General features: G+C 45.2%; 1 protein-coding gene and 1 pseudogene across 2 annotated transcripts; one reads left to right on the forward strand and one right to left on the reverse strand.

The window, feature by feature from the left end:
- Positions 1-6,735: 6,735 nt before the first annotated feature.
- Positions 6,736-10,922, forward strand: LOC120681062 (annotated as a pseudogene).
- A 15,006-nt stretch (positions 10,923-25,928) lies between these two features.
- On the reverse strand, positions 25,929-33,566 carry LOC120682256 (putative disease resistance protein At1g50180). 2 transcript variants are annotated; one of them, XM_039964081.1, is made up of 4 exons: positions 32,363-33,564; positions 31,094-31,867; positions 27,351-28,135; positions 26,729-26,895 (listed from the first exon to the last, which is right to left on the reverse strand). In XM_039964081.1, the coding sequence occupies exons 1-4, from the start codon at positions 33,449-33,451 to the stop codon at positions 26,871-26,873; spliced, it is 2,673 nt and encodes an 890-aa protein (XP_039820015.1). In that variant the 5' UTR covers positions 33,452-33,564; the 3' UTR covers positions 26,729-26,870. The 2 variants fall into 2 exon arrangements, with proteins under 2 accessions (XP_039820014.1, XP_039820015.1); XM_039964080.1 differs by having other exon boundaries at positions 25,929-28,135; positions 32,363-33,566.
- Positions 33,567-72,089: the final 38,523 nt, after the last annotated feature.

Consider the following 72,089-nt stretch of genomic DNA (forward strand, 5'->3'; position numbering starts at 1 on the left):
ATGGGGGTCTCCACGTCCCCCGCACAAAGGTGTCGTCGCCGCTCCACACCAAGTCGGAGGGTCGATGACGTTGCCGGCGAGCTCCACTCTCCAAGGTGCCGGCGCACCAAGCTCTTGTTTTGGTTCACTAATGAACCACAGCACAAAGGCTCTAAGCCTTGCAAACTCACTCACTAAGAGCTAATCCTTTACACAACACTCTCAAAGTGTGCTAAGGGCTAAGGATATGATCTTGATGCTTTTGTATGGCTTGGAGATGTTCTTGGGTGTGTGTGGGATGTCCAGCAACTCCAGCAATCTTCAAATGGCCGGGGTGAGGCGTATATATAGGCCACCAAGTCTTGTAGCCGTTGCTCTAACGGTTAGCTGAAAATCTGCGTACCACCGGAAGAACCGATGCCTCTTGGCAGGGTAGCGTCGGTTCATCCGGTCACTCATAACACGAAGTAGCCGTTGGACTCCTGATGGCTGACGCAGAGACCACCGGTTGAACCGATGCTTTGCACCGATGCCTCACCGGTTCAACCGGTGCTGAAGGAATCTTCTCCTGGACGCTGACGTCATTACACCGGTGGTATGCACCAATGCCCCATCGGTTGAACCGGTGCTGAAGACACTTCTCCTGGGCACCTGACATCGTCTCTGGTACAAAGGACGGCCAATGCACCGATGCCCCTTTTTGACCCGTCGGTTCAACCGGTGCCTATAGGCTGACTTGGCTTCGACTCCCTTCTGCACCAAAGTACCATGGCGTCGGTTCTTCCGACTACCATCGGATGCTCCGATGCCCATGGCGTCGGTTCTTCCGGTGCTACTGACCGAAGAGCTTTTAGGGCGCTACCCTGAGACCCGCGAGGGGCGGCTCCCCCTCGACCCCCGTCCGCTAACCGGGTAGCGGAACCCCCGTAGGGGCTGCCCTTCGGGCCTTGCTATGCCTATTTTCTCTTTCTCTTTGTCATCACTTGAACCTAAAAGTCTGAGAATGATCATCTTAACAATCATATTAGTCCAAGTGTTGTGTTGTCATTCGATCACCAAAATCACTCGAAATGGCATAAATGGTGCCATGTTCGTTACAATCTCCCCCTTTTTGGTGATTGATGACAACACAATCAAAGCAAGCATAGATTTGCAAAAATTGACAAATTTAACCACTAGATACCAATTGAAATCAATTGAGAACTGCTTACGCTTGCTTGGATGTTTACCATCATCCAATAATGACTTGGCCTCCCCCTAAAACCATGATTCCCCCTTTGAACCTCCCCTTATGTTGATACTTCTCCCTCATGACTTGATTCACTTAGGTATTTCTCCCCCTTTGGGATATACTTCTTTTCCTTGAGAAAAATACCTTGCTTTGATCCACATTTCTCCCCCTTTGGAATCAAATCACCTAAAAGGTCTTGTTCCTAAAAACAAGGTCTTGCAAAACAATATAGCTCAAGAGAAGATTAGTAGCCTAGGGAGTTAGTTTATGATTCATGATCCAATTGTATGATATCAATGAAGATACCAATTGAAAACTATACTATGGTGGATCACAAAATCACGAAACTAGCATGACATGAGCTAAGCTTTCCATAAGTATGTGCACAAAATGATAATGTGAAAATCAAGTGCACAACTAGAAGTAATAATTAGAAAGCTTAGATCATATCATGCACGGAGGTAGCTCTAAAGTAAATAGGATATGACAAAGATACCAATTTAATTAGTTTAGAACCTTACATACCTCCGGGGGTTTCTTTGTTTACCTTGCATGTACTAAAAGAAAGTGACTTGCAATCAATTGAAAGTCTTTAAACAAGAAGCACTTGGTACACCAAGGTTAAGCAAATGTATGAGTACATAGCCTATGAACTTAGATATGAGCATTTAAGTTCAATAGAGCATGACTCAATATGCATGAAACACAATTTATCTAATCACTCTTGTAGAGTTGTTTATTCACATTGATCGTGAGAAACATTCTCTTAGAGTGTTAACTCCACGTGAGACTACAAAAGATAAGCTAGAAAACATGTTAGTCTCAAAAATCACAACCTATAGGATGAACTCCCCCTAAAAGTGTGCATTTAGTGTTTGAATCACCAAGCAAATGTATGCACATTAATTTTGACACAATTAGGAAGTTTACCCTATAGCTTGTGTTCATGGTACACATATGAAATACATACCTTATGAGATGCATGTACCATGAAGGGTAACCTTGTGTAGCTTTCTACACACTTATCAAACCATGTAGGTTGCTCATGGGTTAGAGTCATGACACAAGCAACCCACCATATATAACACTAGGTGATGCAATGCAAACAACCTAGCAAGAGCAATGGAGCTACATGATGCTTGAATTGAAACTTTTAGCTACCATTACCTTATGGGGGACTTGGGCAATCAAATGTCCAAGTTGTGAGCTTAGCTTCTTTGGTTTGAACCTTCACTTCAACTTGTGAGCTAAGCCTCCAAATCCCCCGAAGCTATTCCATGGGCTTCAAATCTCCTTTGGAACCCACACCATTTGAGGCCCCTTCATATTGATGATGACATCCTTGGGCACCCAAATGGGGCGGTTCCAACTCCTTTCTTGCTTCCCAACCTTGTGGGCAACCACCTTGCCATTTGTTTTCTTCTTGATCACATAGGAGGTGCTATTGCTTTTGTTCCTCCGGTTGGGCTTGGTGTAGATGAGAGAACTCTTGATTGTTAGCTTCTTCTTGTTCTTCTCATCCGAAAGCTTCTTTCTTGGTTGAGGACACTTGTTGGACTTGTGGCCTTCTTTGTGGCACTTAGAGCAAGTCACGGTGGACCCCTTCTCAAGCTTCTTCACCATGTTCTCACGGTTATCTTGAGAAGGTTGGACATTACTCTTCATGCTTTTGCCCTTCAATCTATACAAGTCCTTCATGAGCCTTTCCACTTCTTGCTTGAGCTCATCATTCTCCTTGGCAATGAGATCATCACATGATTCTACAACAACATTCTCATTGCATTTCTCATTGCAAGGGTTAGAGCAAGAATTATCAATTAAATCAATGCAAGAAGTTGAAGCATCTACCCTAGAGATAGGAATTGCACAAGGGATAGTTTGCTTCATTTCCAAAGAGTCATTAGTATCATTAATGCTCTCAAATTTTAGTTTGAGCTCTTCATGCTCCTTGCTAAGCAAATTGAATTTGCACCTCAAATTTTCAAAGTTTGTAGCAAGAGAAGCATTTAGATCTTTGAGAGCACTAAGGTTTTTAATTTCTTTTGATTGTTTCTTAATGACTTTTTGATGCTCATGAACAAGGTCAAGAAGTTCATCAATTGAAGGAGAATCGGAGTCATCATCACTTACATCGCTATCCATACCTTTGGCCATAAGGCAAGTGTTTGATGATGATCCGAAGTTGGTGCGGGTGGTGAATCTCTTGCTTGATTCATCGCTTGAGCTAGCACTTGATTCTTCACCACCACTAACCCATTCACCAAATATGGCAAATGATTCATGCTTGAGCTTCTTCTCCTTCATTTGCTTGTTCTTCTTGAACTTCTTCTCAACCTTCATAAGTTGATGGTGAGGCCCATCTTTGAGGAAGACCAAATACCCCATTGAGTTGATTTCCTTTAAGCATTTGTTCATCTTCTTTACATGCTCGTAGAGGTTGGGGTGCATTGGCTCTTGATCATCACTTGAGGAGCTTTTTGCTTCCTCTTCTTCCTCATCACTTGAGCTATCTTTGATGGCCATCTTCTTTAACTTTTGGACTTGCTTGCATGCAAGTGCACTTTGTGTTGGTGAATAAGGTGGTGCTCTTGGCTTGATATCATGACGTAGCTCATGGGCTATCACCTTGTTTAGGACTTTATTTGGTGTCATTGTGGTGAGATCTTTCTCATAAAGAATTGTTGTCACCAAATCATAGTCCGGCCTTCTAAGTGAGTGAAGGATCTTGCGAATGAGTTCCAAATCTTCAATTTTCTTCACATCTAAAGAATTAATCTCATTCACAAGAATATTCAACCGTGAGTACATAGTTTCGGCATTTTCATGATCAAGTAGCTTGAAACTATTAAGTTTATCAATGAGAACATGATATTTTTCATTTGCAACATCTTTTGTGCCTTCATGGTTCTCACTAATAGTTTTCCATAAATCATTTGCATTTTCACAAGCAAATACACGATTGAACACATTTTCACCAAGAGAGGTTAAAATAGCACACTTGGCTATAGCATCGTATTGCCTCTCTTGTTGATTAGTGCTTTTAGTTCCTTCACTCGTAACTCTCCAAACATTTAGGCCCTTTGCTTGGAGGTGTGATTGCATTAGAATCTTCCATCGTTGGAAGCCCGTGCCATCGAAACGTGGAGGAGGTCCTAGAGAATCCATCCCTTCCTTTAAAAGAGCTAACTCACTAGGCGGTGAAGCCTACCGATCTAATGAGCCGGTAAACACAAATTTGCCAATAGAATTGGCTTTGTTTGTGAGACAAGTGAGTCCCGGCTCTGATACCAATTGAAAGTGATCGGGTGCTCTAGCCTAAGAGGGGGAGGGGGTGAATTAGGCACTAATAAAAACTTAGACCTATGGCTCCAACTAGTTTGCACAAAGCTTAAACTAAAACAAGCTATCTAGATGTGCAACTAGGTTGTTCTAGTGTAAAACCCCTATCCCAAAAGAGTTTAGCAACCTATAGCCTTTCCTATCAAGAAACTATTCTATGAAAGTAAAGGCATACAAATTACTAGAATGAAATGCGGAAGCTTAAAGAGCGGGATAGGAGATAGCAAACTCTTGACGCGGGTGTTTATCCCGTGGTTCGGTTAGCCACAAAGGCACACCTACATCCACGTTGTTGTAGCACTCACTAAAAGTATTGCTACTCGGCCACCAAGTCTCTTCCGTGAACACAATCACGGTCACCTTGGCCCCGGGTTCCACTAAGGAGCTTCTCCACAAAGGATGGGGGTCTCCACGTCCCCCGCACAAAGGTGTCGTCGCCGCTCCACACCAAGTCGGAGGGTCGATGACGTTGCCGGCGAGCTCCACGCTCCAAGGTGCCGGCGCACCAAGCTCTTGTTTTGGTTCACTAATGAACCACAGCACAAAGGCTCTAAGCCTTGCAAACTCACTCACTAAGAGCTAATCCTTTACACAACACTCTCAAAGTGTGCTAAGGGCTAAGGATATGATCTTGATGCTTTTGTATGGCTTGGAGATGTTCTTGGGTGTGTGTGGGATGTCCAGCAACTCCAGCAATCTTCAAATGGCCGGGGTGAGGCGTATATATAGGCCACCAAGTCTTGTAGCCGTTGCTCTAACGGTTAGCTGAAAATCTGCGTACCACCGGAAGAACCGATGCCTCTTGGCAGGGTAGCGTCGGTTCATCCGGTCACTCATAACACGAAGTAGCCGTTGGACTCCTGATGGCTGACGCAGAGACCACCGGTTGAACCGATGCTTTGCACCGATGCCTCACCAGTTCAACCGGTGCTGAAGGAATCTTCTCCTGGACGCTGACGTCATTACACCGGTGGTATGCACCAATGCCCCATCGGTTGAACCGGTGCTGAAGACACTTCTCCTGGACACCTGACATCGTCTCTGGTACAAAGGACGGCCAATGCACCGATGCCCCTTTTTGACCCGTCGGTTCAACCGGTGCCTATAGGCTGACTTGGCTTCGACTCCCTTCTGCACCAAAGTACCATGGCGTCGGTTCTTCCGACTACCATCGGATGCTCCGATGCCCATGGCGTCGGTTCTTCCGGTGCTACTGACCGAAGAGCTTTTAGGGCGCTACCCTGAGACCCGCGAGGGGCGGCTCCCCCTCGACCCCCGTCCGCTAACCGGGTAGCGGAACCCCCGTAGGGGCTGCCCTTCGGGCCTTGCTACGCCTATTTTCTCTTTCTCTTTGTCATCACTTGAACCTAAAAGTCTGAGAATGATCATCTTAACAATCATATTAGTCCAAGTGTTGTGTTGTCATTCGATCACCAAAATCACTCGAAATGGCATAAATGGTGCCATGTTCGTTACACTTCTTCTACCTCCCGACGGGGCAAAATAGAGGAGGGGGCCAAGGGGCGCCGGCGGCCATGGGCTCGCGGCCCTGGGGTCATGGCGGCGGCCAGGGATAGGGGGGAAAGGGGCAGGGCGACACCGGGATTCGATCCCCCTCCTCAATTTTAGAGGAGGGGGCCCGCAGGAAGGGGCGCAACGGCCATGGCCGTGGTAGGCAGGCGGCGGCCATGAGCGGCGTGGCAAGGGCGGCCAGGGGCAAGCGACTGTGGGGGAAAAGGGAGAGGGAGGGTTAGGGCGCCTACCTCGGTCCTTGGCTCAAGCAGGGAGGTGGCAGGGCGGGTCAGCCACGGGAAGCAGGTGCGGCAGGCGGAGGCGCTAGCGGCGGTGGCGATGCAGGGCCAGGGAGGGGGCGTGTGGTGGCTGAGCGGCTTGCGGAGCTCGGGGGCACCACGGAGGGACTACTTATAGGCGAGGAAAGGCGGTGGAGGAGGAGGCACGATGGCTGGCGGGGCAAGCTCCGAGGGCAGCGTTAATGCTGTGGGGGCGGGTCCTGCCGGAGCAGTCACGTCGTCGGGGTGCTGTAGCGCTGACGCGGTGAGCATGCCGAGGCGGCCACAGGGCGACGGGACAGCTCGGGCAGGCGCAGCTGAACGACGGGCGGCGCGGCTAGTGGCGTGGCCGCGTGGTGCACGTGGGAGCAGTGCACGCGCGTACGGCCGGCGGCAATGGGGGGCATTGTGCGCGGTTCTGCTCTCGCGAGCTCAGGCGCCAAGGCGGCACTGTCGGCAGTGGCGAGTGGCGCGGCGAGCGTCGCGGCCGCGTGGAGCGCGTGGGGCAGTGGCGGGCAGGGGTGCGCGGCGCTGAGCAGCACACGGGAGGGCGCGGCAGAGAGGAGAGGGAGGAAGGAGAGAGAGAGAGAGAGAGAAAAGATAAGGGAAAAAGAAAAAAGGGGGAGAAAAAGAGAGGGAAAGAGAGAGAGAAAGGGAGATCGTGCTGGCGGATTTCACGGCGGCGACCGCTGCCGGACAAGCACGCCGCCGTGCAGCTCGTTGTACGGAACGAGAGAAAGAAAAGGATGGGACGGCGATTGAAATCGGGTGTCGGGACAGAGATTCGATGGGAAAGGTTTCGGGGGATTTAGGGAGCTCAGCGACGAACCAAAATTTTGAAATTCATTTTTAGGGAGCAATTTATTCGGGTGAATATTTCGGATGTCACAACTCCTCCTCCCGCCGCCGTCGCAGCCGACTACCGCCCGCCCAAGCTCCAGAAGAAGCTCTACATCCCCATGAAGGAGTACCCGGGGTACAATTTCATCGGGCTCATCGTCGGCCCGCGTGGCAACACGCAGAAGCGGATGGAGAAGGAGACTGGTGCCAAGATCGTCATCAGGGGGAAGGGTAGTGTCAAGGAAGGGAAGCTGTTGCAGAAGAGGGATCTCAAGCCGGATCCCAGCGAGAATGAGGACCTCCATGTGCTTGTTGAGGCAGAGACTCAGGAGGTGTTGGTGCAGCTGCTAGGATGGTGGAGAAGCTGCTGACCCAAGTGGATGAGGTGCGGAACGAGCACAAGCGCCAGCAGCTCCGGGAGCTCACGGCGCTCAATGGAACAATTAGGGACGATGAGTTTTGTAGGACATGTGGGGAGCCTGGTCACCGGCAGTATGCTTGCCCCAATAAGATGACCACGTTTAAGAGTGATGTGCAGTGCAAGATCTGTGGTGATGGTGGGCACCCGACAATAGATTGTCCGGTCAAGGGCACATCTGGGAAGAAGATGGATGATAAATACCAGAACTTCCTGGCTGAGCTTGGTGGTGGGAGTGCACCTGAGTCCATGAAAAATTCTGGAGACCCGATGTTGGCTCTTACAGGGAGTGGAGGTAGTGGTGGCGCTACTGCTGGTAGTGGGAGTAACCCGCCTTGGTCTGCTGCTGGTGGTGCAACTGCCACTGGGGCCAATGGTATCAAGAAAGACTACGATGAGACAAATCTATATATTGGGTATTTACCACCTACAATGGATGATGCAGGACTGATCAGTCTGTTTTCACAATTTGGGGATATTGTTATGGCTAAGGTGATCAAGGATCGAAACACTGGGCATAGCAAAGGTTATGGATTTGTCAAGTATTCAGACTTCTCAAAGGCTAATGCAGCGATTGCTGCAATGGATGGTCACCATCTGGAAGGCAGAGTTATTGCAGTTAGAGTTGCAGGCAAGCCTCCACAGCCAGCACCGCTAGTGTCAGCGCCACCGTCGTATCCTTCTACTGATCCTGCTTCTGGTGTGTATTCCTCCCAATCCTACATGGGAGCACCACCTCCTTTTCCCAGTGGCGGACCTAGGAGGATTGGAACTTAGGGTATGCCGTGTCAAAATCAATATACAATTCGGTATTCAGTTCAGTGAAAAAGTTTGGTACACAATTCCACAAGCAATTCGGTATGTAATCAATTCGGTTCAATACTTGCATAAGTCATACTTGCATAGATTACAATATTAATAGTAGAAGCACATTACGTCTTTAAAATACATAAAATAAGTTTACACACCTGCAATAATTCAAGGAGATTATCTTATTTCTTCTTATCACGCGCTTCCTAAAGTTCGTGAAAGTATAAATTATACCATCTTCATCCATTTGAAACAAGATATCTCGCTCGATGAATGTGAGTAGACAATCATCCAAAAAAAATTCTATCAACCTATCCATGATGTAGCCTTATTCCTCAATTTTTGCATCTATTAATCTAAATGTGACATCAGTTAACCCATGTATTAATCTCGCTCAAAGTTACTTTTGATTTGGCTGGTTAGGGGGCAGGCCGGCGGCATGGAAAGCCACCACTGGGGCCTGGCCATCGGGGATGCCGGCGGCACTGCGGCAGCCAGAGCCAGCGGCAGACGGAGGCTTTGCGGAATGAACTGGTGTCGTGCCCCTTCGACAAATGTTCAGCACAGCAGTAGCAATAATGGCCTGCAGATTTTGAACTCTTTGGATGCATATCGATCCTGCAGGTCAAGCGTTCACACCGCCGAGGCGACGAGCAGCTAGCAGCCGCGACCGTGCCAGGCGGCGGCCATGGACGACGAACCAAGCGACCGGTGCAGGGGCGCTGCGAACAGGCTGGAGAGGAGTCGGGGCTCGAGGTGGACTAGAGAGGGAGTCGGGGGTGAGATGCGGCCGGAGTCGGGGCTCGGGACGGACTGGCAGTCGGCGGAGGCAGCATGCGCGTGAACCGTGAGCAGATGCCGAGAGGAAGTAGGGACGCAGACCGATTTAGGCTGGACGGGCTGGATCTTAGGGTATGCCATGGCATACTCGGACCACCCATTAGGTCCGCCCCTGCCTCCTCCACCAGGAAGTTATGCCCCAGTTCCATGGGGGCACCCACCACCATATGCTTCATATCCTCCGCCGCCATCAGGCTCTAGCGTCTACAATCCTACACCCCCTGCACCATGTCAGACAGCCCCACCTCCATATGGTGTGCAATATCCTCCACCACCACCACCCCCAGCAGCTCCTATCCCTCCACCAGGCACTGCTCCATCAAGTGATGGAGCTCAGAATTACCCCCCTGGCGTAACACCACCGAGTTCTGGTGCACCCACTCACCCTGCCCCAACTCTAGTATATGCATCCTCCGGCGCACCAAATGCATCACCAATATACCCTCCACCATCATATAGTTATTCCCCATACTATCCTACATATCAGCCACCGCCTCCACCACCACCACCAGCTAGTGTCGATCCCTCTCAGAGTATTGCAACTGCACCTTGGGCTACCCACAATGCTGTGCCACCACCACCACCACCTTCGTCCTCCACCACCGACCAGCCAGCCTCCTATGGTGCTGATGCAGAGTATGACAAGTTTATGTCGGAGATGAAGTGATATGAGCCAAGCTTGGATGATTCTTCTTCCAACAAAGGGCAAAAGGTAACTTAACATGATCCTTTTGTCTATTAATTGCACAAGGTACAGTGTGGTATGATTTGCTATTTATGTCACCAGGAGGATTGTGTTTCAGTTATTTCATGTTTTCATTATGCTATTATGATACATTTGGCTACTATATGTTATATGTTATTGAGACTAACAGTAACAGGCAATATAGTTATATGTTATCCAATGTTTGGATCGACTCGATGAATATGCACAGCGAAACCATGCAAGATTTCTACTCTTTTTTGTTTAGTGAGGAACTGAGGATGATTACTGAGATGTTGGTTTTTACTTTTTAATAAACCGTATTGCCAAAAATGTTGGTTTTTATTAAAACATATTGCCCCTGATGTTTAGGCTAGGACTAACATGTTCACTGCTTGTCTCTAGGATGGTTACTTAGTCAGGAAAACTCTTTGCAAGACAACATTCAGTTTTGATAGGATATGGTATTCTTAGATTTTTTTTATCTATAAAGGAACTCCACCTGGATATTTTTGTACGATATGATATAATGCACTTTCTTACTGTAGTATATAAAGAATTTTTAATAGATTAGATGCTTGCTTTATGCTTCTACCCTTTGTTTCTATGTGCAATGATTTAAACTAGACCTCACCTTTTCTATGTTGTCTCAACTTTTTTGACAGGCTTGATCTTTCATGGAGCATATACCAACCTGATTTATTTCTTGTTGGACGTTTGGGACCCACATCTTAACCTTGCTGTGTGCTGTTGTGACCATTGCAGAGGTTGCATGCTTAAGAAAGCATGAAGCATTACTGGCTCATCAGGCATCGGAATATTTGCTATCTCCTTCTGGAACTGTTTTAAGGAACCTTTTACTAATGTTCTTGTTATGATATTTCTTATCATTATTTGATATTATCTTGTGATGATACTTAATGCTCTATTGTTTGACGACCCTTATAAGTGTTATTCTCACTCTATTGTTCATATATTTTGTTCTCTCCCTTTATTTGGTAAGTGCTAGCAATCCTCAACATCAGGAGCAGAAAAGCTTCCTGCCCGTTGCTGGTTGGTATGACTTTGAAATGCATGTTTGGCATCTGATGAATCTATCAAGCTTCCTATCTTACGTCTTTGCCTAAGTTGTTTGGCAGTTTTCATGACAGATTGGCACAGGCAGCCTGAATTTCTAAGGCTTGATGAATATCAGGTATAATGGAGATGGTGTGAATTGTTACGTGGAACCTAACGCTTACAATTTGTTTTCTTCTTACATTTCCAACTGATAAACACAGTACTGAGTTTCTTGCTGTTGGTAGTTGATGTGTGCATTAGGGTAAGCATTACACACCATGCTGGAAATCGTCAGCGCAGAACTTACAGATATATATTTTATATTGCTAATATTCTTAACACTGTTGGAATTTTTGTTTGTGGTTCAAGTAGGACTTGCCGGCATGCAGGATTTAGTCTGGAGTCTATGCTCAAGATGCATATTGCCATCTGAAGGTTTGGAAGGTAGTTAGCTGAGATTAGGTTTTTTGTGATGTTTTGGAAGGAAAGTAGGATATTATTATATTCTTATCCTAGTCAAAGGATGTGATAGTCAGCCATCACAATTAGCATTAGCTAGCAATATCACGTTGTAGTTATGCCATCTAGGTGGCATTGCTCCATAGTTTTGTAGGTGTTATCTGCTCTGTTTTCCCCTGTCTTTTCAAAGCTTTTTCTTTTTTCCAAGTGTGCTGTAGATGGAAAGATGTAAGGATTAATGGTACAGTTTTTTTATTTTCTATTTGCTACGTTTATCCTTTGCTTTGCCCATTTAAGGTGAGCCTACCTAGTTTTAGATGGTGATTTTACTGTGAGTGGTGGTTATTTTTAAAAAAAAATTGGTGATGGATGTTTCTTCATGGTTGTTGTGTCAGCTGGGACACAACCTCACAGTTATTGCTCCAACAGTACTATATATATTGACTGCATATGCATTTTGATGTGATCTTGAATCTGGGCATTACGGATTAGCCACCTCAATTTGTACTAAAATTTTTATTTAGGCTTTCATCTATTATTTGCAAGTGGAACATGAACTGCACCTGTTAGTTCATACTGGGATTCTTTTGAACAGTTTCAGTTTGTAGCTGTTAAAAACTGATAGTTAACTCAAAATAAAATGGAATTATTGTAGTGTTCTGGCATCTGATTTCTTTCTTTAACAATATGTGAATGTCCCCACTATTTTCAATGTGGAAAAGGTTTTGCTTAGCAGTAAGGAATCGATCTAGGCTTGTATGTGGTCTGTTCTTTTGCTCTTGGTGTGTGATTATGTGATGCTTGGAACTGTGGAGAGTCATTGTAGATTATTTTGTTGCATGCACATTGTTTAGTTTCACCATTTTTGTATGTATATGGTGCTAATGATACTCAGGCCTGAGACAGATTTTGATTTGTGTATTCTACTTGGCATTGATTAATTTATGCATCTAGATTGCTAGCCAGGATCTCAGGCATGAATGCATGATGGACTGCCAATCTGCAATACTTAAAGACAGCACTCTGTGTGGCAGATGAGATATCTTGTACATGTCTGTTTGATTTGCGGCATCACTATATTACTAGTGTTATTTTATTTTTGGTTTAATTTATTAGTTCTCTCTTGTTTGGTGGGCGTATCATTAGTGAGCAGTTAATTTAGCAGGTCTGTCGGGAGTGTATGCTTGCTGTGCGACTGTCATTTGCTTGTTGAAACATGTATTATTGTTTTGTATGGCTGTTGTTCCAGTGAACTATATTAGTTGAAAGTTGAAAAGGGATATTCTGAATAAGTCACCTGGGCGATAATGTCTCTGCCAGCTAGAGGTTGTTAAGCAATTTTCACGTACTTTCTTCCTCGCGATCAGTGGCGGACCCAGTGGGTAGGCCATATAGGCCTAGGACTACCTAAAATTTTGAGCAAATTCCTCTTTACTACTAGTTAGATTTCAATGGCCCATGCAAAAGAAATAGCTCAACAACTAGTCTCAGCAGCTCTAGCACGGTCCTCCTCCCTGCTGTCCTGCCAACCCGTGACTACTAGCTCGCGCGTCCAGCATCGCCTGAGCACCAAGCAGTGTGCTATCGTCCAACCCGCACAGCTGCACACTGCAGCTCCTGCCTCAAATCTCCTCACGATGTGATAGCCTCATTGTTGATGCTGAGTGCTGACTAGTAACTTCTATGCATCTCCGATGGATGGGGACTACGTTGTACATATTACTCTACTTCAAATTTAGTTGTAGGTTTGCTTAACTTGTCCTGAAATTGTTGTGTGCACGGACATGTGAACGTGATTCAATATTTCAGTGGTTAGGGACTATACTTAGCTTGGTCGAAAATAAGATATTGTTATGTCATTTTTTGCTACTATTTTGTTCTGTCAGAAAGCGGCGGGATTGCAAAGGTACTGTGAGATATTTTAAATATACTATATTTTTTTGTACCAATTTTCTAATTATTTGGAAAATTTTGTAGTTATGTTACCAAATTGCATATTAAATTGTACCATATTGTATCTTGATGTTTTACCTAGGCATACCCTAGGTTCAAATCCTAGGTCCGCCACTGCTCGCGATAATGACCTGAAGCTCGTTATGCCATGGTACGGCAGTGAAGCGAAGCCTCGTGTGAGCAATAGATCTGATTTGGGTTCCCATGCTTTTGATACTGCAATGATGGAACTGTGTAAATGCAGTGGGCAATGGAGTTTTCGCATGTCTTGCCTTGTTTCGCGAGTCTACACAGCAACAGCATTTTTAGACAATTAATCACCTTAGCAGCGTTTGTAACTTTGTATGGGCGTTACGACGGTTTTTTTTTTCCTGCTGAATAACCGGCAGCACTGCTATTCTTGTTTTAGAAGCATGGATGGTTTACGTAGATTGTTATTACATGAAAGAGAACTCAAAACATATCAATCCTTGCCGCTTGACTTTAGTATCTCTGTGTCCAATCACTAGCTCCCAAAATTAACTTTTGGATATTTGGGTGAAATTTCATGCTTCAACAGTTGCTTAAAAATCTTCTCAAAATTCCTGCGCGTCCAAAATTTCATCCGTCGTGTCCTAGATTTTGGCCTGCTTTCGGCACGCCCAATCTCGATGTTTGTGGGTATCCTCACCAAAATCTTCTTGGACAGGTGTTTCTAAGCAGCTTCTAAGCAGCTGTTCCCGCGGTGGCGTTGTTCACTTACCACTGGCGATTGTTTCAACACGTGCTAGCGGCGGATGTAGGATGTGAATCTAGAGGATCATTTTCCTCTTCTTTCTCCTTTCTCTCTTTTTTTCTTCCTCTTCATGAATGTTGAAAATTGTTAGGAGGGTTTTGGGTGGCTCTCCCCCCTATATCTGCTGCGGCCACCATGCATTAGGCGTCGCCACTACTCTCCAAACAAGCCGCAGTGTCCTCCCCTCAGTTGTGCCTTCCTCTCCATCAAGTTTGCGGAATTTCTTTTGACATATATGGTGCCCATTACAACCCTACAAAATTTTAATTAAGATTCTACTTGTATGGGGAGAAATAAAAAAGATAAATTGTATTAGACGGTAAATTGAACTAGATGTCATAGTTTAGGGGTCAAAATAAATCAAGAGATAGTTAAAGGGGTTATCCAGACTTTGGCAATACTTTTTTTTATATAAAGGATAGATATTATCCGGCTTCATCTAAACAAGGTATAATCAGTCCACTTATTACAAACGAGTAAAATGTTCCACACTCTCGCACAAACAAGTCCAAGCAAGGTAAACAAACTGCAACAAGTTTCTCTCATGATTAATGGAAACCTAATCGACTCGTCGATAACCAACCAAAGGACGCAAAGACTCGAAGTGCCGCCTCCTCAAGCTGCTGACATTGGAGGACAAGAGCGTGTTGATGCTCATGATGATGCAATAGAGCCCATTGGCTTAGCCAATATGTTCCCCTGAAAAGTACTTGCAAGTATGATTTTGGTTTACATTTATCAAAAACAACCTCATTCCTAGAAATCCAAATAGTCCAACAAATAGCCGAGGCTGCAGTTAGTAACAAAAAATTATGTTTGATACCCCTCACTTTGCACCATCGATTAAATAGATCATCCACAGAAGACGGTTGTGATAAGCCAAACACTACATGAACTGCGCGCCACAAAAACTTCGCATGAGCACAGCTAAAAAACAAATGTTGTGTAGATTCGGGAACATGACAGTAAGCACATGACTTATCGCCATGCCAATTACGTCTAACCAGATTGTCTTTAGTTAAAATTACCCCTTTTTAAGATACCACATAAATACCTTAATTTTAGTTGGTAATTTTTCACGCCAAATATCTTGTGACACCGAAACTCCATTGATTAATAATGAAGCATACATAGACTTGACGGAAAATTGACCTGATGAGTGTAGAGACCAATGAAAAAAGTCTGGATCCTCACTGAGTTGTAAATCCGCTATTGAAGAAACAATTATGTTCCAGTTGTTCAAATTCTGACCCCTTAGCACTCTCCTAAAGGAAACATTTGGGGGTGTACAATTAAGAACATCAGCAACAGTGTCTTGCTTCCTGCGAACTACATTAAAAAGTGATGGGAATTTCAATTTTAGTGGCTGATTACCTAGCCAAACATCTTCCTAGAACCTAGTCTGAGCTCCATTGTTCACTTTAAAGGATCCCAAACTTAAAAATTGATCTTTCACCTTCATAAGTCCTTTCCAGAAGTGTGAGTCTGATGACCTGCTAGTGCATCCCCCTATGGTTTTATTACTAAGATACTTATTTTTCAAAATAGATTGCCAAAGTCCATCTTTGTTACATAGTTTGAACAATCATTTACTTAGTAAACAAATGTTTTGTATTTCTAGGTCTTGAATTCCTAGGCCACCCTGTTGCTTTGGTTGACATGCTAGACTCCACTTCACTAATCTGTATTTCTTTTTATGTTGATCATTTTGCCAAAAGAAGCGCGATCGGTAGTAGTCTAACTTCTTTAACACCCCTTTGGCAATACTTGAGAAGAGTAATTTGGACTTTATAATATGGCAGGTTATAAGGCTTTTGGGGGAAAAAAAGGCTACTATTGGAGGAAACCTAAATTTTTTTGGAGAAGTCCTAATCTAAAGTATTTGGAGTAGAAATATTAGGCACTATTCGAAATGCTTTTTATGTCTCTGATTTCTAAAACGACGGTGAAGGCAAATTTGTGCTGCAGTTTTCCGGGAACATGGTCACAGAAGGGGCAGGTTGGGTTACGATGCTAATTTCTATGTACAAGTTTGCCTGCTGTTACTTGTGACACCCTAGGTGTCTGCACAGTAGAATTGCATTTATTTTATGCATCATGTGCTTATTTTGCTTGAAAAAGGATCTTATTGTGAAAATCTAAGGGTAGTTGTGTAAATATGATTTAATGCAGGGTCCTTTCTATAACTTAATTTGAATAGGGAGAGCAAATATTGCTTTTGTGGAGGGTTTATTTGTAAAATTCAGTGTAATCATTGCTTGGCAGGAAATTTTGCTTTTTAGTTTGAAATTAAACTGAATTTGCATTGGAAAAGACAAAAGTCCATTAAATTCAAAATCCTTCCTATGTTTTCAAAATAACTCTTTAATCTTTGGTCAAATCAATTTTTGCACAACATCAAAGTTGTAGATCTTAAAAAGTTGAACAACTTTCATATTGGGCACTTTTTCATTTGAGCCCTAGTTTAGGTGATATTTTTGTTTTACACTAGGGCCCCTAAACTTTTTGGAAATTGCAAATCAGTCTAGACTTCATCTCCCATCTCTCTGCTTCTCTGCTTCACCGCCGCCGTGGAGGCCGCAGGCCACCTCCTGCTTCCCCCACCGCCTCACGTGGCACCTCCGTGAACCCCTGGACCCACTTCCCCTCGAGCTGGACCCCTCCTTCCCTCGCCACGCCACCCCGACGAGCTCTACGGCCGCCACCTAGCCGCCGTCGTGGCTAGCCCGATGCAGCGCCCCGGCTCTCCTTCTTCCACACGCCCCAGCACCCAGAGCACCCCAGCAACCCAATCCACTCGCTCACTCGCTAGCTCCCAGCCCAGAGCCCCCAGAACACCGCAGCCGCCCCGCCCAAACGCCAGCGAGCTCGAAGCTCACCGTCGACCCGCCATTCCAGACTCGCTCCGCCTGCGCTGACCCCATCTCTAGCTCCGCCTCGTCCTCACGCAGCTCGCAGACCCCTCCTCCTCGCCCAATCCCCACCGGAGCAACCTCGCCGATGTTTCCCGAGCTCCAACCGCCGCTGCTCGCCATCGACGACCTAGCTCCGACCATCCCCTCGGCCTCCCAAGCCCACCCAGAGGTGCGTCCTGACCTGGTGAAGCTCTCACGCCTCTCCACCCTCGCCGCCAGGATTCGGCTGGTCAACGCCCACCCCCTGCTCTGACTCCGGCCAGGGGCATATCTGCTAGGATTCGAATTCTTTTAGGGGCTTGTCTGCAAGATTTCAGGTCTTTTCCTTTTTTTAGGCTGGACTTTGAAAATGCCTAGAAATTCGTAGAAAAAAAAAGAAAAATGCAAATCCAAATGTTTTGGAATCCCTGTTACAAGAACTATAAGTTTTGTTACATGTATATTTTTATTTCTAGTCTGTATTTTAATCCAAGAAATAGAATACAAATAGTAGGCTTTATTTATTCTAGGAGTTTTAGTCAGTAACTTCATGTGATTTTTGTCTAGCTTATGTCTTGCAGTGTTGTTAGCATCTGGTAAAAATATGAAACCTTTTTGACATCATTAGCTATGTCAAAGTTTCAAGATTCTTGAATATACTAGTTTTTCTAATTTATTTGTACCGGTAGAAATAATCAATTTCTATGTGTGAAACTTTTTCCATTATCACATGTTACAAAAACTTTGCTGTTGCCCAAGTTTGGGAAATTTTTGATCTGTTTAACTATTTCTTTGATTTAATGATGATTAAATAGGTTTTAATTGTGATAAATAGTTCCCTTGGTTAGAAAATTCTGATAATTTTTGTAGAACACTGTGTTGGTCGTTTGTTCATGTTTGTAAAATTTAGGATCCAGAATCTCTATAGAACTTTCTGTATTAATTAGTTTTTCCATATGTGGTTTATTTTTGTCTAATTTATTACTTCAGTTTTATGCCTAGATAAATTCTGAAAATTTTATGAAGTGTTCATAGTCATATGATGTCTGTTTTGGAAATTTTTGAGATTCATAAGTCTTGTAGTTTGTCCTATAGAATTCAATATTTCTCTAAGTACTATCTGAATAATTGTTTTATTCTGATTAAATGGCTGCATGAAATGGCATGAATTTTACAGGGTAGATTACTCTATGTACATCCTGTTTGAAGTAATTTTTGCTGAATTTAAATACTGTTTGTGTACTGAGTTACTCATTTCTTTGCAAATCATGTTTGACATGTTATATAAACTATTTGAAACTTACTTTGTAAGTTTAATCAAATTGTCTTGTGAGGTTAATCATATTGTTTTGTGTAGTAGACAATGTTAAATAACTACTCTATAAACGATTGCCCATATGCTTAGTTATATTTGTTATCTTTTAAATTTCAACTTTATTGTGAAGCGTGTGTTTATAATATCATTTCTTGCATCACATATAGATACGACTATTTTATCGGACGGGACGTACGAGCTGATCCCGGAGTCCGAAGAAGGTGATCAAGAGGCCCAGCTGAATGCCACTGTACTAACTGAAGACCCGGACCAAAGTTCGGAAGAGCCCAAGGCTGTTTTAGCTAGCGACTACCGAGAAGGCAAGCCCCGGACATAACCCATATTTCAAATTATTACAATTTATCGTTATTACTTACTTGTGCATTTACAGTTCTTAGGATTTGAATTGAAACCTTAGATGCATAATCCTAAGAACCTATGTACTGAACACTAGACATGAGTTCGAATAATTGCTAAGCTTATAGGACCGGTAAAAGTCGAGTGATTGCCTGTCACTCGCGAGCTCTATAGGAATTGCTTGTTTACTTTTTGCTATCAATATAAGGACGATGGACGGGGTCGTGTTCGATATCATGACCTTGTGTGAGACCCCGTCTGTGTTGATAAATTCTGCTAAGGTCGCGGTGTGTGGTAGCGGTGGTTAAGTTTTTGAACGTACTAGCCACATGCCGTAAATATGGTACGCGGTAAGCCTAGTAGCCGATCGGACCGGGGAGTGGATATACCTTTCACTCTCTCTTAGAGATAGGTTTTATTTATGTTTATGTTGCGCAACACCACGGGTGCAGGGACGAGGTTGGTGCACTGTAGTCGGGGAGAGTGACACTGTCCACAAGCCAGAATGAAAGGTAAACGGTTGTTTGGGAACGACGCGATGGTGTTCCAAACGTGTGTGTTAGGTCAGCCTGGCCAGGTTAACAAATTTCGATTCGAATCGTCCGCTTCTCACGGTTTGGGACTGCTTGATCCCTTTGCCACACAGAGTAATAAGAGCAACATTACTATGATCAATCTTGATGTTTGACAAAAATTCTACCATGGTTGGATAGGATTAGTTGCTTACATAGAATGGTTAATCAACTAGAATTGAGGAATGAGCAGTACTCACTCCTGGCTGTGATGAGTGAATTGTCAACCGTGCAGTGTGATCGTGTGCTTGGTCTTTGGTTGTAGGTACACGGGCGTCAAGTGTCGACGGAGAGTTGCCGTGGAGGAGCTTAAGCCGGGCGGCAGCTGTGGCGTCCACTCCTGGATCGAGGGCGCAAGCAGCGATGGATTGCGGGTTTCTTGGTTTGCGCCACAAAACCAAGCAGGCGGACGGCGGTTGAAGACGTCAAGTCGTGGAGGCACGGGCGTCGGTCCCGGGACTGGCGGAGGAATGGGTGTCGACGGCGTCTACGGCCTCGCTGCGGGCGAGGAGGTGACGGGCGTCGGGCGGGGTCTAGGGCCGTCAGAAGGCCAAGGCGGGAACGACGTCTAGGGCCATGGCGTGGAGGCGGGAATCTTCCCGCACGTGGAGTTTTGGCAGTTTTCTCAAAACCGGCCACCTACCCGGGTTTCGTGGACCCTCCAAAACCGTCAACCGGATCTTCATCAACATGACGGCATCGTGGAGAAGACTCTGTCTCGAAGAAAGAACCTCAACCGTCAGATGAGATCGTGTACAGGGGGATGCTGCAGACCGACCGGTCTGACCGGTCCATGAAACCGGTCTGACCGGTCTCGGCGGGTATAAATACCCCCACCAGCCCGTGGCTGGTTGACTCTCTTGAGCCTTTTGAGTCCTTCGGTTTTCTCCTTTCCTCTCTCCCTGCTCTAGGTTAGGGCCAAGGTCTCCAATGCAAAGGAGAATTAGGTTATAGCTAATCAAACCAATCAAGAGGGTGGATGATAGGGTGGTAGGCTCTAGCTTTGTATAGGTGATGACCTCTGAAATTCTTGAATGAAATCGTGTTAAGTTCATCACTTGTGTGCTGGAATTTCATCCTCCCCTTTCTCCCTTCTCAAGGTTTGCGTTTTGGGCTTGAATTCTCCTCTTTTGGTGTGTTTTGTGTTTGGAGGAGTCAAGGCCTTGGATTTGTGTTTTGCTGGACTCGTTGTGATGATTCTTATCCATCTAGCCTAGTGCCAAACCCCCTGGAATCGCTAGTTCTCACGAATTGGAGTTTTTCACGTTCTTGAGAAAACGCCAATCCTCTTTGATCATCCCTTGAATTCTCAAGTTCCTTTGATCTTTTGGGAGAGATCTCTTGGGGATATGTTCACGGGACAGTTGTGAAGGTATCCTCCAAGTTTCGTTGGATTTGGACATCGTTTGCTCAAGATTCATCTTTTGGAGGTTGAATTTCGGGCTGTCTGGGAAGGACCGGTCTGACCGGTGCCCTGAACCGGTCTGACCGGTGCCCACGACCGGTCTAACCGATGGGCTGCTGGCTGGCTGTTTTTTGCTAGTTTTTCGTGTTTGCTTCCGCGATATCTCTCGCTTAGTTTCCTAGGGCGTTTTGCAAAGAGATAGCTAGTCCATAGCTATTCTCTCATATCCTAGGTTTGAGGGTTTGTGGTGATTTTCGGGATATTGGCCGACGGATCAATTTCGAAAGAAATTTTGATCGGCTCCCATTCACCCCCCCCCCCCCCTCTGGTCGTCTTTTCGGTCTCTCAAGAATATGGAAAGCTAAAATGTGAAGTAAGGACCTACTCTTTATTGCTTTTCAGCAAAAGGAAACCAGAGCCTTACAAAACCCTACATAGTCTAGCTAGGTGGGCTAAGTATACCCGTTGACGGTAAAATCTTGCTGAGTATTAGAATACTCAGCCTTGCTGTTGAAACCTTTTTCAGGTATGAGTTTTGAGGACCAGATCGCTAGTCTGTCTTGGCCCTGCTCTTTGCCTCCTGGCTGGTCCGTAGAATGGGATCCGTCTTCGATCTGCAATGACCCTGACGAGTGATACCTTGCTTGGGCTAGCTTGGTATACTTTTGCGACGTGTTGTAGCCGTCATGTTTTCTTTTCGCTGCTTTTCAACTCTAAACTTTAAACTTATGTCTTGTATAATGTTTTACTGAGTTTGGATCTGTAATAATGTTTTGAACTGGTTTGTAATAACTATTATGCTCGTGTTGTAAAATATGTGGTTGTAATATCTCTGGACTCGCCTTCGTGCGGGGTATGCTTGTTCGATCCAAGAACCGGTGGTTGTATCGGGACGTTACCCGACAGACCAAGAATTGTTCCGTTTGAAGTGCGTTTGTGTCGGTGTTGTCTTTATGGTGATGGCCAGCGCATTTGAGCCGGGATAATTCAGTTGGTTCTGCCACATTACTACTACAATTTCTGACTCGAGTACAGCAACCATGTGAAGAGTTTGTTCTTCGCAAGATGGCATTGTTGCTCTAAGCTCTCCACCGCATCCCAAAGCTGCACGAACCCAGTGGTGATCCTTTTGGATCTCCTACGAAGTAGGAGTGATCAGTTACATGGGGAGTTACCCCACATGCAACTCGTCTCCTTTGACAATCTATAGCCCGAACCACTACACTGCGGATCTTCTAGAGAACCCAGCGCTGGAACCTTCTAGAAAAAGTCCGCGGCAGGACCGAAAGACTCTCTACTTTCCAGTATCGATTCTTCTAGAAAAGGTCACTAGCAAGATCAAGCACTACCTTTATCTTGTTCTGCAAAGAAAAATCTAAGGTTAGCAAGATCGATCGATCGAGTCTCATGGACCATGGAATGGAAGAGTGGCAAAGAAAAAAAAAGGTCTTGGCGCATGATTTGCAACCGGCCAGCCTTCTTTTGAGACGGGTCACACGCTGCCGGTGCCCGGTGGTGGTGGTCCAGGTCCCCCTGCTTTGGACTCTGCCTGCCTGCTCCCCTCGGGTGCTCGTCCTTTCGCTAACGGAGAGAAGGACGCGACCATTGGGAAAGGGGGACGTTCCCCATCAGACCCATGTGTTGGTGTAGGATATCCTTCGGGACGAAGGAGTATCACAACAGCCCGGTTCGACGAGGGCGAAGCCTCAAGTAAATAGTAACGACCACGACAGCAGCACGAAAATTAAGGCACAAGTGAGATCACTATGCATTCAATGTCCCATCACTAGCAGTTACGGGGGTATTTGTAGCTAGCGGCTCAACTACCCGCTGGTGTAAATTCCCCGTACTGCCCTTCAACCACCACAATTACTGAATATTCCGTGGGTTCCCAGGTAATATTACATCAACAGCCAGGATACTAGATTACAGCTGGACCGACAAGTGGGCCTCCTTATGACTTCGAGACCTTCTCTACCGAACGTCTCCCGCCGGGCCTTCGGGCTCGACCTTCGCTATTCAAGTCTTTCATGCCCCTTCGCTCGGCCACCCTTCGCTCTTCGCCCTTCGCTAGCTCCACTTCGCTGCCAAGCCGGATCAGGGTCGTCCTTTACGCCCAGACATGGGGTCTTCCTCGGTGGTCTTCGCTCGGTGGCCTTCGCCGCAGACGCTTCACTCCATGGCCTTCGCCGGCCAGAGCGCGCGCGATCGTCCCGTCCTCAGTCTTCGGGTCTTCAGGTCGCCGCACCTTCGTCCGAAGGTGGCTCCCCCAATAGTAGCCCCTCGAGGCTGCAGGTGTCCCTCGGGGCACCCGAAGGCTCGACACCTTGGCGCGTGAAACGCTTCCTCAAGCGCCACCCTTCGGGCGGGCGAGCGTGCGAGGGCGACCTGAATACCTGTAGTGTCACGAAGATAGAGAGAAAGATGCCAGCTTCACCGCTGGTGAGGTTAGATAACTTTTTTGGATTTTTCAAGGAAAAGATTAAAAAGTAGAATAATGAAATTGAAAAGATGAGATGGTTAAGATTCCTGGGAAAAGATGCTGGTGCCCCTGTGTCGATTCGGCTTCCTTCGCGCGGGGCGAGGGCAAAACCGATGTTTTACCTCGTGGGCGCGTGCTCCCCGGCACCAGGGGGCGGGCGGCCGGCACTATATAATCTGACCCCCCGGGGGGGTCGAGAACTCACGCTCTCAGCGCCTCAGCCCCCAAGCCCCTCTTCGCTTGTGCTTTCATATTCCGTCGCCTGCTTTGCCGTTGTCTTCTACTTTGTTCACGATGGCCTCTTCCGGGGATATGGTGCCACGCGAACGAGTTCGATTCCCTCCGACCTGTGTCCTTGGGAAGAGCTACATGATGCAAGCTATGATCGAAAACATGGAGAGGCGGGGTGTCCTCGAGGTCGGCTTCGTGCGTGCTCCTCCGGCCGGGGAAACTGAGGCGAAGCCCCAACCTGACGAAGTTGTGATCTTTTGTGATTTCTTCATCGCTGGCCTTCGTTTTCCTCTTGATCCGGTGGTGGTGGAATTTTTTAAGCTTTTTGACGTGTACACACATCAGATGACACCGACCTCCTTCGTTCGGCTCAATCTCTACATGTGGTTGACGAAGACCTGCAAGCTGAAGCCGATCGCTATAGGCTTCGCTCGCCTCTTCCGATGCCACTTTCAGCCGAAGACAGTGTTTGTGAAGTCGGGCGATGGGACGTCGGAGGCAGAGCCCCAATTTGGTGTGTATACCTTCACTTTCCATATACTGTTCCAAGCCCCGTCGTCGCCTACCGCAACAAGTGGGGGAAATGGCCGACAATGTGGTTCTACCACAAGGTCCCCCTCGTCGAAGCGACGCACCCTCTGGTGGTGAAGGAGATCGGTTTGCTCAGGGAGCAGCCTCCGTCTGTGGAAGTGGACAAAGGGACGGAAGAGGCGAAGGCCCATGTTGCGATGCTCTGCAAGGTGTCGAAGGTCTTCAGGACCCGAGACATTGTTGAGGAATATATTGCGTGCAAATGCTTCCCCATCCGCGAAGGGTGGTCGGTATCTTCGTGGATGGGCAAGGAGACGCGTATTGGTGGTCTCCCGATGCCCAACTTCTCCACATCTTTCCAGAAAAGTCCGCGCCAGGACCGAAAGAGTCTCTACTTTCCAGTATCGATCCTTCTAGAAAAGGTCACTAGCAAGATCAAGCACTACCTTTATCTTCTTCTGCAAAGAAAAAGAAAGAAAAATCTAAGGCTAGCAAGATCGCTCGAACGAGTCCCATGGACCATGGAATGGAAGAGGGGCAAAGAAAAAAAAGGTCTTGGCGCATGATTTGCAACCGGCCGGCCTTCTTTTGAGACGGGTCATGCTGCCGGTGCCCGGTGGTGGTGGTCCAGGTCCCCCTGCTTTGGACTTTGCCTGCCTGCTCCCCTCGGGTGCTCGTCCTTTCGCTAACGGAGAGAAGGACGCGACCGTCGGGAAAGGGGAACGTTCCCCATCAGACCCATGTGACGGAGACCAACCCAACACGCCCGGTTCCCTCTCGACCGCGTCACGTCAGCTCACCCCACTATCTAGCCCAGCTTGGACGGGCAAACATACTAGTGGCATTTATGTCTCCCACGCGCGTGTCTGCGTCCTCCCCCGTGGCGAAGACTTGGCGGACGCAGCCGAGCGTGTCGCTGGCGCGGTCGTCCCTCGTCGGCGTGGCGCAGGCGCTGGTCCGCCTTGGTGTACCCGATCAGCGGGGTCACGCGGGCGACGGCGGCCTCGGCGACGGCCCGGACACGCGCTGCGCCTGGCCACGGGCGATGTCGCGGCACCAGAAGCCGTTCGCCGTGGCTGTGGGCTGTGGCACGCCACGCACTCCTCGTTTGTGCTTGGCCTCCGATGGATGGAGCTTTTCTTGGTCTCGCTCCTACACATATTCCGTGTGCGACCTTGATGAACGCTAACTTTATCTGCTCCGTCACTCATGGCCGCCCACGAGACCGACCGGACAAACGAGGCGAACACCAGGCTTTCAAGTGCACACACACTTGTATTGTATGGGAGCATATCAGTCACATCGTGTAGGCAAATCCCATCCTCCCGCGGCAGCAGCCTAGTGTGTTCATGACGCTGAAGTGCGTTGATGGCTCTGTCACGTGCAGCGGATGCTTTGGTCGCAAATCGATCCAAGTGCAGACGTACTCAGACCCAACCCACAGCGTGCACAAAGTTGCCATTACACGGGCGTGGACGCCGCTCCCTCGATCGTAGGCACGCCGTCGTGGGAGAGTTGACCTGCGAGCTCAGCCATGGCCCTGTGGCCGCGTCCTCTACTCATCTCGCCCTCTGCTCTGTTTCCGCGTGGCTGGCTCTGTCTGCTTCCGTTGCTGATTGTTGTGTGGCCTCGTGCCCTCGTGTTCATGTGAGAAGAGCAGCAGCTTGGAAACACGGAGGCTCGTACCAGTTTGGTACATTTCCGCTTAAGAAGAGTAGATCATGGTATAATAGAGGTGACACTCTTGGTATTTGGAGTGACACACCCTGCAGCAGCAACATGTGCACTGTGTACTACTATTGCGCAGGCAAATATAGTACTACTCGCTGCTCAATAGCAAGTTATAGTTTGATGACGCATTCATGCAGCAGCGAAACGGCATATCAGTGTACAGACACGTGCGCAGCAACAGGGCCTTTTACTTAATTAATCGTGAGATGAAGAATCAGTAACCAAATATTTGTAGCATGCACGAATGTGTCTATCTTCAGATCGACAAATGAATGTGTTTATCTGATCGTGCAATACAATCGGTTTTGTTAGATGACCAACTCAGCGTACAGTATGATATTGATATGCACGAAAACAAAGGAAAATATAAGGGGCAGTACAGCAATGTAAGAGGTTGCCGCGTGACAGCTTGAGGTCGATGTGAACTCCAACATCTCGGTTACAGCATCTTGAGGGTAACATTGTTTGAGTACCCTGCAAGTTTGCTCTGCACCAAGTCCTTGACAGGACCAATATCCAGCCGAATCTCGAGAGAAACTCTAGCCCAGAAACTTCCATCGAATAACGGTTGCACCGCTCGGTTGCCTGTAACACCTCGAGCTTAGGCGTTGCGTTTCGCTCAAATTTCAACAATTCGAGGTATTCATTAAGCTCCAGCACCAAGAGACTCGGGAAAGATGGGCCTGGGAAGCAGAGCTTAGACCCCAAGATTGACCAACTCCTCAGACGCAGAACCACAAGATTTGGTAGCTTCCCAATGGCATCTAAGGCTTCTTGATTCAGTTGTGTACCCTGAAGCTGAAGCTTTGATAGGTTCTGAAGCCAATGGACCCATTCTGTTACCTTGATTAACTTGCCGCGCATCTTGAGGCTCTCAAGGCATTTTGGTGGCATCGAATTTCCGCCCAAGCAATCATCTAATAACTCAATATTAGGAGAATTGCTACCTTCACAACCTACATATAGAGACCGAAGTTGATTGTGTTCAGCAATTGCAGGCCAAAACTTGCCGTTGTTCATCTGGCTGACTCCGACCACTCCAAGCTTACGCAGCTGAGTGAGCCCTCCGAGCTCTTGAATCGTAGCATTTCCCCATGCAACATTGATGTCACGTAGTGTGTGCAAGGCCTTCAATTTGGAAATCCCTCTCGGGACTTTAATGCCATATAGCTTGTGAAATTCTGCATTAAACGTCATAAAGTAGCAGTGTAAGTTGCATATGTCATGCCTACTCACACCCTCCTCCAAAACATGTGTTCCGGTCCTTCCCAAATGATGCTCTAGCCGCTGCGGTCTCCAGACAAGATGGCCCATTGCGCGGAGTAGATTGCATGCGGAAAGAGCATATACACAACAAACACATGGGGCACCTTGTATGAGACGTCTGTACGCCCTAAATATGACATCCCTAAATATGAGAATTCTGTACATAAAAAATATGTCATCCTGTATTGTATCACCAGTACGAAATGACAAACCAGATGCATGAAGGTATTGCAGCTTCTGAAGCTTGGTGACACCTACTGGCAATCTCCATATGCGTGTACCTCTGATGTCGAGCATCTGCAGCTGCCTCAAATTTGCGAACGAATCTGGTAATTCACAGATACTCATACATCCACGCAGAGAAAGGTACCTTAGGTGAAGGAGCTCCCCAATTTGACCAAGGTGATGATCCCTGAGTCCTACGGTGTCCTCCAAATCCAGCACTCGCACGAACCTCATCTTACTGCATATGAAAAATGATCTCCACTCACCAAACACAGTTAATGACCGTATATGTGACAAGTCCAGCATCCTCTGCATCACCTCTTTGTCTCTCTTCCAGTTGCTACTTATGGCAAGGTGGCGTATTGCTCCTTGTACACCGCCCAAGCTACATCCTTCCTCTAGTGTAAAAACAAGATTGTCCTCCCTTGCCTTTGACACGCAGATTTCACGGATGAGGTCATGGAGCTGGCAAGAGTCAATGCTTCCAGGAGTTCTTGCTTCCAAAGGTAGGATCATACTCCGGTCAAGAAGCTCATCAAACTGCTTGCCTGCTACTTGCTCGGCTGCCATGTGTTGCATCTCTCTTGAATAACCTTCGGCAATCCATCTCCTCACCACACGTTTACGCTGGATTATATGGTCTTCTGGGAAAATAGACAAGTACAAGAAACTAGATTTTAGACCATATGGCAGGCCATCATAGCTCCGCATAAGGACTGCTTTTATCATCTTTAACTCAGGATTTATCTCCAGCTCGGCGCTTAAGCCTTCGTTTAACTTTCTCCACTCCATTGCAGTTTTAGGCTTATTTGCTAGATAGCCACCTATAGTCGATATTGCAAGGGGGAGTCCATCACATTTCTTTAGGATAAGGTTAGCTTGATCCAGCATACCAGGGTGCAAATCAAAACTTCTAGCATCCTTAAATACCTGAACAATTCATGTAAATCAAGGTGGTTAGGAACTCACATTAAAGAACAATGAATGCTACATTGGAACTACTACGACATTAGTGTTGTTTAATTTGTTACTCCTTCTGTCCTGCAAAGAGTGTCATTTTGGGATTCTAATTTTTTTTCCCCACAATGAGTTTCACTCTAGGGATTCGACCATTTGAGATGGACAAGCCAATTAAAAATGCATACATTCCCAAGACAAAAAAAAATCATTATGATGACGTATTTTGGTGCAAGATGGCCAATTGCATGGCAAAACAAGTTGCATGGTGCTATACACCACACAATTACATGCTGCGTGCGCCAATTTTACATACAAGTAGCACACAACAAATAGGGGTTACAAGTTATTTCCCTCCTTAAAAAATCCTAGAGTGATACTCTTTGCGGGGCGGAGGGAGTATATTTTTTGAGTTCACCTCTTGAAGTTGAAGTTAATACAATTAATCATGTGAGATTTAATTGTGCTCATTACACAGTTTAAGCCCAACTTGTTCCCCAATAAATCGTCCCCAAAAGATGTTCTCCAGTAAAGAACTTCACTTCAATTTTGTGTAGCATAAAATCCAAAACATGTTTAGATTTTTACTAAATAGGAAGTTATTTCCCAAACACAAACATGGAAGTCGAAGATGTTGGAATGTCATAAATTTTAATATGGATGAATAAGGAGGCTTTTTTCTTTAAAAATAAAAGGTTCTGTTAGTAGTGAGACCATAAACATCAACATATGGAACATATTTAAATAATAGTACACTTTCATATGGATATATATGATACATTTCCATGTAATAATTTGTGACGATTATAAGTATTTGAGACAAAAGGGTACCTAAATTTGATATTTTTGGTGAAAATTGTAAAAAGAAAAAACCTACAAGTCAAAGGGTTTTTTTTTTTTGCCAAAACCCACGTGCATCTCAAATCCGATTGAACATCCACCGTGGTCTCTACAGCCTCTCTCCATCCTAAAATCACTATGACAAGCTCGCTAGGAGTTTTCTGGGAGTATTAGATGGCCACGGTTGCGATATGCCCATCTTTTGTAAATTCAACTACCACCATTGTCTTTTGTGATTTCTACATCTAGGTGAGCTTTGATATAGTGCCTTCAGCCTAAAACCTCTCTACCACCTTCTAATGATATGCAGGTCAATGTAAGCCACAATAGAGGGCACACAACATCTCTGTATCATTGAGTCAATGAGCACAGGGGGAACCAAAACAAACAGGACTTATGGGCGAGAGACTGTAAGGATTTGAAAACCCCACTGACTTGAAGGGTGCTTTTGCAATTTTTCCACATTAATTTCTCCTAATGGTTGGATTATTGTTACTAAGCTATTAGAAAATTACTTTCAACTATGCCTTTAAAAGTTATCTAAAGCAAACAGAAAATCAATAATCGCTTCCAATGCAAATATGTTACTTTTGAAAATATTATAAAATATTACTTTTAAGCTATGTTAGCAAAAAAGATACTCTACAACTTCCGATCAATAATTCTTTTCATGAGCCTATTTTAAACTTAGTGTAAGCACGGAGCTGGAGGAGCCATCTTTTCCAGCTCCACCGGCTCCACCCTTTGTGTAGTGGGCTGTAGCACGGAGCGGTTCGTTTCAGAGGCTAAACAGAGGGCATGTGACGGAGTGGTATGAGAAAAAAATTTGGCTTTCAATGGCATCGAGCAAAAAATCAACTTAGTACATTAGCAAATAATTAATTGTGCCGGATGGTAAAAAATGAATTTCGATGGCATGTGGTCAATTTCGAAAACCAGAAGTGTCACTTGCACAATACATATGTGCGATCACCATTTAAGCTCTGTTACCATAAATTAGAATGTTATATTCTTAAATTATCAGAAGTGCTCCGTAAACCTCAAATATTTTGTGATTCTTAAAACAACAGAGAGAATTAGTTGGAGATAAATCTATAATGTAATAAATTAAACAACCCCATATCTCTACGCATACATACACGCTTATTGATGCCTACCGTTTCTGAGGCAAGCCTCTCTCTCTCTCTCTCGAACACGCAGCAGAGTTAATGCGACTAGCTATCGTGGCATGGCATCAGGTGGCACCAAATTAATTTGTTAGATCAAAGATGTATGCGAGACAGTTGGATTGATTTAGCTCAGTAGGATACAACTCAAATCGACCTTGATACCGACACTAGTTGATATGTGCATGTATCAATGCAACATTTATTTAATTTTTGTGCCAATGGAATATACATATTAGGATGGCATGTATGCATCCATTATTCCAATTTTAAAAATATACATATAGGCACCCAAAGAAGTGTACACATAGGCAAACCGTGTACATGTTAATGGAAAGAAGAGAGATATACCGGTCTTTGTTGTTTAGCATATCTTAAAAATCATAAAATGTATACATGTAGGTGACTATTGTACAATATAATGCGCATGATGGCTCGTAATCGTTACACATGTTAAAAATCACGAGAGCATCAATTCAATAAAATAATACTATGCATGCATCGCAATAGCTAACAGCGGGTGAGACACACAGATGCGTGTATGCATATAGACACGCAAATGAATGCATGTATGCAACTAGTTTTTTATTCTTTGCTTAAGGATCCTCATTTTTTTTATAAAAAAGTACGAGGCACCCTTACATTCGATAAAATAAAACATGTTAGAACAAACACAAAACAATAGTAAAAAAATCAATTTCCATCTCATTACTAGCTGAAGTTGCACTTTTTATAAGTACGAAATATTAATGGCCAACTATATAAAGTTTAACGTTAATATGGTGCATAAAAGAAAAGTGACTGCATTTTTTATTCTGCTTCCTTAAAAATTTATAAAGAAAATAATAATGCTTTCAATTTTTTGAAACATTATAATAAAATTTGGAGTGAACAGGGAATAAAAAAACAGTAGATTCTGAAGTACCTTCTTTTTGAACAGCTCAAATGCTGCATCATCTTCAAGGCCATTAAGGCAGTGCATATTCCTATCATCACCGGAACAATGTTTGGCGACAGTTTTTTCCCTCGTGGTGAGTATGACTCGTCTAGCTTTTGCCAAGTAATCTTTAATGGAATCCCATTCCTGATTGGAAGATAGATCATCCAGAACAATCAGGCACTTTTGCTTCTCAAGAAGTTGCGATAATTCAATAATCATATCTTGGAAACCCATTGTTCCAACATTCTTCTTCTTTTGTGTATCTCCATCAGCCATTGAATCTTCTTGGATACCTATTAGGAGCTGCAAACAAAGATTTCGAAGAAGTGCATCAGGACTAAAAGGACGCAGTGCAGTAGCCCAAGCACGTTTCCATCCGCCAAGCTGTTGGCTTCGGTAGACAGTCCTCACAAGAGTAGTTTTTCCAATACCACCCATTCCCCAAACAGAGATCACCTTCAAGCTACTAGTGTTGTCGTTTGGCTGACCAACTGAATTGATGACCTTTTGTTTTTCTGTCGATCGCCCAACAATAACGTCTTCAGGGATGACTATCGTGTTGCTGCGATCAAGCTTCATTTTTTCAACTGCTGAGGTGGTGGACAAAGCATTTCCGCTACCCATACCCTGTGGTTGTTGCCCCCCTTCCTCCTGTATCTCATTCACATTCTCATTGGTGGACATCAATGAGCTTCCTACAGTAGTCGCAGCTGTTGACACAGAGATGGGCTCACTAGAATCCATTTCAGACTTCTCAACCTGAACATGCATGCATGAGAAATAGTTTTTTTAAATTTTTATGCATTGACACTTCTAATTTGAATTGAAAACATGTACAAAATTACAGGTACGAAGATTACTGCAAGATAACATACATACATTTGTTTGGATAGAAAAAAAAACATGTTTGCGTAAAATATTAAAGAAATTTGCCCTATTAAAACTTGCACAATGAACTTTTAGGATGATCATATCAACAATTTAGTGTGTTTAGGCCAGTGATATTTTCTTGGGATGTATAAAGTTTTGTGCAATTTTGAACTATATTGTAACCTACAATTGAATTGCACTTAATCCAATAAAGAATCCCCCTCAACAATTTCACCAAGGTGACCCAAACATAGAATCCCTAAAGTATCACACGACTGAAGTATTAGTTTTCAACGGATAGTTCCGCAAAATGATAAATAAAGACATACATCACTTAGGCGTTAGCCAAAGGAGTGGATACTATAATACAATGATTGATTTTACCTTCTTGTGGAACACATAAAGAATCTGATCCGATGATAACTGCTTTAGTTCAGACGCTTGATATGGTTGCTCCGTACACAAGCTGGCAATTTCAATTTTTTGCGTGGCAACAACAATTCTGCTTCGGTTCTTCTTGTCAGGGAAATAGGTTTTGATACAATGCCACTCGTCTATTGTCGAAAGGTCATCAATCACAATCAGGTAGTTGTTACTGCTCACATGTGCACAAAATTCACGGACCAGATCAATCTGCTCCATCTTCTCCATCTTCATTAGAACATCTGCTCCAACAACTGTTTCTTCTTGAGCAATACCAGGTTGCTGCACTTGAGAAGAATTTACATAGAACTGCCTCACAATGCTCTGGAGGAATCCCTTTTGATCAAAAGGCCGCATCAGTCTCAACCAAGCAGTGCATCCAAACTTTTTCTTTACATCTGGGTCATCAAAGACCTTTGATATTTCAGATGTCTTCCCGAGATCAGAATTTGTTCCCCACACCGCAATCACTCGAAGGTCCACCTCTGCACTGGTGATTAGTTGGCTAAGGTCCATCTTTAGCTTCTTTGGCTCCATGGCCTGACGCCATGCTTCATCAATGCCAAACATAGACGTCACATCCCCAGCAGTGCCGCCCTGCTCGACCCCGACGCTACCGGGCTTGGAGCCTCCAGCGCCATCCTTGATGAGTCGGTAGCGCAGGTTCCTGTTGCTGACGTCCTCCACCTTGGCCTTGAGCTTCTTCACCTCCTTGGCAATGCGGCGACGGTGGCGCATGTTCCGTGGAACACAGCCCAGAATAGGAGGCTTCTCTCGCCCCGCGTGGATCTCAAAATCCACAAGGTTGTCCTCGACGTTGTAGCTCGCGTCCCGGACATGCTTCACCCAGGTGGTGAGCACCTTGGTCTGGGCCCTCTCCTCGTCGGCCGCCATGAGGAAGGACTGCATCATCTCCAGCTCGTCGGTGATGAAGCTGACGTCGTCCTCGACGCCGAGCTGCAGCGCCATCTCCTCCGCGGCCTTGGACTTGGCGTAGCCCAGCGCGCCATTCAGCACGGCCTTCCCGATGCTCACCGCCGTCGCCTCCATCTCGCCGCCGGCTAGCGCGAGCTCGCCGTGCTCGCAAGTCAGAAGCTCAGATCTGTGGGTTTGGGTTGCGCTGGGATCGAAAGAGCATCTACGACCGAGTGCCTGCCTCCCCAGTCCCCACAATAGCTGTTAATTAACCTCGACCGCAGTGACCAGAGATGCCCCGTCGTCTCTGTCTGAACGCCGATCGCCGAGCGCATGGACCGCGCGTCACAGAAAGCGCACGGGGACCTGCTCCCACGGACACGAGCTCGTCGACTGTCACTGGCACTGGGACCGACAAGCCACGTCCCGCCCGTCGGGTCCACCAGTCGGCCGGGGGTTGTTCGTCCGCCGTGCATGCAGGTGCAGTCACGGAAGGAACTCCGCGCCCGCGCACAGACCCGGACCCTCGGAGACCTGCACGGCTACACGTGACTGTCGGCCGCCGGGACGGCCGTCTGTCGGAAGCACGTGGAAAGCCGCGCCTGCAAGCTGGCGGAAGCACGTGGACAAGCTGTCGCTCGGTTTCCCTGATCAAGCACTCGGGTGTTCTACCCTGCATTTGTACCCGAATTTTCTAGCCACCAGATCTTAATCCAACCGTAGGACAGCATTGAAGTTATAACCAAAGGACGCAGATCCGGGTGTTCTGCATCCGAATTTTAAAAGCACAAGATATGTATCCGATGACTCAGATTTAAAGTCACGTGTCAATGCATTTATGCAAGATAAAATATAAACAGTGGTAACAAAATAAATTGAACTAGGAAAAACTACATAAAGATGTTCTGAAAAACAACATAAAAGCTGTCAAATTTTAGTGACCACATGAAACATTTACAGTACTTCATTTCCTGTAATTTTTCATGGGACGCAATGTAAATTGATTGAACTTGTAAAATGTTGATTAAGAACTGTTACCTTGCTTCTGTTGTATGTACACATCGGAGAACTGGAATGATATTATACCATCAGCCACACCGTTTTCTTAAAAAATATAAATTCATCAGAGACAAATCTCAGTAATGTTCAACCAGAATTTATGAATTATGGTTCGGTGTACTGCTTCAAATTCATAATCAAAAGACAAATACTCAATAAATTTATACGGTTTACATATCTACAAACGAAATGATCCCAAGCACCTAATCAATTACAAGGGATTGAAGAAAAATCAAAATCAAATATCATATTTCCAAAAAATTTATATGATCCCTAGCACCTAATCAAAATTTGGGTGCTACCGGAGTACAAAACACCCGGGTGCTAAATAGCATTTCTGTTTTTTTCCCCAACTGTCCATTCCGTAAAAGCATTCTGCCAGAGAGGGGATACGAAGAGCTCGTTTGGCACAGCTTTGCCTCAGCAGCTTCAGCTTCGCGCTACAGTGATGAAGCACTGTGCTGCAATGTAGCACGAAGAAAATAGGGGAGCCGAAGGGGAAAAATAAACTAGCACAGTGGTGAAGCTGGGAAGTTGGGAAAACTTGCCCCCTTTGGTATAGCTTCTTGAGGAGCTTCATGTGCAGGTTCACGTGAAGCTATGCCAAAAGGGTAAATTCCCAACAGCTTCTCCCATGAAGCACACCGTGAAGCTCCTTCCAAATTACACTGCGGTGGAGAAGCTAGGTGTTGACGCAAAAATCAACATACTGGAATCAGAGGGCAAGTGTTCGTTAAGCACGGAAAGTGAACCAAGCGTGCCAGTCAATCTGACCTGTTGATTGACAAGGAGACAGTAAATGTTAAATTCGAGGGTGTATTGGCTGGGGTTCCGAATATCCCTCACAGGTCGTATCGGTAGGCGATTGCCGATACAGAAAGCGACAAAATCGGCTTCGGTCAGCCGATTTGAAATAGATGATCGGCTAGATCAGCCGATGCGCACGGGGAGCAATGTAAAGGCTACGAATGTGTAACCTAAACAACGCTATCAGACAACCTGAAATAGATCTAATCGGCTATATGATATTTTTGAAAAAAATAACACAATAAGCAGCCGATTAAACATATTTCAAGATGGATAGATATCGATAAAAGCTAAAACAACAGGTAAAACCTATAGAACTAGCAGGTATCGATAAATTGTGAATTAATCTAGACGAGACGACAGCGATACGCCCGGAAGTCAAAGCCTAAATATAATTCGATAACTTTTGAATAGATCTGAACGAAACGACAGCGATGCACCCGGAAGCTAAAGCTCAGATTTACTCGGTAAACGAAAATTTACCAGCAGATCAAGTCGCTCGAATGTGAGGCGTCCTTGATCAACTCGAAAGAACTCACCGAAAAGAAAAGACAAGTGGCGAAGTCGTTGAAAAGACAAGTGGCTGGGTCCCTTTATATTTATAGGGCAACCAGTCTTGTCGTACAAAGAAAAAGCCCTCGTACACATATCTAGCCTGCAAGCTAATCTAGACATAATATTCCTAATTAATTTGGCCATACTACTAAATCCAACTTCATCACGCCTCCTATTTTGCTTATCCCAGGCCAAACCGTGTTCGGATCTGGTAGTTGCACCGACGCACGTATTTCCTTCCTATTTTCTTTTCTTTCCCACGCACGCATGCTTTATTAACTATCCAAGCCAACCATGATGTTTTTCCTCATGTGAACGTCACTTCCCAATGCGAATATGCATTCACGTGCAAACTCCATTTTCATCTAACTTGCCTCCATTATTAAATAATATAATCTGGCCAAGTTACTAATCACGTTTGTTTTCTCACTACTACAAAAACGTTGATTTGTCCCGGTTGGGAAACCGCTGTTGTCCCGGTTTCCCAACCGGGAACGCCTGTCCGGGACAAAAGGGGGTGCCCTTTTGTCCCGGTTGTGGCAACCGGGACAAAAGAGGACCTTTTGTCCCGGTTGGTAACACCAACCAGGACAAAAGGTGCAGCCAGCGCCCACGTGGCTGGCGCACCCTTTTGTCCCGGTTGGTGTTACCAACCGGGACAAAAGGTCTCTTTTTTTTTCATGTTTTTCTTTTCTCAATTCTTTTTCTATTTCAATTATACTTTTGCATTTCAATAAAACTTATGTATTGGAATTCAGTGTGTATGATCTCCACTAATATATACATATATATATAGTTACTTATATAATATTTGTCCTAGATAGTTTTCATATATAAATTAATTCACTTATATATATATATATACACATATCTATACATGTGAATTCCTTTACATATGAAAATGTCTAGGACCAATATTATATAAATATATATATATACACATATATATTATTGGAGTGCTTATATATATAATACATACATACTCCATCATATTTGCATAGGTATATTCGTTCTTAATTACATAGTAGAATTTGCCTTTTGGAAATTTAATACATACATACATACTCATAAATAGAAATTTAATACATAGACACACATATATATTTACATAGTTATATTCGTTCTTAATTACATATATACGCGTATATTGTCATATTTACTGTGATTGTCAATATTAGATATTCCATCATAGTAGAATTCGCCTTTTGGATCGAGGACTTGCTCAACAATAAATCCGGAGAATTGTTCTTGAATCGCCATAACCTTTTCCTCCGGTATGAGTTTATCGCGCATCTCCCCGACCTATGGAAAAAGGGGATAATTAATTTCGACTAATTAAAATACGAGTTCAAATATTAACAAGTTTTTTTACTTACTTCCTCCTCCCAATCTGTCCAGCCCTTTGGAGGACCTACCAGACCATGGATGTTCTCGCATACATAGTATGCGCACAATACAGTGCCTGGTTTCTGCCTCATACACTTTAAGAGAGAAGAAATTATCAGGTATTTACATGAATATATAATAAAACTAATGAATCGTGCAACGAATCATCCAAGCGCGTACCGGAAAATCTGTCTTGATCTTCAATTCCTTGTCAAATTTGCCTGGATGATTTTTAGCGAATTCTTTCCAAACCCTGTGCATGATTAGAACAATTATAGTCAAGTAACAAAGTGATTCAAATTATCGGTCATGGACGGAGTAGTGGTAGAATTACTTTTTCATCATGTTAAGAAGATTTTCGTATTGTTCTGGAGGTCTCCTCAATGAGTCCATAACCACGAGTAGGCTCTTCTCGGGAATTATGACAATTAGGACAAAGTGTTCACTGCAAGATTATACGGAGGCAGTTATTGGTAGTTAAGGTTTAAACAATTCGATTATAGAATAGAAAGAGTTAGACGGAAGGAATCACTCACGCAAAGTTGTAAGGAAACAATATCATTTGCTTGTTGTGATGAACGCTTATGTACTTGAACAAGTTTTGGAATATGTCATCGGGATTGTCCCGTAGAAGCCTCCAATTACAAGTAATTGGGTCGATGAAGCCGAGGTGAGAGTATCCCTTTCTTCTGCAAGTATGTATCTCCATTCTACATGATACCGAATAAATCAAGAGATCAGTATGTTGAGATCATGCAAAACAATACGTAAGGACAGTAAAATACTTACAGAACCCACAAGCCGACCATAGAGATGTCGAGGGCCTCCTGATGGAATAGTTGGTAAATTTCTTCCCAGTTTATCCATATAATGGCCTCCCCCCGTAAGAAATCGTCATCTTTAATCTTTGCGCCCTGCATGAAGATGCAATCGGCCATCGCACGCATGTAGTGCTGGTGCAGCTTATACATTTGCGTTGGAAGCACAGACACTACTTCGGGGGGTACAAGAGTTTTGCCGATCTCAAACGTCCATTTGACGACCACATCGGCCTTTGGAATATCTTCTCCCCCTGCAATCTGAGCGGCCGTCAGGTTTGATTCTTTCAGAAATGTAACAAAGTCTTGTTCTTGCGTCGTCTGTCCCACTACGAGAGGCTCTATTGATTGTTTCTTTTGGGCTCCGAGCTGTGGAACGTCGGACGACGACGACTTTGATTGTCTCTTCTTTTTCTCAGTAGTTTTGATAATTGTGCGTTCGTAGTCTGAAGGGGGGTCTCTCGGAATGAATTTTCTCTTATTTGCTTCGCACATTCCCTTAAAAAATTTCAAATCTATCGGATTTATCACTTTCTCGGGCTCCGGCTTCGGCTTCGGCTTGAAGTGCTTTTTAACTCTTTCTTGAGTTATCCGATCGCATTCTTCAAGGCTCATGTCCCAGGGTTTAATAGGAGCCTCCTTGGTTTTCTTCTTCTTTTCCTTCTTCTTTGGAGGCTCCCTAGCCGGTGCAGCTACCTTCTTTGCCGGCGGCCGTTTCTGCTTCTTTGCCGGCGGCGGAGGGGGTGACCATGGAGGCGACGGTGACGCTTGAGTGTTCATCGGCGCATGAGATGATGGTGATGGAGAATGTGCCGGTGAACCTTGCCGAGACAGTGCTGCCCTTGGGGAGTTTTGCGGAGATGCCGGTCTTGGAGAGGCATGCTGAGATGCCGGTCTTGGTGTTTGATCATCCGACTTTAGGACAATGTAGCGCTTATCCCATAGGATGTAGCCATGAATGGCTTCTGCTAGTGTCCTCTCCCCATCGCCTCCAGGAATATCAAGCTCGAGCGTCTCCCAACCCTGGCACACCTGCTCCACGCCAACTCTTGTGTATCTAGGCGGAATTTGCTGCCCGTGGTACACGTCGCCTGGTTCGGTTGGCATGGCTGTACCGTACGCAACAGTGAACATTAAGTTCTTAACGGCAGTCTGCAGGTCACAAGGTGTCCGGTGGGTGATCTCATCCACTGGAAATCGCCTGGTGCGTGCAGTGGAGGCCGCCGACGAGGGCGTGCGCGCGGAGTGGAGGCCGGGGGCGGCGCTCGCAGGGACGACGGCGCTCGGTGACGTGGGCTCGCGCGGCGGGGCTCTGGGCGGCGACGTCGACGCGGTGGTGCTCGGGGAGCTCGAGCGGTGGGGGGAGCAGGGGAACGGACGGCGGGAGGGAGGAAGGGCGAAGGAGGGAGGGAGCTAGGAAATATATGGGGGGGGGGCCTTTTGTCCCGGGTGAAGCCACCACCCGGGACAAAATGACCTTTTGTCCCGGGTGGTGGCTTCACCCGGGACAAAAGGCCCCCCTTTTGTCCCGGGTGAATCCACCACCCGGGACAAAAGGACCTTTTGTCCCGGGTGGTGGATTCACCCGGGACAAAAGGGGTTTTTGGGCGGGCCGGGAAAATTCCCAGCCCGCGGCCCACCTTTAGTCCCGGGTGGATCTACCACCCGGGACAAAAGGGGCCCGTTTTCCCTCGTTCCCGCCTAATGTTATGTTTGTTTTTGTTTCTTTTAACTTCTCTTTTAAAATTGGCTTTCATTTGTTAATTCAGTTAATAAAATTATGATTCCAAAAATTATGGAACAAAATTTCTTATCTCTATATAAACTTGATACACGCAACAAAAATAATTAATTTTCATTCAAGTGATTGGGTCAATGAAATATCTAACTTTTTTGAAATCATATTTGTTATTTTGACCATGCAAAAATATATTAGGTGAAATTTTTTTTTCAAACTGTTGCTTTTCGATAGAAAGTGGATTCTATCACGATATTAATATTTAAAAAGTGAATTTTAGATAAAATTAAGCAATTTCATGATATTAATGAGTAGTGTGTGTGAGTTTGAGAGATAGTGTGTGTTAGTGAGATTGTGTGTGTTAGTGAAAGAGTATAGTGTGTTAATGTGAATGTAATTTCATGAAATAAATAAAATTAGTTGAGTAATCCATTATTGAATGAAAATTATAATTGAGTCTAGTAATTAAGTGAAAAATATATAAAATAATATAAAGAACACATAAAATATAATTGTACAGTACATATATAATAAAAGTATTCGAATTGCGATTATGTTTTTATACAATAATATAAAATGATTCAAGTACATGAAGGATTAGCGGTAACAGACTTTCTCTTCACAAATGTCCCTTGATTATGATCACGGCGCAAGTATGGAGCATCATCATTGGCTAGCAGGATGCATGGATCAGCATTTACTTCGAAAGGTGGAATGGCAACAAAATTATTATATTCTTCTGAAAAGTCTGTTCTGTCCTCCACTCCAACGATGTTTCTCTTTCCTGATAGAACTATGTGTCGCTTAGGCTCATCCTTTTGCTTGTTGATCCCCTTCTTTGGCTTGCTGGACATGTCCTTAATGTAGAAAACCTGAGCGACATCCTGGGCTAGGACAAATGGCTCGTCTCTATATCCAAGATTGTTGAGATCAACTATTGTCATCCCATACTCATCTTTTGTTACCCCTCCTCCAGATAGCTTAACCCATTGGCAACGAAATAGAGGCACCTTGAAATTGGGACCGTAATCCAGCTCCCATATCTCTTCAATGTAGCCGTAATATGTGTCTTTTTTTCCATTATTGTCCGTGGCATCCATACGAACACCGCTGTTTTGGTTGGTACTCTTTTTATCTTGGGCTATCGTATAAAATGTGTTTCCATTTATCTCGTACCCTTGGTATGTTAAGATATTCCAAGATGGTCCCCTAGCCAATAAGAACAGTTGTTCACTTATATCCATGTTATGCATTAGATGCTTCCGCAACCAGCTACAGAAAGTGTTCATGTGCTCACGTGTAATCCATGCCTCAGACTTTTCCGGGAAATTGGAGAGCAGAATTTTCTTGTGTTCCTCGATATATGGGTCAACCAAGGATGATTGTTGAAGAACCGTATAATGCGCTTTCTTGAATGAGAAATCATCTGTGCAGACATAAGATTTCTTTCCTAATGTACCCTTTCCAGATAGTCTCCCCTCATATCGCGATTCAGGGACTCCAATCAGTTTAAGGTCATCAATAAAGTCAACACAAAAGTCAATGACCTCCTCAGTTCCGTAGGCACTGGCGATGCTTCCTTCTGGACGAGCTCTTGCCCCTTGCCATGCATTCTCTATATTCTTTTTCCAAATAACGGAGCGCTGCCCTATGAAAAGCACTAGGTTTTTTGGACCGACGACCTACTCGAGTTGTGCCCTTCTCTCCAGAAGGACAACGATCACCCCCACCGGCGCCACTCCCTCCAGCTGTTGAAGCCATATTTTACTGAAAAATACCTTTATTTTCCACAAAATTATAAATTCTTACCATTACAAAGGAAAAATTATTTACTATTACAATTACAATGATCAGATTAATAACTCTTGCAAATAACAATGAAATTATATAAAAAAAGACGAAATGTATCATTAATCCTCAAGAAATCTCTAATTAATTGAAAGAAATCTCTATAACTTCTAATTACTTTGACACCCTTCAGTTCCAGGAGTACACTCTTTTCAATATCCAGAAACCCTCTAGAAGAAAAATAAACCTTTATTTCTGAAAATGTATATGTCAGTAACCTCAACCCTGCGGTGATGACACTGCCTTTCGGGGGGACACGGTGCGGTACAAGGATGTCACCAATCGGCTAGTCGCAGCACCAACATTTACGATTAATAGGCACAGCACTTGGCACAGGCAGCATGCTCGTTCATATGCTCTCAGTACAACAACGGCATGCTGACTGCGTCAAATGCTGTCTTCTTATCAATCGGAAGTGCTGGTGATGCGACCAACCGATTTGCGACGTCCTTATAGCGCATCGTGTATCCCTGAAAGGTAGTGCCATCACCGTTGGATGGAGATTAACGACGTATACTTGTTTCGAAATAAAGATTTTTTTAGCTTCTAGATGGTTTCAATGTGAGCCTGATTAAATACATCACTAGAGTGTCAAAATAATCCATTCATAATACAAAAAATTCTATAATATACTCATTTCATTAATTCATTCACGAATAAAAAAATCAACTATCCACAATATGGTCATATATACAAGTACATCACATGAAGTATCTACACTCATTCTAAAAATTTCTACTATCCATATACTCATCTAAATCTAAAAGAAAATTACGCCTACATATGCAATCTAGCTAGCAAAATAATGTCCAAGAAATGAGCTAGCTACACATTTTCTCTATTTCTAAAGTATGAAATGAGCTATACAAGCCAAGGAAGAAGAGAAAAACAAGCCCCAAACCTTTAGAGCAGATGGATGGACGGGGAATCAAAGATCTTCACAAATGTGGTGAAGAAATGAGCAAAACTCCTCTATCCCGAGCCAAGAACAGAGAAAACAAGTGAGCTGAATGGCTCGGGCGGGGGGAGAGGGAAGGGGATAAGGGGCGCAAGGCCTTTTGTCCCGGTTGGAGGCACGAACCGGGACAAAAGGGGGGACTTTTGTCCCGGTTGGTGGTTCCAACCGGGACAAAAGGCTACGCGGGCCTTTTGTCCCGGTTGGAACCACCAACCGGGACAAAAGGCTCCCATTTTGTCCCGGTTGGTGTCTCCAACCGGGACAAAAGGCCCCCGTCCCCCCCGCTGGCCCGGCTAGCCGTTGGACCCGGGACAAAAGCCACCTATTGTCCCGGGCCCAAAGGCTGCTGGGACAAATGGCCAGGAACAAATGCCTGTTTTGTAGTAGTGTCTTCTCCTTCCCTCGTGACTTCATACCCACATGAAGTTCCCATCAGCCTTTTGCTTCAATTGCTTTTATGCGTAAATCCCTAGCTGCCAGGCTTCCGGCTTCATTGGCAACCGCTGCTGACTATTAGCTTTCTTATTGACACAAAGAGCCGATTGCTTCATAACTCATAATACATCGCATTTACCAAAATTCGGTGTCAACACAAGCCCCCCAGTTTCGGAGTATGAAGGCTTCATGCTTCGAAACTCATATAAATCCATACCTCAGTCTGCTTGATCACCGTACGGACTCAACACCTCGGCCTTTCTGATACTGTTCTCCCATGGCCGAAGTCTTTCATTCAATTCTTTTACCAAAATTTAGCCGATATCGCCAGAATGACAACCATGATACTTTAAGAACTGACTGATGAATTTTTTCTGGTATAATCCTTTTTCATAGCCGATCACCCTATCCATACTTCCTTATCACAATTTTTTAAAACCAATACAAAGAATCAAATCAACCATACTCTTCCTGCAAAATATCTTGGGTTTTTCGAAAGATTTTTTAAATGAAAAACTTTGCTCCTCAAATGATTCTCTCAAATCGCTCAATGTATATGATTCCTCACCAAGGCATTGGGTCGCCTCACTTCTCCCTATTCCTAATAAGGCTTTTGGTGGAGCTCAGGGTAGGTGATGAAGAAAAGGCATACTTGCACTGCATATTTTGCAAAGTCAAAAACCGGATCCAATGGAGAAAACAAGTCATACAATCAGATCAAGATGTGCATGTGTATGGAATTTTTTCTGGATGGAACTCGCACCCCTTTCTGCATGACTCCATCTTTTATTTTGGGATATGGGCTATCTTTCTTCTTCTTCTTCTTTTCTTTTTCTTTTTTCCCATGCTTCTGGGCATGGATATACTTTTTTTTTGCATAGCCCATATCTTTTTGCATGATGAATATGAAGAATCATGTCAAAGGGACGGAGCATTTTTGTGTGGATGGGAGGCATGTTTTTGCATAACTTCCAGTGTAGAAGTCAGCATATGGGTAACTGGGTAGGTGAATCTAGACAAAACAACAGCGATGCGCCCAGAAGTTAATATCTAGAATACCCAGCAATGGAAACAAAATGTGGTGTGTACGTGATCTTGACCTTAAAAGCATGAAATGAATCTCACAAGGGTCACAAACAATTTGACAACGCTCAATGCAAGAACATGTAGCATATGTATGAGGTTTTTAAAGATGTTAATATATGGCTCTGGTAGGAATTTTATGTCATTGAGGAGCTAAGCTATTTGCATTTTTCACAAGATAAAATTCTCCAAGTATTTTTGCAGTAAGAAGTAAGGTTTTTTTGATCATACCAGCATCGGCAGTAGGGTACCAGCATCACAGTCTTGTGATTGTCAATCCTTGCTGCTCAGTAATCGGCTGCAGCGCAACTAGACCATTGGCAGACCATCCGATCCTGGTATCCCTATGAACTCATACTCCTGCTATATATAGCAGTTCGGCACACACAGGCTGCATATTCCTCCCATGCGGCACCGTCTGAATGTCCACCACATACGTGCCTCCATGACTTCATCTTATGCGAGGGAATCGCCGCTAGCCGATTTTCATATTATCGGCTTCTCTGGAGAAAAGCCTGAACTGGCTATTCCCGTCATGAGCTCCAGAACAATCAGACCGGACTGTTGCCGGTTACTCTGTCATTGACTCCACTGATCATTGTCGATGAAATATTCTGGATTCACCAATGAAGGAGCTGTCGGCGAGCCACCAGCCTTTGTCGAGATTGTGTTGCTGTAGGTACAGTATGGAGCATCCATCGGTTGCCGGTTCTTTGCAATAATAAGGATCCCATATGGCTAATATCCTCTTGCTAGCCTCCTGTCATTTTCAGGTAATCGACATGTGCACACATGATACATGCATGGCCCTGTGAACTTCCTTGCCTGCATGCTATCGAGTATATTGGCCTGCTGTGCATAATATCGCCGACCAGATCATGCCATCTTAGCATCGCTCTCCTGTCCTGGTGGCTTCACGGCATCAGTGGGACATTGCCGTTCCATCGCATCGCGACAACCGAGCAATAGAATCTCATTGTCCTTTCCGAACCACCTCCGGCAGGTCTGCGGCGGTGGCAGCGTTCTGGTGGTAGCACCATCTCATTGTTTAGTCTGATAACCTTGCTGCGTCTTTGCCGTCCTCTCCCTTGGGCTTATGGAGGTGCATGCACGTACATGTGCAAGACACACGCCAACATTTGCTGCTAGCTTGCTTCTTTCCTCTCTTTGCCGCTGGCGATGATGAAGTCGGCACCCCCATCAAGATGTCCATCGTTGAGACACCTTGAGCGGAATTGACGAGACCACATCACTGAATCAACGGCCCTCCGATACTCTTCAATATTGGCATATCGATAACATCGCCGGCAACGCAGTCACCGTTGATGCCGGGAGCAGCGCATCGACCCGGTCATCGATACCTTAATGATGTGAGTTACCTCGTGGACCTTGATGCCCAACCCCATCGCCGTATCTGTGAGCACTAGCCGTGTCCGCGCCAACGTCAAAGGAAAGGTATATACTCTGTACCGTCTTAGTAGCCAATGTATCTTGTGCGTCTTCACATCGGCTCAACTCAATATCAGTAGCCGATGGGTGCATCTGCTTTTCCTTGCTAGCCTTCCGGACGTACGTGTGTGCATGGTCCATGCATTCACGTTTGTGCATGCTTCACTGAAGTAGATTTTCTTGCTTGCATGTTGGGAAGTGCGGTCCACTGGCCTCCGTGTTGAGCGCGATCACCGGCATGTATGATTTGCATGACGGTACGACACCACTGTAGTTGCATTATATTGCTCCCGGCCGACGGCGCTGTCATCTACTCGGTAGCCCTGGCGGCATCGACCCTAGCGGCAGCATATCTACGTATTATCCAACCCGGCATCTTCCACTGAGGTAACTTGCGGCTGGATATATATGAACGTCGTGCTTCCATCAAGTCACGTTAATGCATCAAGTGAGCCACAAGATATTTCTTTGCTCATTAAGTCAAATCCAAGAATACGACTAGCCGATCTTTTCTATCGGCCATCATTAGCAAAGTACCTGGTCTTGAGAAACTCCCACGAATATCAAAGTTTATTGTTTATCCAATCCTGGGCTGGCTCAGATCGTATTCTCAATTTCTCATCGGCTGCATGAATCGTTCAGGATGAGCCGATGGATAGAGACTCCAAATGTTAATTAGCCAATTGCTTCACCTATTGCATCATCGGCTTTTCTTTCCTTTTCTTCACGAGACCCTTGTTTGTTGAGGACGAAGTTATCTCCCATGGGCGGCCATCACAGATGCTGAGCCGATCAGAAATAATCTTTTCCATCCTCTTCTCATGATGTGTATGTTGCCTTTGCATAGTCCGGAGAAAATGATAAAACCTGTTGTGTCCGTAACTTTTAGCCGATAATAAAAGAAGCCTCTACCGGCCGCTGATCAATCTGTTAATGCATAATTCTTCAACGGATGTCAGCCAGGCTGCCGTTCCATTTGCTCGTGACAACCAGTTTCATGTGACCAAATCCAGCCAATGAAATCTAACTGATGAAGATACCACCCTAGCTTCAGAATCATAGTCCAGGGTTGTACTCCTGTGATTGCCAGTAACCCATCAGATTACCACGTTGTTGCTTCGCTACTTTCTGACCATAATAGCCGATGGAATTGTTCAACAACTGCATATTTTGAGGGACCGAAACCGGCGACCAGAGGGGGGTGAATGGGAGCCGATCAAAATTTCTTCCGAAATTGATCCGTCGACCTATATCTCAAAATCACCACAAGCCCTCAAGAGTTCTAGGTGAAGTTTGGAATAGCTATGGAAGAACTAAACCAACACAAACAAGCCCTAGAACGAGCGAGCGAAAACTCGGAAGCAAACGAGAAAAACAGCAGACCTGGCCGGTCAGACCGCCTACACAGACCGGTCAAACCAGTCGGGCTGGAAAATTGAATTTCCAGACCGGTCAGACCGGTTATCCAGATCGGTCAGACCGGTCGCTACCAGACAGCCTGCAACCAAAGCTTCAAATGGCAAATCTTGAGCAAACAAGGTCTAAATCCAACGAAACTTGGAGGATACCTTCACACCTGTCCCGTGAACATATCCCCAAGAGATCTCTCCCAAAAAATTAAAGAATCTAGAGAATTCGGGGTAGGATCAAAGTGGATTGGGGTTTTCTCAAGAACACAAAAACCCCAATTCATGAGAACTCACGATTCTAGGGGTTTGGCTCTAGGCTAGATGCATCGGAATCGTCACAAAGAGTTCAACAAACCACGAATTCAAAGGGTTGTCTCCTCCAAACACCAAACACGCCAAAAGAGGAGAATTCGAACCCAAAACGCAAGAGAGGAGGGAGAGGACGAGAACTCAGCACACAAAGGTGAATCTCAAACGAATTTCATTCATAAATCTCGGAGGAATTCACCTATACAAAGGCTAGAGCCTACCACACCATCATCCACCCTCTAGATTGGTGAGATTAGCTATAATCTAACCTTCATTTGCGTTGGAGACCTTGGCCCTAACCTGGAGCAGGGGCAGGGAGAAGGAAAAACGAAGAGAATACAAAAAGACTCAAGAGACTCACCCAGCCACGGGCTGGTGGGGGTATTTATACACAGCTGCTGCGGCCAGACCGGCCAGACCGGTCCATGGGACCGGTCAGACCGGTCGGGTCTGCAGCAGCCCGCTGTACAGACTCAATTGACGGCGGAGTTTCTTTCTTCAACTCGAAGTCTTTGCTGCGATGCCGCCACGTCGACGAAGTTCCGGTCCGCGGTTTTGGAGGGTCCGCGAAACCCGGGTAGGTGGCCGGTTTTGAGAAAACCGCCAAAACTCTTCGCGCGGGAAGATTCCCGCCTCCACACCGTGGCCCTAGACGCCGTTCCCGCCTCGGCCTTCTGACGGCCCTAGACGCCGCCCGACGCCCGTCAACTCCTCGCCCGCAGCAAGGCCCTAGACGCCGTCGACGCCCGTCGCCTCCGCCAGTCCCGAGACCGACGCCCGTGCCTCCACGACTTGGCGTCTTCAACCGCCGTCCGCATGCTTGGTTTTGTGGCGCAAACCAAGAAACCCGCCTTCCGTCGCCACTTGCGCCCTCGATCCAGGAGTGGACGCCACAGCTGCCGCCCGGTCTGAGCTCCTCCACGGCAGCTCTCCGTCGACACTCGACGCCCGTGTACCTGCAATCCAAAGACGAAGCGCACGATCACACCGCACGGTTGACAATTCACTCATCACAGGCAGGATAGAGTACTCTCGTTCCTCATATTTCCCATCGGCTTTCCATATCCAAAGCTGATGTTCTGACAGCTCTACCTTTTCTTGGGAACAAGACACGCAAGGAGTGAACGCCTCAGCTTGCATGCAAAGTTCTTGGAGGGATTAACTCTAACGTGTCTCTGTAGTTTATCTCCTCGCATGCAAGTCATCAATTATTTATCCAACCATATGAAGCATGAATGTTTTTTATCCTATGTGCCTGTCGATCTCGACCATATCCTGATCACCATATATGCTCCATGACCATGAGGTTGACGAGCAGATAGTTCATCGGCTTGGAGGCCAGGGTCTTGATTCTCGAACCTTCAGGTTAGCAGCCGATGCTAGATGCTTTCATCCAGTATGGCTATGAGCCACGCCAAAAGGTACAAATGGGATTGGCCATGGAGTCCCAAAAGAACACGTTATATACATATATCTTCTGATTTCTTTCCCTGAACTTCTTCTTTGCAACAGAGATCGATTGCTCTTGACTTGTATAGGAATCAGACTCATCAATCCCTCTCTCATTTACTTCAGCAGCCACCCAAAATATTACGCATGCACACTATTGATAAGTTCCTTGCTATCGGCCATCAGTTAGTTGCTTGCATCGAGCCGATAACAGGGTGACTTCTTGCACTTGGTGTAGATCAGAAAATCATGTAATATCTGGCAGAAATAATTGGTGCATGTCGATATGGACACTGGTCGATTACTGTGCTAGTGCGATCGGCCTGCGCGGCGGCAAGAATAATCGGAACCGATACCTTCCTTGCTTTCCAGCAAACCATGGGCTTTATGCTAGCTCCCGCTGATCGGCTTCCGCTAGTGTCGTCTACCCCAACACTCGGTTCCGTTGGTAGGTGCTTCCCCAAGATAGCTCGTGCGTGTATCTTACTTTAGATGTTATCATGCAGCTCTTATCCACCTGGATCCCAGGGAAAATAATCTCCAAGTAGCCAATAATTCTGAACAATAATTTTTTGTTCTTGATCACCTGGCTTCCACGAAAGACAAATTCCAAGTAGCCCATATTCCTGAATAATATTTTTGGGAGGTGGGTAATAATTATTCCAAAAAACCATCTTCTTCCTTGCCTCTGCAACCTCCATCTACCCATCGATCACTTCAAGCTGGAAGAATAAAATATTGGCCATCCCTGGCAGACGGCCATCAAGCATAACAATTTTCATTGATCCAGACCTCTCAGATTCATCTTTGACGTATGGGCATGAAGTCAGCTTTATATCCTTTACCCATTCAGTCAAGCTGATTTTAGCCTTTTCCTTCTTAATTGCTGGAGCTTCTTCTTTGTGATGCTTTTCAAAGCTATGTTCTTCTCCACATTGGTTTCCGTCTTTGGATCTGCCAACCGAATTTTGTACTTCATAATCCATATCTCTTGATTCATCAGTCATTTAGGAATTCAACGTTTCAGACTCAACAAATTTATTTTCATTGTCCACTTTGGCCATGCAGGATGGAAACAAATCTTTGTTGACCCTCATCTGTTGTACAAACTCCTCCCATTGAGCTTTTTCTTGCCTAATAGCCTATTGGACCTGATGATGGATTAATGGCTAAAGAACTGAAGCTTGCAGCCAACAGCTACCTAACCGCTGTTGTTGATGAGTCATCGGCTGTAGCTGCTGGACCGTTGACCATGGTTGCTAACAGGCCATCGGCTGTGGAGCCGATGCATAATATTGATAACCACCTATCTGAGCCAATGTTTGATGCTGAACTATTAGCTGTTGTGGATGTTGAACTGTTAACCATGGTTGCTGACAGGCCATCGGCTGCGGAGCCGATGCATAATATTGATAACCGTCTGTCTGAGCCGATGTTTGATGTTGATAAACCATCGGCTGTGAGGTGTGATAATCAAGCTGATGACCAATTTTATGAGCACCCACATGTTTGACTGTATTATTCGCCGTACTCGTCAGGCTGTTAGTCTAGTTGATCATTGCTTGTTTCATAGCTTGCTCGAACATCTCCGTTGGAAAATTCATGATGATATCGTCGGGTCCCACCGGGCATTCCAAAAGATGTGTTGACGCAAAAATCAACACACTAGAATCCGAGGGCAAGTGTTCGCCAAGCACGGAAAGTGAACCAAGCGCGCCAGTCAATCTGACCTGTTGATTGACAAGGAGACAGTAAACGTTAAATTCGAAGGTGTATCGGCTGGGGTTCCGAATATCCCTCACAGATCGTATCGGCAGGCGATTGCTGATACAGAAAGCGACAAAATCGGCTTCGGTCAGCCGATTTGAAATAGACGATCGGCTAGATCAGCCGATGCGCGCGGGGAGCAATGTAAAGACTACGAATGTGTAACCTAAACAACGCTATCAGACAGCCTGAAATAGATCTAATCGGCTATATGATGTTTTTGAATAAAATAACACAATAAGCACCCGATTAAATGTATTTCAAGATGGATAGATATCGATAAAAGATAAAACAGCAGGTAAAACCTATAAAACTAGCAGGTATCGATAAATTGTGAATTAATCTAGACCAGACGACAGCGATACGCCCGGAAGTTAAAGCCTAAATATAATTTGATAACTTTTGAATAGATCTGAATGAAGCGACAGCGATGCGCCCGGAAGCTAAAACTCAGATTTACTCGGTAAATGAAAACTTACCAGCAGATCAAGTCGCTCGAATGTGAGGCGTCTTTGATCAACTCGAAAGAACTCGCCGAAAAGAAAAAACAAGTAGCGAAGTCGCCGAAAAGAAAAGACAAGTAGCGAAGTCGCCGAAAAGTAAATTGCAAGTAAAAAGTAGAGTTTGTTTGTTGATCGTGTGATAAAAAATACAAATGGTCGGGTCCCTTTATATTTATAGGGCAACCAGTCTCGTCGTACAAAGAAAAAACCCTCGTACACATATCTAGGCTGCAAGCTAATCTAGACATAATATTTCTAATTAATTTGGCCATACTACTAAATCCAACTTCATCACGCCTCCTATTTTGCTTATCCCAGGCCAAACCGTGTTCGGATCTGGTAGTTGCACCGACGCACGTATTTCCTTCCTATTTTCTTTTCTTTCCCACGCACGCATGCTTTATTAACTATCCAAGCCAACCATGATGTTTTTCCTCATGTGAACGTCACTTCCCAATGCGAATATGCATTCACGTGCAAACTCCATTTTCATCTAACTTGCCTCCATTATTAAATAATATAATCTGGCCAAGTTACTAATCACGTTTGTTTTCTTCTCCTTCCCTCGTGACTTCATACCCACATGAAGTTCCCATCAGCCTTTTGCTTCAATTGCTTTTATGCGTAAATCCCTAGCTGCCAGGCTTCCGGCTTCATTGGCAACCGCTGCTGACTATTAGCTTTCTTATTGACACAAAGAGCCGATTGCTTCATAATTCATAATACATCGCATTTACCAAAATTCGGTGTCAACACAAGCCCCCCAGTTTCGGAGTATGAAGGCTTCATGCTTCGAAACTCATATAAATCCATACCTCAGTCTGCTTGATCACCGTACGGACTCAACACCTCGGCCTTTCTGATACTGTTCTCCCATGGCCGAAGTCTTTCATTCAATTCTTTTACCAAAATTTAGCCGATATCGCCAGAATGATAACCATGATACTTCAAGAACTGACAGATGAATTTTTTCTGGTATAATCCTTTTTCAAAGCCGATCACCCTATCCATACTTCCTTATCACAATTTTTTAAAACCAATACAAAGAATCAAATCAACCATACTCTTCCTGCAAAATATCTTAGGTTTTTCGAAAGATTTTTTAAATGAAAAACTTTGCTCCTCAAATGATTCTCTCAAATTGCTTAATGTATTTGATTCCTCACCAAGGCATTGGGTCGCCTCACTTCTCCCTATTCCTAATAACGCTTTTGGTGGACCTCAGGGTAGGTGATGAAGAAAAGGCATACTTGCACTGCATATTTTGCAAAGTCAAAAACCGGATCCAATGGAGAAAACAAGTCATACAATCAGATCAAGATGTGCATGTGTAAGGAATTTTTTCTGGATGGAACTCGCACCCCTTTCTGCATGACTCCATCTTTTATTTTGGGATATGGGCTATCTTTCTTCTTCTTCTTCTTTTTCTTTTTTCCCATGCTTATGGGCATGGATATACTTTTTTTTTGCATAGCCCATATCTTTTTGCATGATGAATATGACGAATCATGTCAAAGGGACGGAGTATTTTTGTGTGGATGGGAGGCATGTTTTGCATAACTTCCAGTGTAGAAGTCAGCATATGGGTAACTGGGTAGGTGAATCTAGACAAAACAACAGCGATGCACCCAGAAGTTAATATTTAGAATACCCAGCAATGGAAACAAAATGTGGTGTGTACGTGATCTTGGCCTTAAAAGCATGAAATGAATCTCACAAGGGTCACAAACAATTTGACAACGCTCAATGCAAGAACAAGTAGCATATGTATGAGGTTTTTAAAGATGTTAATATATGGCTCTGGTAGGAATTTCATGTCATTGAGGAACTAAGCTATTTGCATTTTTCACAAGATAAAATTCTCCAAGTATTTTTGCAGTAAGAAGTAAGGTTTCTTTGATCATACCAGCATCGGCAGTAGGGTACCAGCATCACAGTCTTGTGATTGTCAATCCTTGCTGTTCAGTAATCGGCTGCAGCTCAACTAAACCATTGGCAGACCATCCGATCCTGGTATCCCTATGAACTCATACTCACTACTGGACTCTGCTCGTTTCCCTAGGGTTAAAATCCTAGGGAAAGGTTCAATAAATGGTAGGGAACAATGCTCCCTAAGAAGTTTGGTAGGGAAATATGCCTAGGGAGATTTTCGACGGGAAATAGCCAGTGCCCTAGGATTTTTCCTAGGGAAAGCCAAATTCCCTACAGATTTCGATTCCTAGGGAAACATGATGACATGGAACAGCATCCTACATGGAAAGTTTGTTACCCTAGGGTTCAAGTTTCCTAGGGAAACTGCATGAGCTACCAGCATAGCTACTATCCCTACGTTTTATTTCTCCTAGGGAAATAGTTTGAATCATATATTGCATTCAAATACAACATAAGCACAAATTCGAATTTGAAATTTGAATCCAAATTTTTAAGTCACAATACATACACAGGGACAAAAATCATATTCATCATTGCTGCAGATATTATCTCAAAATTACATATATAAGTCCAACATGGACATGTCCAAAAGAGAACAGGTAGCAAATATTCATACCAATTTCTCCCCAAAATATATGCATACCAGCAGCAACTTAGTGTATCCAAACAAATATGCCTGGATTTCACAAGTCCAGCACATCACATTGAATCAAAATAAACATTCTAGGACATGCATGAGTTCAAAAGAGTGGAAATTCATCAACTTGAGGAGGTGAGTAGTTGCCGCCACCACTTGCAGTTCCATTCACAAAGCCGCCACCATTGCCACCAGTTGCATTCGTATTCAAAATGTCAGCATCATCATTGCGACCACTTGTATTATTCACATAGGCACCAAATCGACCATAGGCAATCCTGCTTAACAATTCTTCTGGGCTTTCCCCTCTAATGGATGATCCGAACGTACCAGCCTGCATAAATAAATGAAGGCTTAATCAATATAAATTCTTTCTACACTACTATTCCTAGATAGCATATATCATGGTAATCCCAAATCACAAGGAACTGTTCTTGCAGACCGTACCCATTAAAAGTTCACGACACAATGCTCACCATCCTCAAATAAATATTAACTCATGATCAAATCTGTTTCAAACATTGTTTGCTTAGAAATGCAAATGAGTGCAACCTACAGAATGTTTGCAACAAATGGATGCAAAGCTCACTGATTTTATAATGTCACTAGATATAATGCACTGTGGACAACAAAAAAGAATCTCAAGTTTTAATTTGAACAGGAAAATAATAGTTGGCATGAGTAAAGATTTCATGGGATCACATCAGTCAAACAAAGTGAACTTGACACGTGTGTAAGCTACTTTTCATCAAACTTACATTATCAGGAGAGGGATTTGGAGATGGTGAAACAACATATGTCGGAGGCGGGGGAGGCAGGGGTGAAGGAACTGCTTCTAGAGGCATGCCACAGTGCATAGCCATACTCTGCAGATTTGATGATATATGATGTATGCCATTATTATGTTGGAATTGCCACAAGATTAATGCCCAAGAATCTGTGTCAGATCTCACCTCCATAAATTTCTGGATCTTTTCATCTCGATCTTGTACCATTCTACCCCACTCCATCATGGTTTGGGCATATTCCTTAGCTAATCGACTATCACGAGCTTCCTTCCTCAATTGTTCCTCTTCCTGCTGAAGTTGACGCCTTGCAGCCATAGCAGAAGCATGACCTGTTTTTTTTGGGGCCTTGATAAGGAAAAAGGTGCTCTAGGCCTATCCCACCTATCGTTTGGTTTCTCAACAAGGTTGAGATGTTTTCTATTGCACATCAAGGCTTGGTCAAGGCGAGCCTTAGGATTATCCTTTGTCTTATCAGCGATGTCAAGACATGTACCAAAAACAGCTTTTACTACATTTTTTTTCCAGTATGCATAACATCAATGTTACGTGGACGCAAAAGTTGAGGGAAATATGGCAACTCCCACAAAAATGGGATGTGAGTCCAATTGTGGGTTGTACCATAACCATCAAATTGATTAGCTTTGACTTCATTCATGTATGCTAGCATTTCTTCCCAATTCAATCTTCGTGGAGGTGTGTCATGCATCACTACCCCTTTTCTAAATGCATTCCTTTGGTTCCTAAAACCATGGTTGGACGGTAAAAATCTTCTATGACAATCAAACCAACTCCACTTGCTTCCATTTGGCAGCCACTCCAATCTGCTATTGGTTCTTCTTCTACACTATGCATTGCATCACCAAAGTCGGCTAACATTTCATCTAAACCATCAGCAGTTTGGTTATCATGTTCATGTTCCAATAAAGGCTCACTAACAAATTGTTCTCCGTGCTCAGTCCATATATTATACCCAGGCATGAATCCTCTTTTACACAAATGCATGCTCATTACGGCTCTCCTCCGTCTAACTCTATTGCAACAATCTGAACACGGGCAAACTACTCCACGATTTTCAGCATTAGGGATAGCACTAAAAGCATGGTCTAGAAAAGCATTTGTGTTGTGCACCCAATCCTGAGAATGACAGCCATTGTCATTCCAACCATTGTACATCCAACTACGGTCTGCCACTGACATTGCTGCTAATTCTTGCTAAAAATAAACCCTCCCTAAGGATAAACCCCTGTTTAATATCATTTATCAAATAGAAGCAAATCACAATCACAGTGCAAAAGAGAAATTAAGTGATGCAATAGTATGAAAGAACTGATAGAACATAAATTTTTATCTCACCTTGAAGCTTTCTATGTAGCGATGGAAGCTGGTCGGCGTTGCAGGTAGCTTTTCGCCCCCTTCTCTCCCTGACTCCCTCTTTCTACCAGCTCGGGTGGGAAGCTGGCAGCTAAGTAGCTTGAGGCATGGGCACGTGGTGCTGTTGGTTCTCCAGAACCTATTTCTCAGGCTTCAGCTCCCGATTCCTCACTGATGGAAGTAATTCTATCTGAGAAATCATTTAACATGCTGATCGATTCCTGATTCCTAACATATGAACAAAGATAGAGGCAAGTGTGAAACAATATCTGAAAAACGGTTGCAGAACTTTCACATTTCAGAGTAATAGAAAGGCCAATTATAAGTTCGCGCAGCTCCAATCGATCATACCAATCATTTTTACAAGAAATATATATGCACACATCGGGATGTACGGGAGCTCGGCCTCACCTTTATGGCCTCCGGCGCATTCGGACGGCGGCCTGGCGGTGGTCGGGCTCACGTAGGCTCCCTAGGCGGCGGCACCAGACCTGGTGGTGGCCCCGCCCGTGCTACCCACCGGCGGGCGGCCCCCGACTAAAGGCACGGCCGCGACTGCTCCTCAGGCAGTGGGTGGCCCCCGACCTGCTGGTGCACCCGTGTGTGCTCCTCAGGCAGGCGGACCCCAAGCTTGTGGCGCAGGGGTGCAGGGGCGGCGACGCTCCATGGGTTGGAGAGGGAGGAAGAGAGCAAATGGAGGCGTCGGCGGCACTTCACTGGGGGCTAGAGGGAACGGAGGGAGGGAGAGAGGGGCGGCGGCGCACAAGGTTGGAGAGGGAGGAAATTTTAGTCGCGTTTGGAGAGGGAGGCTGAGGTGCAAGGGCGGCTGTAGGGTTGGGCGGCGGCGCAGTTGGAGAGGGAGGGAGGGCGGGATTAGGTTTTGGGCTGCAGAGTTGGCGCGGGGGAGGAAATTTTAGTCGATTCGTGGGCGGGATGGGGGAGATATTCCCTAGAAACTACAATGCTTCCTAGGGAAATCTGCCATCTGGCCACCAACGTGTCCTTGGCTAGCCAGCGCATCGCAGCAAATTCAGATTTCCCTGGGAATTTGATCTACGGTTCTAGGGAAATAATCTTTCCCTACGATTCCTCAAGATTTCCTTGGGACAAAAAACAACCCTAGGGAAACAGGTGAATTCTAGTAGTGAGTCCTGCTATAGCAGTTCGACACACACAGGCTGCATATTCCTCCCATGCGGCACCGTCTGAATGTCCACCACATACGTGCCTCCATGACTTCATCTTATGCGAGGGAATCGCCGCTAGCCGATTTTCATACGATCGGCTTCTCTGGAGAAAAGCCTGAACTGGCTATTCCCGTCATGAGCTCCAGAACAATCAGACCGGACTGTTGCCGGTTACTCTGTCATTGACTCCACTGATCATTGTCGATGAAATATTCTGGATTCACCAATGAAGGAGCTGTCGGCGAGCCACCAGCCTTTGTCGAGATTGTGTTGCTGTAGGTACAGTATGGAACATCCATCGGTTGCCGGTTCTTTGCAATAATAAGGATCCCATATGGCCAATATCCTCTTGCTAGCCTCCTGTCATTTTCAGATAATCGACATGTGCACACATGATAGATGCATGGCCCTGTGAACTTCCTTGCCTGCATGCTATCGAGTATATTGGCCTTCTGTGCATAATATCGCCGACCAGATCATGCCATCTTAGCATCGCTCTCCTGTCCTGGTGGCTTCACGGCATCAGTGGGACATTGCCGTTCCATCGCATCGCGACAACCGAGCAATAGAATCTCATTGTCCTTTCCGAACCACCTCCGGCAGGTCAGCGGCGGTGGCAGCGTTCTGGTGGTAGCACCATCTCATTGTTTAGTCTGATAACCTTGCTGCGTCTTTGCCTTCGTCTCCCTTGGGCTTATGGATGTGCATGCACGTACCTGTGCAAGACACACGCCAACATTTTCTGCTAGCTTGCTTCTTTCCTCTCTTTGCCGCTGGCGATGATGAAGTCGGCACCCCCATCAAGATGTCCATCGTTGAGACACCTTGAGCGGAATTGACGAGACCACATCACTGAATCAACGGCCCTCTGATACTCTTCAATATTGGCATATCGATAACATCGCCGGCAACGCAGTCACCGTTGATGCCGGGAGCAGCGCATCGACCCGGTCATCGATTACCTTAATGATGTGAGTTACCTCGTGGACCTTGATGTCCAACCCCATCGCCGTATCTGTGAGCATGCTAGCCGTGTCCGCGCCAACGTCAAAGGAAAGGTATATACTCTGTACCGTCTTAGTAGCCAATGTATCTTCTGCGTCTTCACATCGGCTCAACTCAATATCAGTAGCCGATGGGTGCATCTGCTTTTCCTTGCTAGCCTTCCGGACGTACGTGTGTGCATGGTCCATGCATTCACGTTTGTGCATGCTTCACTGAAGTAGATTTTCTTGCTTGCATGTTGGGAAGTGCGGTCCACTGGCCTCCGTGTTGAGCGCGATCACCGGCATGTATGATTTGCATGACGGTACGACACCACTGTAGTTGCATTATATTGCTCCCGGCCGACGGCGCTGTCATCTACTCGGTAGCCCTGGCGGCATCGACCCTAGCGGCAGCATATCTACATATTATCCAACCCGGCATCTTCCACTGAGGTAACTTGCGGCTGGATATATATATATATATATATATATATATATATATATATATATATATATATATATATATATATATATATATATATATATATATATATATATATATATATATATATATGAACGTCGTGCTTCCATCAAGTCACGTTAATGCATCAAGTGAGCCACAAGATATTTCTTTGCTCATTAAGTCAAATCCAAGAATACGACTAGCCGATCTTTTCTATCGGCCATCATTAGCAAGGTGCCTGGTCTTGAGAAACTATTCCCACGAATATCAAAGTTTATTGTTTATCCAATCCTGAGCTGGCTCAGATCGTATTCTCAATTTCTCATCGGCTGCATGAATCGTTCAGGATGAGCCGATGGATAGAGACTCCAAATGTTAATTAGCCGATTGCTTCACCTATTGCATCATCGGCTTTTCTTTCCTTTTCTTCACGAGACCCTTGTTTGTTGAGGACGAAGTTTTCTCCCATGGGCGGCCATCACAGATGCTGAGCCGATCAGAAATAATCTTTTCCATCCTCTTCTCATGATGTGTATGTTGCCTTTGCATAGTCCGGAGAAAATGATAAAACCTGTTGTGTCCGTAACTTTTAGCCGATGATAAAAGAAACCTCTACCGGCCGCTGATCAATCTGTTAATGCATAATTCTTCAACGGATGTCAGCCAGGCTGCCGTTCAATTTGCTCGTGACAACCAGTTTCATGTGACCAAATCCAGCCAATGAAATCTAACTGATGAAGATACCACCCTAGCTTCAGAATCATAGTCCGGGGTTGTACTCCTGTGATTGCCAGTAACCCATCAGATAACCACGTTGTTGCTTCGCTACTCTCTGACGATAATAGCCGATGGAATTGTTCAACAACTGCATATTTCCCATCGGCTTTCCATATCCAAAGCTGATGTTCTGACAGCTCTACCTTTTCTTGGGAACAAGACACGCAAGGAGTGAACGCCTCAGCTTGCATGCAAAGTTCTTGGAGGGATTAACTCTAACGTGTCTCTGTAGTTTATCTCCTCGCATGCAAGTCATCAATTATTTCTCCAACCATATGAAGCATGAATGTTTTTTATCCTATGTGCCTGTCGATCTCGACCATATCCTGATCACCATATATGCTCCATGAGGTTGACGAGCAGATAGTTCATCGGCTTGGAGGCCAGGGTCTTGATTCTCGAACCTTCAGGTTAGCAGCCGATGCTAGATGCTTTCATCCAGTATGGCTATGAGCCACGCCAAAAGGTACAAATGGGATTGGCCTTGGAGTCCCAAAAGAACACGTTATATACATATATCTTCTGATTTCTTTCCCTGAACTTCTTCTTTGCAACAGAGATCGATTGCTCTTGACTTGTATAGATATCAGACTCATCAATCCCTCTCTCATTTACTTCAGCAGCCACCCAAAATATTACGCATGCACACTATTGATAAGTTCCTTGCTATCGGCCATCAGTTAGTTGCTTGCATCGAGCCGATAACAGGGTGACTTCTTGCACTTGGTGTAGATCAGAAAATCATGTAATATCTGGCAGAAATAATTGGTGCATGTCGATATGGACACTGGCCGATTACTGTGCTAGTGCGATCGGCCTGCGCGGCGGCAAGAATAATCGGAACCGATACCTTCCTTGCTTTCCAGCAAACCATGGGCTTTATGCTAGCTCCCGCTGATCGGCTTCCGCCAGTGTCGTCAACCCCAACACTCGGTTCCGTTGGTAGGTGCTTCCCCAAGATAGCTCGTGCGTGTATCTTATTTTAGATGTCATCATGCAGCTCTTATCCACCTGGATCCCAGGGAAAATAATCTCCAAGTAGCCGATAATTCTGAGCAATAATTTTTTGCTCTTGATCACCTGGCTTCCACGAAAGACAAATTCCAAGCAGTCGATATTCCTGAATAATATTTTTGGGAGGTGAGTAATAATTATTCCAAGAAACCATCTTCTTCTTTGCCTCTGCAACCTCCATCCACCCATCGAGCATAACAATTTCCATTTATCCAGACCTCTCAGGTTCATCTTTGACGTATGGGCATGAAGTCAGCTTTATATCCTTTACCCATTCAGTCAAGCTGATTTTAGCCTCTTCCTTCTTAATTGCTGGAGCTTCTTCTTCGTGAGGCTTTTCAAAGCTATGTTCTTCTCCACATTGGTTTCCGTCTTTGGATCTGCCAACCGAATTTTGTACTTCATAATCCATATCTCTTGATTCATCAGTCATTTGGGAATTCAACTTTTCAGACTCAACAAATTTATTTTCGTTGTCCACTTTGGCCATGCAGGATGGAAACAAATCTTTGTTGACCCTCATCTGTTGTACAAACTCCTCCCATTGAGCTTTTTCTTGCCTAATAGCCGATTGGACCTGATGATGGATTGATGGCTGAAGAACTGATGCTTGCGGCCAACAGCTACCTAACCGCTGTTGTTGATGAGTCATCAGCTGTAGCTGCTGGACATTGACCATGGTTGCTGACAGGCCATCGGCTGTGGAGCCAATGCATAATATTGATAACCACATGTCTGAGCCAATGTTTGATGTCGAACTATTGGCTGTTGTGGATGTTGAACTGTTAACCATGGTTGCTGACAGGCCATCGGCTGCGGAGCCGATGCATAATATTGATAACCGCCTATCTGAGCTGATGTTTGATGCTGATAAACCATCGGCTGTGAGGTGTGATAATCAAACTGATGAACAATTTTATGAGCACCCACATGTTTGACTGTATTATTCGCCGTGCTCGTCAAGCTGTTAGTCCAGTTGATCATTGCTTGTTTCATAGCTTGCTCGAACATCTCCGTTGGAAAATTCATGATGATATCGTCGGGTCCCACCGGGCGTGCCAAAAGATGTGTTGATGCAAAAATCAATACACTGGAATCCGAGGGCAAGTGTTCACCAAGCACGGAAAGTGAACCAAGCGTGCCAGTCAATCTGACCAGTTGTTTGACAAGGAGACAGAGTAAATGTTAAATTTGAAGGTGTATCGGCTGGGGTTCCGAATATCCCTCACAGGTCGTATCGGCAGGCGATTGCTGATACAGAAAGCGACAAAATCAGCTTCGGTCAGCCGATTTGAAATAGACGATCGGCTAGATCAGCCGATGTGCGCGGGGAGCAATGTAAAGGCTACGAATGGGTAACCTAAACAACGCTATCAGACAACCTGAAATAGATCTAATCGGTTATATGATGTTTTTGAATAAAATAACACAATAAGCAGCCGATTAAACGTATTTCAAGATGGATAGATATCGATAAAAGCTAAAACAACAGGTAAAACCTATAAAACTAGCAGGTATCGATAAATTGTGAATTAATCTAGATGAGACGACAGCGATACGCCCGGAAGTTAAAGCCTAAATATAATTCGATAACTTTTGAATAGATCTGAACGAAGCGACAGCGATGCGCCCGGAAGCTAAAACTCAGATTTACTCGGTAAATGAAAACTTACCAGCAGATCAAGTCGTTCGAATGTGAGGCGTCCTTGATCAACTCAAAAGAACTCGCCGAAAAGAAAAGACAAGTGGCGAAGTCGCCGAAAAGTAAATTGCAAGTAAAAAGTAGAGTTTATTTGTTGATCGTGTGATAAAAAATACAAATGGCCGGGTCCCTTTATATTTATAGGGCAACCAGTCTTGTCGTACAAAGAAAAAACCCTCGTACATATATCTAGCCTGCAAGCTAATCTAGACATAATATTCCTAATTAATTTGGCCATACTACTAAATCCAACTTCATCACGCCTCCTATTTTGCTTATCCCAGGACAAACCGTGTTCGGATCTGGTAGTTGCACCGATGCACGTATTTCCTTCCTATTTTCTTTTCTTTCCCACGCACGCATGCTTTATTAACTATCCAAGCCAACCATGATGTTTTTCCTCATGTGAACGTCACTTTCCAATGCGAATATGCATTCACGTGCAAACTCCATTTTCATCTAACTTGCCTCCATTATTAAATAATATAATCTGGCCAGGTTACTAATCACGTTTGATTTCTTCTCCTTCCCTTGTGACTTCATACCCACATGCAAGTTCCCATCAGCCTTTTGCTTCAATTACTTTTATGCGTAAATCCCCAGCTGCCAGGCTTCCGGCTTCATTGGCAACCGCTGCTGACTATTAGCTTTCTTATTAACACAAAGAGCCGATTGCTTCATAATTCGGAGTACATGGCATTTACCAAAATTCGGTGTGAACACTAGGAAACTGTGGCTTCAATGAGCTTCTCCTGCAGCCCACATCACTGATATTCTATTTGCCCTCCAACTTCCCAATCTTTATTAGATCATCATGAGCATGTGTGCTTCGCTGTATGGTTTATGAATCCTTTTGTCAAAACCACTCCATTAATATATTAAGATAACGATTATTAGTTAACCAATATTTATATTTATTTATTTATTTTAATTTATATAAACTACAATTATAAAATGAGCGCAATGATACGATTTATATGAACAAACAAGTCAGATAGCTAGGGGCATATAAGTTATATGCCATCTTCAATCCATTCGTGAAGAATAGGAATAAGTTGGTTCACCAAACGTTTTTTCAGAACAGCTTCTGCTTCATCAGAGAAGCTGCTTCACCAGAAAAACTGCTTCAGAAGCTATACCAAAGAGGCCCTACTCCGGCAGCTTATGCTTCGTTGTGCTACAGTAGCTAAAGCTGAAACAAGCAAAGCTGTACCAAATGGGCCCGAAATCCAGCAAAATGCACTCGAACAGGGGGCTGTTGGGGTTCACGCGTGTGATCCCCGGTCAATCAGTCCCACAAGGATGTGTGGGTTGTTTTTTTTGTTACTTGGGACGAAATGAAGAGGTTAGTTTGGTTCAATATATCAATTCGTGGCAAACATCGAAAAAAATTTTGGAACATTTTTTGTTGAACAATTTTCTTTTGCTGCGGGAACAACAATTTTCTTTTGCTGCGGGAACCTTGTTCCAGCAACAAAAGAAAATTGTTTCAGCAATAAAAAATATTATTCCACCTTGTGTGATGGTTTAACGACCAGTCACACGCATGACTCATAACATTTGGATGCAGCATCGAGTTGTTTGGTTGGGCTTGGCTTCTTTGTGAATAGTCCAAACAAACCGGGCCTAATTCAAGACGCGACACGAGTAGTCTAGTTAGCATTAAGCCATTCTGGACCAAGGCCTATGAATTCCGAGTCCTAGAATGGCTCCAAGGCCAAGGTAGGAATTTCAGAAGTCCAACCCAAAGGGCCCATAAAATATGGAAGTCCCCCGCATGCGGAACTTTTAAAATTTCAGTCGAAACGATTCGTCTGCCGCCCAAAAAGCAAAATGACATGGAAATACTATTTTGTCCCCGACTGCCCCAAATCCCTCCACACGACCCCCTCTCGCCGCGAAGGGTGTTTTCATAAAATGCTGAGGTCCACCGCTCTTATTCCAACCCCCCCCCCTCTCATCCCCCGCCTGTCGAAATCAAGGGTTATTTGGATTGGTACCATTACAACTTTCATAAGTTGAAAATATGCTACTACAATTCACCATATTGGAGATATGCCATCAGGATACATCTTTCCCCTACTTGGGCACACCCACAGTGTATTCCTTGTATTTTTCCGTATGGACGTGCTTACCCCCCTCTCTCAATCCATCTACTACCCTGTACGGTGGACCCTTCCTAATCGCTCGCTCCCCTTCCTCGTGTCGTTCTCCACGCTCTCGCTCGGGAGGATCCCGACGCGGCATAACTTCGTCGCGCCGCCGCCTGCCGTAACCCTAGGGGCTCGCCGGCCGCCGCCGCCCGGCTTCCTCACGCCGGCCGTGCCCACCCTGCCTGCCGCTACCCCCCGCGAGGACCCGCGTCGCCGGATCCCCTTGACGACCCCGCACCGCCGTCTCCCGACGACCCCGCGCCCGTGACGTGCCTCTTCGGAGCCCTGCGCTGGCCGGTGATGCTCGTAGATGCGCGGCGCAGTGCCGAGCCAAGCATGCCTCTAGCTCCGGCGCCCCGCCCAGGCCATCGACCCTCTGTGGCTCCTCGCCCACCCTGTCTCCTCTGGCTCCTCCAATTTGAAATGATTATGGATTGTCTTCTGGTGCCTCAAATGGAAATGTGTCTCAATTTTGAATGTTTGTGCAGGTTTCAAGGTCCTGAGAAGGAATTGAGGATGTGAAATCAAGGGATTGTGAGAACTGGATGCTGTCTGTGAGGAAGGAACCAGATGCAGTGAAGAATTGGACACATGTGTAGTGTAATTGTGTTGTGTTAAACTGTGATTGTTGTAGGGTGTACTGGTGTCCTAGTGCATAGTTTGGATTGCAATGAATAATCGAGTGTATTACTGTGTTCATGCAATCCGATTGTACTCATATGTTACTATGTTTTGAGCAATGTCATGAATAAAACTGATGTGGTTGTCAATTATTGCAATTGAAGGATTACATGTAATCAATGATAAGAGGATGTCATTTTGCAAAAATCAGCATGTTATTTGTCAAAATTTTGGCAGCATGTCCCCATAATTCCTCAATTGAGGGATGACAAACAACATGGTTCATATAAAGGATAGAAACAAGCCATATAAAGGATAGAAACAAGCCTTGTTCCTTGGTGGAGCTCTTTCACCATCTTCTCCAATCTCGGCCAGTTTGCAAGTTTTTTCAAAGTGGCCAAAACCTCCACATCTCTTACATTTGACCACCTTTTTGGATGCATTTTTTCTCCAAGCAACCTCTGTATCTTTGAACCTTTGGTCTTCCTGCTCCTCTGCCAAGCAATGGTGGAAACACTTTGAATCCAAGTTTCACAACAGCCATTGTGTCCTATCTGGAAGAGGTTCAATTATGTCTGCATAGGCTGCCTTGAACCCAGCTACTGAGTAACAATCATCACAAAATCTTCAATTTTCACTCCTCTGTTGGACTGGATCCATGCCAAGGCATGATTGCAGGGCTTCCCTGTAACCTGCTACTCCCTGCATGAGCACTTACGGTATGCACCAAGGACATCCCTCTACTTTACACCTTGCTCTAAATTTTGTCTTGTCAGTAACCAGATCAGCAAACTCAAAGCCTGTCTTCACAGTGAAATACCTAATTGCCTTCCTAAATGTAACAATATCGGGCCACCACCCTCCCTTCACAATTTTGGAGTTTTCTGGATCATGTATAACATGAACCTCCTATGGATCTGCATCATTAATCTCTGCCTCAAGAGGAACACCTCCTTCAGCAGCAGCAACATCATTTGCATCAGCATTAGCACATGGTTCTGGAGGAGAAGTGTTAGCAGCCTGTGCATTGTTAGTGTGCTCATCTGGTGGTTGGGTTACTAGCATGTAAAATCCCTCATCATCTGGTGCATCATTTGCATTAGCATTAATGTCCGATTATACCTGTCAACGGAAAATATTACAATCATTAGTAGCATGAGATGTAGAGTTATGCCACTTACAATATGCATGATGTTTATGCTCCTCGGGCGATGGTATAGCATGTGACAATTGGATGTTATCATTTTTAAGTAATTCATCAAAAATCCGATCACACTTAGAGACATTAAAAGTAAATTTCAGCTCCTCTTGCCGATTCTTTTGAATCGGCTTGAGAGATGGGACTGAACCCGGTTTGGCCTTTGAAGGCCAAACAAATGCAGTGGCGTGTACTTTTTTGCTCTCATCGTCCGAACTATCCGAATCATGATCAAGAATATGAGTATTGGATCGATGAGGCTTGAAAGTGTCTTTGGCATTTTTAAGCTTAAACTCTAAAACCCATGACTTTGACTTGCAAGAAATTCACCGTATGATATTCAAAGCCCTCAAGTTTTTCTTTCAAATAAGAACGCAAGCCATTAAATGCCAAATCCGCCAAATCTTTCTCAGAAATTGTCAAACTAAAACACCGATTTTTTATTTCTTTAAATCTCTTGAAATAATCAGAAGCAGGCCCATCACGGCCTTGCTTAATCGATGTCAAATCCAACAATTTTGCTTTGATTCCCCCGCTAAAGAAGTGATCATGAAACTTATGCTCCAATTGACTCCAATTGCGAATAGAGTTCGGAGCAAGCGAAGAAAACTAAGAGAAAGCCGTTCCAGTCAAAGATAAAGAAAACAAACACATGCGCAAAGCATCTTTGAAACTGGCTTCCCCCAACTGCAAGATATACTGACTCACATGTGTTGGGGAGAAGACTCCGCCAAGCAGAGAAGGAGAAGGCACCAAACCAGAGCTCAACTCAAGAGAGTGAAAATGCTCATGGGGAGACAGAACCCCCTTGACCCCTAGGGTCATCTATATATATAGGAGGGGAGGGACGTGGTAATTTTCTCCCGACCCCCTGGCGAATACAAGATTTACAATCAGGTCTTTGGGCCGCCACTCAAGGCTCATTTACAACATGGGCTGGGCCATTCCCCCAACAGTAGCCCTCAGCTACTTTGTTCTGATTGGTACGACAAAACACAGTAGCTGAATACATAGGAAGTGGCCTAGCTCTATCTATTACCTCAGCCACGAGGACTGTCCTCATGACCGCCCGCTCGTACGCCTCACTAAAAACTCCATCCGAAAACCCAGTGGGACAAAATAGATGGAGAAAAGAGCACGCACGCCTACCGGGTTCACATATACATGGCGATACACTCTAGTTAGTGATTGTTTTCGGTCTTAATGATGATGAAGGTCTTCGGCGGTGAGGAAAGCGGAATCTTCGTCCCTTGACTGGTTGGATCTCGTCGCCTCCACGAATCACTCTTCGTAGCAGTTGATGTAGTCGAAGTAGAGGATGAAGTGTCTTCGGCTCTCCGCTTTCGAGTGCCGGTCAAAACTAGACGCACAAAGTGATGCTAGTCTGCCCTGTCCCCCAGCCCCACTTGGCCAGAGTTCGAAGCAGGCTGGGGGCGAAGGTTCTTCAGGAGGCGAGTCCGAAACAGCCGATGTCGAGGGTCGAAGTAGTCGTCGTCGAAGTAGAAGGCGAGCCCATCTAGCCGAGCTGTATCAGCGAGGGCGAAAGCCAGGCGAGCCTCTCGAGCCGAGATGTGTCGGCGAGGGCAAAGGCCGGAGCAGTCATCACCGAAGTAGAAGGCGAGCCCCTCGAGCCGAGCCGTGTCGGCGAGGGCGAAGGCCGGAGCAGTCGTTGCCGAAGTAGAAGGCGGACCCCTCGAGCCGAGCTGTGTTGGCGAGGGCGAAGGCCGGAATAGTCATCGCCGAAGTAGAAGGCGAGCCCCTCGAGCCGAGCTGTGTAGGCGAGGGCGAAGGTCGAAGCAGTCGTCGCTGAAGTAGAAGGCGAGCCCCTCGAGCCGAGCTATGTCGGCGAGGGCGAAGGCTGGAGCAGTCGTTGCCGAAGTAGAAGGCGAGCCCCTCGAGCCGAGCTGTGTCGACGAGGGCGAAGGCTGGAACAGTCGTCGCCGAAGTAGATGGCGAGCCCCTCGAGCCGAGCTATGTCGGCGAGGGCGAAGGTCGAAGCAGTCGTCGCCGAAGTAGAAGGCGAGCCCCTCGAGCCGAGCTGTGTCGGCGAGGGCGCAGGCCGGAGTAATCGTCGCCGAAGTAGAAGGCGAGTCCCTCGAGCCGAGCTGTATCGGCGAGGGCGAAGGCTGGAGCAGTCGTCGCCGAAGTAGATGGCGAGTCCCTCGAGCCGAGCTGTATCGGCGAGGGCGAAGGCCGAAGTCATAGGGGCAGGCTGATGCCTATCGAAGACCCCTCCAAAGTCTTCTTGCGACGAAGGTTGTTGGTGTTGATAATTTGTTTTTTCAACAATAATTCGAAGACCCAAGAGAGAATTTTGCCATTCCGAAGATGTCAATTTATACACCTACAATACCTGCATCATTTTTATCTGAGAGAGCAATATATATATATATATATATATATATATATATATATATATATATATATATATATTCGGCATTATGCACGATAGGACTTTCCATGCCTTCGGCATTTTACACGAAAAGACTTTTCTTAGGGGACCTTCGGCTCTTTATCTCGCATAGGTAAGCCCTAGTCTTTGCCTTTCGGACGAAAGGACTTTCCATGGCTTCGGCGCTCTGCGCGGAAGGTCTTTTCATGCCTTCGGCATTCCGCACGATAGGACTTTGAATACCTTTGGCGCTCTGCGCGGAAGGTCTTTTCGACTGGGAAAAATTAAGAACTGAGACCAAAGGGTGCTGCGTGCCGTTCAGCTTCACGAGCCCTGGGCTCATTTCTCCAAGTGGCATTCACTTGCAATGCGCCGATGACTCCCCTCTTCGCTTGACGAAGAGGGATAGACGCTTCGGTGCACCTTTGTCAAGCACATCAATAATCGAAGGCCAAATAAAATTCTGTAAGACCAAGACATAGTCATTTCCATATATAACCGTGCTTTGCTTCGGGGTGAAGACCAATAATCCGAAGAATTATCGTGCATAAAATATAGATTGCCGAAGCTGCATATAGAGAGTTATTCGCTTCGGGGTGAAAACCAATAGGCCGAAGGAGAATCTTGCACAAACTCGGATAACCGAAGCCCCATATATAATTTTAATTACTTCGGGGTAAAAACCAATAACCCGAAACAATATCATTCATTAGATGTAGATAACCGAAGCATCATATCAAATTTTATATGCTTCGGGATGAAATCCAATAGCCCGAAGGAGCATCTTTCACAAGGCTTAGATGACCGAATCTCCATATAAGAATGTTTTTGGCTTTGGTGTGAAATCCCATACCCCAAAGTGCACGATAATTTAAGTGAAGTAGACAGTGTGTAGAACATGAACAAAGTAAGCAAGCACAAGGGCAAAATAGAATTTTTTACCTTGGCAAAAATCCTGCACATCAGATAGATAGTATCCTTTCGAATGAAAGGGGTCAGGATAAGCAACATATTAATGCACTTAAAATAATAGTTGTGCACCAAACAGCAGTGTAACATCTAAGACCAAAGGCCCCTTTGCGGCTGCGGAAGCCCAATTATTAAAAATGCCGAAGCCTTTTTGAACAATGACATTGTAGCAAATTTATTTTTCTGGAGGCTGAATTATTCAAAGCCCCATTGTAAAAATGACCGAAGCCTGGTCCGAACTCCAATTATGGAGACGCTGCAAAACGCCATGTCGAAGCCTATTTTTGAGAATTTCTCAAAAGATAAACTAATTAAGAAGCCAGGAGGTGCCTTCGCACTGATGCCGAATAATGGTCCTACCGAAGCCAATAATATATTTTTTTTTTTGTTTTGCCGAAGACCCATGACCTGCCTCCAAAGCCCCTAATTATTTAATGCGAAGATGCTAGATTGATGCCTTGAAAAACCCGAAGTGCACATGGGTCATGAAAAACGGAGGAAACGAAGCTGCTCACGCTGCTCCGAAGGTACTAGAACGGAGCAGCGAAGCCCCACAATGCGGTGGTGTGCTGGAACCTAAAAAACGCACGCCACGCCACGCCCGTTGAGTCGTGCGAACTTTGCTGGGGCTGGAGATTGGTCTCTGAACCAAGTGGGCCGAAGCTGCCTACCGAGGCCTCATCGAAACCGAAGCTGACGTCGAAGCCGGCTGGACCTGAGCTGAAGCTGGCGAAGCCGTATCCGGTGGAGCCGGAGCCGAAGCTGCCAAAGCGAAGCTGTAGTCGATCGAAGCCTAGCTGTGCTGGCGCCGAAGCCGAAGTCGCTCCGACGAAGCCGCAAGCCGAACCCTCGAAGCCGGTGGCGCCAAAGCCAAAGCCGAAGCCGGTGGCGCCGAAGCCGAAGCCGAAGCCGCTCTGATGAAGCCGCGAAGCGAAGCCGAAGCCGCTTCGACGAAGCCGCGAAGCCGGTGGCGCCGAAGCCAAAGCCGCTCGGACGAAGCCGCGAAGCGAGACGAAGCTGCGAAACAGAAGCCGCTCGGACGAAGCCGCAAAGCGAAGCCTAGGTCTTCGTGAGCCGAAGCCGCACCGCGAAGCCGAGGGGCCAGAGCCGAAGCTGCTAAGCCGAAGCTTGGCGAGCCGAAGTCAAGCCAAAACTGATGTCGAAGAAGCCACAACTGAATTGGGAAGAAGACTAAACTAGAGAAGACTTCCGCCAAGCAGAGAAGAAGAAGGCACCAAAACTAGAGCTCAACTCAAGCGAGTGAAAATGCTCATGGGGAGAGAGAGAAGACTCTGCTAGCTCAACTCAAGCGAGTCAAAATGCTTCTGATATCAGCTGTGGCAGAACCACCTGAATTATCCCGGCTCAAGTGCGCAGGCCAGCACCATAAAGGCAACACTAGCTCAAACGCACTTCAAACGGAACAATTCTTGGTCTGTCGGGTAACGTCCCGATACAACCACCGGTTCTTGGATCGAACAAGCATACCCCGCACGAAGGCGAGTCCAGAGATATTACAACCACAAGTTTTAAATCACAGGCATAAAAGTTATTACAAACTAGTTCTAAAACATTATTACAAGTACAAACTTTAAAAAGCAGTTATACAAACCATAACTATAAGTTCAGAGTTTAAACAGCGGAAGATAAAACACGACGGCTACAACACGTCGCAAAAGGATACCAGGCTAGCCCAAGCATGGTATCACTCGTCATAGTCATTGCCGGTCGAAGACGTGTCCCCCTCTACGGACCAGCCAGGAGGCAAAGAGCATGGATAGATGAAACTAGCGATCTGCTCTTCGAACTCAAACCTGAAAAAGGGGTTCAACAGCAAGGCTGAGTATTCTAATACTCAGCAAGACTTAACCGTCAACGGGTATAAGTAGCCCACTATAGCTAGACTATGCAAGGTTTGTGAGGCTCTGGTTTTCCTTTTTGCTGAAAAGCAATAAAGAGTAGATCCTTACTTTCAAGTTTTAGCTTTCAAGATTCTAGTTGATTAACCATTCTATGTAAGCAACTACTAACCAATCATGGTAGAAAACTAAGCAAACATCAATAGTGATAAATAATATTATTGCTCTTATTACTCTGTGTGGCAAAGGGATCAAGCAGTCTCATTTCATCGTGAGAGGCGGACGATTCTGAATCGAAATTCAACCATGCAAGGATAAACCTAGCACACACGACTGGAACACCGTCAGGTCATTCCCAAACAACCGTTGACCTTTCTTTCCGGCTTGTGGATAGGAACACTCTTCCCGACTATAGGGCTCCAAGGTCCACCCGTGCCCGGTCCACCCTTGTCCCTTGAAGTCGTAGTGTTGCGCAACATAAAAATAAAACCTATCCCTAAGAGAGAGTGTCAGGTATATCCACTCCCCAGTCCAATCGGCTACTAGGCTTGCCGCGTACCATATTTACGGCATGTGGCTAGTACTTTCAAAAACTTAACCACCGCTACCACACACCGCGACCTTAGCAAGTTCATTAACACAGACGGGGTCTCACATGAAGTTATGATATCGATCACAACCCCGTCCGTCGTCCTTATATTGTTAACAGAAAGTAAACAGGCAATTCCTATAAAGCTCGCGAGTGACAAGCAATCACTCGACTTTTACCGGTCCTATAAGCTTAGCAAGTAGTCGAACTCAAATCTAGTATTCAGTACATGGGTTCCTAGGATCATGCATCTAGGGTTTCAATTCAAATCCTAAGAACTGTAAATGCACAAGTAAGTAATACAGTAAATGATATTAATTTGAAGTATAGGTTATGTCCGGGGCTTGCCTTCTCGATAGTTGCTAACTATTTCAGCTCTGGGCTCTTCCGAACTTTGGTCCGGGGCTTCAGTTAGTTCAGCAGTGTTTACTTGAGCTTCTGGATCACCTCCGTCAGACTCCGGGATCAGCTCGTACGTCCCGTCCGATAAGGCAGTCGTGTCTATATGAAATGCAAGAACAACATTATAAACACACACATGGGCAATCGTTTATAGAGTAGT

Source organism: Panicum virgatum, chromosome 7N (assembly GCF_016808335.1).
Source record: "Panicum virgatum strain AP13 chromosome 7N, P.virgatum_v5, whole genome shotgun sequence".
Classification (NCBI taxonomy): Eukaryota; Viridiplantae; Streptophyta; class Magnoliopsida; order Poales; family Poaceae; genus Panicum; species Panicum virgatum.

What these genes read in the sequence shown, in the direction of transcription:
- LOC120682256 (XM_039964080.1), bottom strand. Translation starts at nt 33,451, where the DNA reads ATGGAGGCGACGGCGGTGAGCATCGGGAAGGCCGTGCTGAATGGCGCG. An exon ending in TTTATGTGTTCCACAAGAAG is followed by an intron (nt 31,868 to 32,362) that starts GTAAAATCAATC and finishes ATGCATGTTCAG; the next exon opens with GTTGAGAAGTCTGAAATGGA. An exon ending in TTGAGCTGTTCAAAAAGAAG is followed by an intron (nt 28,136 to 31,093) that starts GTACTTCAGAAT and finishes TGAATTGTTCAG; the next exon opens with GTATTTAAGGATGCTAGAAG.